The sequence below is a fragment of the Oncorhynchus gorbuscha genome, linkage group LG15, assembly GCF_021184085.1.
Source record: "Oncorhynchus gorbuscha isolate QuinsamMale2020 ecotype Even-year linkage group LG15, OgorEven_v1.0, whole genome shotgun sequence".
NCBI classification, from domain to species: Eukaryota; Metazoa; Chordata; class Actinopteri; order Salmoniformes; family Salmonidae; genus Oncorhynchus; species Oncorhynchus gorbuscha.
Genome location: NC_060187.1, coordinates 76,206,435 through 76,276,272, shown reverse-complemented (window position 1 = coordinate 76,276,272; position 69,838 = coordinate 76,206,435). Strand labels below are relative to the sequence as shown.

Genomic DNA, 69,838 nt, shown 5'->3' with positions numbered 1-69,838 from the left:
CGTTGTTCTCACCAATGGACACATCAGTTGCGCAGACTGTGAGAAGAGCTTTGAGAATTGCTGGGGCCTGGGGCCTCACCGGTGTCACGAACCAGAGGGCAATAGACCTAAGGACGCTAAACAGATGGTCATTAAGGAAGTCGGCTTCCAATGCTTAGATTGTGGCAAGATTCTCACTACTCCTACGAGCCTGAACACTCACATGCGCATCCACACTGGAGAAAAGCCTTATGTCTGCAAGGAGTGTGGCAAGCGCTTCTCAGGTACAGGCGCTTACCGTTATCACTTGTTAATACACAATGGGGTTAAGCCATTCAAATGTCAGGACTGTGGGAAGGCTTTCAAGCAGAAGTACCTCCTCAGGAAGCACATGACTGTTCACTCTGGTGAGAGGAAGTACTCCTGCTCCCAATGTGACAGGCAGTTTGCATACAGGGAGAGTCTGAAGCTTCACCTGCGCACACACTCCGGGGCGAGACCTTTCAAATGTACTGTCTGTGGTAAAGACTTTGCTGACAAAGGTTATCTGAAGATGCATCTGAAGATTCACAACAACCAGAAAAACTACCATTGTGGGGTTTGTGGGCAGAAATTCATAAGGATTGGGGTGCTGAACGTACACCTGCGCTCACACACAGGTGAGAGGCCTTACCACTGCACAGTGTGTGACAAGCAGTTTGCCCGACTCGACCACCTGAAGAACCACCAGCGCACTCACACAGGTGAGAAACCATACACCTGTACCGAGTGCAATAAAAGCTTCACTCAGTCTGGAGATCTAACTAAACACAGGCGCCTCCACACTGGGGAGAGGCCATTTGAATGTTCTGAATGCCACAAACGCTTTATCTGCTCTGCTTCTCTGACCCTGCACATGAGGACCCACACTCACCGTGACGTAAAGCCATACTCCTGCCAAGAGTGTGGGAAAAGCTTTTATGAACAGAGTCATGTGAACGGCCACATGAAAATCCACAATGGGAAACGTTATTCCTGCCCCCACTGCTTTCTCAGCTTTGCTCGCAAGTCCAACCTCTCCAAACACCTGCTTAGACGTCATAAACCTAAATGATAATGATGTATATTAAAATAGCACCTTTTATGAAACTCTGTTACTCTTATGAATTAAATGGAGGGGAGTCTGATCTCTTTTGTCCGTGATCTATGTGTGACATCAAATTCTAACTCAATTTTGCCCCATGTTTATGATAACGCTGCAATGTTTTAACAATCCTCCAGTATGGTCACAGTGAGCTCCATGTATTGGGACAGTGACACGTTTTGTTTCTCCTGCAGCGCTTTGGATTTGAAATTATACAACGATTGAGGTTAAAGTGCAGACTCCGCTTTAATTTGAGGGTATTTTCATCCATATCGGGTGAACCGCTCAAAGAACAGGTTTTTTTGTACATATTCCCCCCCTCATTTTTAAGGGAATGGTTACATTATTTGGTCCCATATTCCCAGCATGCAATGCTTACATTAAGCTTGACTGGATGCGTTTGCTGTTTGTTTTGGTTGTGTGTCAGGGTATTTTGTGCTCAATAGAAATTCATGGTAAATAATGTATTGTCACTTTTATTATAAATTAGAATAGTGTGGTCTTCTATATTAGTGGCTACCATGATTACGGATAAAACTGAATGAATTGTGATTAATGAGTGAAAGTAAGAGGCATAAATATCATACCCCTTCAAAATACTAACCTCCCCTGTCATTGTAATGGTAAGATGTTAGCATGTCTTGGGGGTTTGATACTTGTGCGTCTGTACTCTTGCTTTCTCACTCATTATTCAGGACTATCCGTAATCATTGTAGCATCAAACAAGTTTGTAGAGTAACAACCTTGTTGTAATCATTATGTGCTAGGGCGATGGGACCAAATACTACACTTTTGACTACTTTTACCACCCAAGGAATTTGTACCAATTTTTCAAGCCCCCCCCCCCCATTTTAGGGGATTATGTTCAAGAAGTGTAATTTCTAAACTGTTCATATGGATAAAAATACTAATTAAAGCTGACTGTCTACACTTTAACCTAATAATCATTGTATCATTTCAAATACAACGTCTGGAGGTACAGAGCCAAAAGAACAAAACATAATTCACTGTCCCAATACTTTTGGAGCTCTTTTGTTAATATTATTGCTCTTTTGTTTTATGGATGTTTGTGTTTAACCAGTTCAATGTGAGCTACATAATCCCCAAAAGTAGTTATCATGAGGGCCATAAATGATAACTAGTAATGTTTCATACTCAAATGTATAAATAAATTTGATTTGATTTAAAAATCTCACTTCCGGTAAAAAATAGGTATAGATTGTTGAGGTCACTATAAAGGATACTAGCTCAAGTACACACAGTACAAATGATGATACAATTTTGTCAAATAGAATTGTATGAATGGGGCTTTGAAGTGTTTATTCTTTCTAAATATTGCTTAAATTATAAAATGACACTAAGATATCATCTTCCTTAACTTTAAATTACATATTTGTTTAGTGTTAGAGAATTCATATATTCTGGATGTTTCTCTTGTTCACAATGTCTGACCCCCATCGCTGTAAACATCTCAGAGCTCTAGCTTGACTATATTCACTTTTTAGGAACACTCCTTTCATCCTTAATCAATCTCTAAATGTGCTACTGTAATGAAACCACTCTCCTGCTGCGCTATGATGTAAGGATTCAGGCATGTGCTTTGTCAGTAGCTGTGATTATAGGGTTCAGCCAGGAGTTGGACAGTTGGAATAGTGATTGAAATGGTAGAAGGGACATCCCAGCTTCAAGTGGTGTTAGATTTCACATCCTACATCACGCAGGGTTGGAACCGGTACCAGAACCACACAGGTCCCCCAAACAAGGGACCTTATTTCTAAGAGGTTATAAACGCACACAAAAAAAGTTTTATTTGCTCTGTATAAAAATTAAGAACGTATGTACAGAAGATGGTTTCATGAATGATTGACCTGGTGATCAGTAGGCGATAATAAATTCTGAAAGATTATCGTCAGTTTTGTTGTTGGTTTGTACTGTATTTTTGGAAGAAGAGGAGCTTTTATGTGAAGGTCACTCGCCTAGTATTGTTATAAACATTACTTTTAATGAAGGTTACTAACATGGACCACATTTGTTTCAGTCCATAAGCCATCATTGACCTGCACTGGTTTATTTTTATTGCATTACCAAACATTTGAACATGGTAGACAAGCATGCAGTATTCATTCTCTTTGTGTGTATGTACAGGGCATTCAGGAAAGTATTCGGACCCTGTAACTTTTTTTCCACATTTTGTTACGTTACTACCTTGCTCTAAAATGGATAAGTGTGCAGTGTGCCTGCAGATTCCTGTACCTGAATTTTTGGGGACTGGGGCCTCACCGGTGTCATGAACCAGAGGGCAATAAACCTAAGGACAGTAAGCCTGTGATATGTCTGGAAGTTGGCTTCCATTGCTCCGAGTGGCAAGATCCTCACAACTATGAGCCTGAACACTCACATGCGCATGTCCCACACCGGAGAGAAACCTTACGAATGCGAGTGTGGCAAAATATTCACGAAGGGCAGCAGTTTAGGCAAACACCTGCTCACCCAGTGCTCTCTGCATCGCCTGGCCCTGGTGTGCTGCCAGCGGCGAGGCCTTTGACGGTAAGGGGAACAGAATTGAATAGACCTTTAGAATGTAGTTTAAGATTGAATAATAGATCCTCGTCCACTGTGTGTGTGTCAGTTTTAGAACACCTATTCAAGGCTTTTTCTTTACTTTGACTTTTTTCTACATTGTAGAGTAATAGTGAAGACAACTGAAGTAACACAAGGAATCGTGTAGTAACCAAAAAAGTGTTAAACACATTTTATATTTGAGATTCTTCAAATTGCTTTGATAACAGCTTTGCACACTCTTGCCATTCTCTCAACCAGATTTATGAGCTTGTCACCTGGAATGCATTTCAATTAACTGGTGTGCCTTAAAAGTTCTTTTGTGGAATTTCTTTCCTTAATGCATTTGAGCCAATCAGTTATGTTGTGACAAGGTATGGGGGGTATACAGAGGAAATTCCTATTTGGTAAAAGACCAAGTCCATATTATGGCAAGAACAGCTCATCATTACTTTAAGACATGAAGGTGTCAATAAGGAACATTTCACGAACTTTGAAAGTTTCAAGTGCAGTCGCAAAAACAATCAAGCGCTATGATGAAACTGGCTCTCATGAGGACCGCCACAGGAATGGAAGACCCAGAGTTACCTCTGCCGCAGAGGATAAGTTCATTAGAGTTGCCAGCCTCAGAACTTGCAGCCCAAATAAATGCTACACAGAGTTCAGGTAAGCAGACACATCTCAACATCAACTGTTCAGAGGTCACTGTGAATCAGGACTTCATGGTTGAATTGCTGTAACTAAACCACTACTAAAGGACACCAATAATAAGAAGAGACTTGCTTGAGATAAGAAACACGAGCAATGGACGTTAGACCGGTGGAAATTTGTCAGGTGGTCTGTAGTCCAAATTGGATATTTTTGGTTCCAACCGCTGTGTCTTTGTGAGACGTGGTGTGGGTGAACGGATGATCTCCGCGTCTGTATTTCCCACATTAAAGCATGGAGGTGTTATGGTGTGGGGTGCTTTGCTGGTGACTGATTTATTTAGAATTCAAGGAACATTTAACCAGCATGGCTATTTGGGCTTGGTGGGACTATCATTTGTTTTTCAAAAGGACAATGACCCAACACAACTCCAGGCTGTATAAGGGCAATTTTACCAAGAAGGATCCCCCGAATCCCCCGACCTCAACCAAATAGGTTTGGGTTGAGTTGGATCACAGATTGCTTTGGTTTCTACATGATTCCATATGTGTTATTTCATAGTTTTGATGTCTAAACTATTATTCTACAATGTAGAAAATAGTACAAATGAAAGAAAAACCCTTAAATGAGTATGTGTTCTAAGACTTTTGGCTGGTAGTGTATATATATTTATAAAATATAAGAGCTTTATAGAATATAACTTTATTGTCCATCATTTAGGGTTATATTCTCTACTCCCAATAACTATTTCAAGTTACCTCTTCTCCTCACTTTCCCCTGTGTGTGTGTGCGTGCGTGCATGTGTCAGGAGGGAGTGTGTCCCCAGAGAAACAGCAGCTGGTCTTTCCTCCACTGCCCAGAGGAGGATGAGTGTGCCAACGGCCACCACCACTGTAACGTCACCCAGGACTGCCATGACCTGACCCAGGGATACCACTGCACCTGCAAGCAGGGCTACGTTCTCAGCCGGTAGGAAGCCACACGTCACAATCATCATTAACGGCAGAAGAAGTAGCACTTGGATACCTCAGCGGCAATACACACACAACCTCATCATCATTACATCATCACAATCATCAGTACTACCACTCCACCTGTCCTGCAAACACGGCTACATATTCAGTTGGTATACATACATAGTATCCTAAAAAGGTTCTACAGCTGTACCATTGAGAGCATATTGACTGGCTACATCATTGCTTGGTATGGCAATAGCACCGACCTCGATCTTATGGCGCTACAGAGGGTTTTGGGACAGCCCAGTACATCACCGGGGCCGAGCTCCCTGCCATCCAGGACATCTATATTAGGAGGTGTGGAAGGAAGGCATCAAGTCTGACACCAACAGGCTCTTCAGCAGCTTCTATCCCCAAACAATAAGACTGATAATTAGCTAACAAAATAACTACACAGACTGAGTTTGTCTTGTATCTTTATTGACCTTTCATTTCAATATTTGCACTGTCTCAATACAGTCACAGGGCCCTACACACTCACACTGTCACTCCAACACACACACACACAAACACTCACTCCATCATCTGCTCACTCACATTATATGCACATACATTTATACTGACTCTACACACCCACTCACATGCAAGCTGCTGCTACTCTGGAAAGTGACTCACTGTCTGTTTTAGTTCATTTATATGTTCTTTCCATCTTGCTTTGAGTTTATTCTTAATCACATGCTCTGAATACAACAGTTGTGATTAATAATAAACTCAAAGCAAGATGGAAAGAACAAAAAATGAACTAAAACAGACAGTGAGTTAATTACGCTGTTTGGGTCCAAAGGGTGGTCTTGGGTGCTGTTCCCCCTGCAGAACTCCCGAAAGGTTCGGCATATTCCCTTGCCAACCCCAAATACAGGGGCTTACACTTCTCACTGTGTTCACCTTATAGTGAAATGCTTACTTACGAGCTCCAAACCAACAATGCAGTTTTAAAAAATACGGATAAGAATAAGAAATAAATTAACAAGTAATTAAAGAGATTTATGTGCAAGCTAGACACTCACTGTGTAGGAATCGGTATACCATCTTGGATGTCATTTAACTGCATTTCTCTTGCACTTGTATTTCTTGTTTCTTCTCCCTCTCTGGAATCCTCCACGCAGTGCGCCAAGTGCAAAGACTCCTTCAATGGCACACCAGTAAATGAGCACTAGTGCTACCGGCAGTTCAACGTGGACAATGAGTGTTTTGCGTCGACCCCTACCATCCGCAATCTGCCCAAGGGACGCACTGTCTTCTTCGATGCCCAGCCAAAGTTCACCAACGTGGACATCCGAGTCACCATCGACATGACCTTCGGGGAGGTGGAGGTGTACGTGTCCAACTCCCATGACACCTTCATTGTAGAAGTGGACCTCCACACAGGCATCCACGCCATCAAGATCGAGGATGAGTCGGTGGCCCGAGATGGGGCGAGCGGAGGGGATAAGGAGTCACCTCTGTCACCTATGAAGGTGTATGCCAACTCCTCATCCAGCCTGGGTGGGGCCATGCTCCCCAACACCCCCCTGCAGCTCCACGCCAAGCCCCAGGGGGCAGACAGGGAGGTACAGGAGGCCAAGGTGGAGGGGCTCATCTCCTATATCACGATGTGGAAGCCCCAGACGGTGCTGATTGTTCGAGGTGTCCGTAACCTCGTGGTCATCACCTTCCCCCATGAGGTCCACTCCCTGAAGTCCAGCCGCTTCTACATCGCCCTGCGTGGTGTAGGCACCGAGGGGAGACGGGGCGAGTCCCAGGGCCTGCTCTTCCTTCGCCTGGACCAGGCTCACATCGATCTGTTCGTTGTCTTCTCTGTTGTCTTCTCCTGCTTCTTCCTCTTCCTCTCCGTCTGCGTCCTCCTCTGGAAGATCAAGCAGTTCATGGACTTCCGCCGAGAGCAGAGGCGTCACATCCAGGAAATGACCAAGATGGCATCCAGGCCCTTCGCCAAGCTCACCGTCTATTTGGAGCCAGAGGAGCCCCAGCTCATCTACCTGCCCGCCACAGAGGGGCATTGTCATTGGCAAGGCAGGCTGGGGGGCATTGTAATTGGTTAGAGGGGGCGTGCTTATATGTGCTTTATAAAAAATGAAGTAGCAATCAAACATTACCATTAAAAACAAGAGATGGAAGGCTTAGTCCGCCAGGATGTGCAACATCGATTTGACAGGATAGGAATAAAGAAAGTGATGCTTGTTTGTCAGATGTTTTTTTATATCCTGGCAGTAATGATGAGTGAAATTAATTATAATATAATTATAAGTTCATATATGGCAGGTTTTTAAGCTACGTGTCTGTTTATTCACTCAACCTGAAGTCTATATTTGTACATGTTCATTCACAGGACCTGTTACATGGTTCTTTATAGGTTGCTGTTGTATTTGTTTCTCTGCTCGTCTGTCTCCAGTTCTTCTGCATTTGTGAACTACACTTAACAATCCTGTTGTGTATCGTTTCCTATTGTGAGGCTTATGGAGAACATATTTAGCAAAGCAAAACTTGACACATTTGATGTCTGTTTTAAATAGATTTTGTTACAAATGAAGGATTTAACTAGGTTATCAGACTTCCGTCCCTGTAGCCATTTACGAGTGGATAACATAACACACTCTGTATTGTTTAGTTTTTTAAATTTCAGTTATTGTATATGAACTGTATGTTAACTTATATGCCTTTTTTTTTTATTTTGGCTCTCTCGATTGGATGATTTTATCAGCCAGTGAGAGCTTTGATTAAAACGTAATTATTTTTTGTGATTTGTCTTGTGACAAATGGAACAAGAAAGCAATTACATTATGTGGAACAAAACATTGTATGGAAATTGTCAGATTATAATGGAGACAAAGGAAAGCGACAAGATATGTGCAAAGCTCCATCTTCCTGGTGAAAGATAACATGAATGAAAAAGTTGTTTTATTTTCAAGGAGGGTGTGTTACATTTTTGTTAGATGTTTTTTGCACTCTTAAGAAGAACATTTTCTTCAGTTTCTCATATTACTCACTACAAGATGAATCCCCCCATTATTTTGGAACAATCTGAATGGTGCTACTGGATACACCACACAAAACAACCATTAGACTACAAAATGATTGGTAATTCAGATATATTTCTCCTTTACATGTATTTAATCAAATATATAACAAAAATATCAGCTTTCTTGTTTAGTAGCATTGCTCCTAATTAAGGAAAATTGAAGCACTATCTTCAGCTACCTTCGAGTCTGGGCACAAGCATTATTAAACTGGTTACATTGTTCTTGTATTTGTTAGTTTACGTGTTTTTTTAACCCTTTTTATTTTTTACATTTTTTATTTGTTTTTTTTTTAAATTAGGGAACAGTGATGTACAGAAGATGGTTGCCTGGCAGACTCTTTGTCCTGGTAATGAGTAGTAGGTGACAATATTAAAAGTCCAGGAAAGATGACACACCTCTGGTTTTCTTGTGCATAGAATAAGAGAGACATCGGTTGAGGTGGACTAATTTTATGCAATTCATGTCATTTCAACACATGTCATTGAAATAGCGTCAAATTATTAGTTTTATTTAATTTTTTAATTTTTACATTTTATTTTTATTAACAACAAATCAATACATAAAGCACATGTGGGAACACAAGCATACATAAATTACAAACAATTAGCGTCAAATTATTTGGTTGAAGACCATTTTATCATGGTACGTCATCAGTGGGGGACGACTATAGGCTTCTTCTTTTTATTTTTTATAAAGGCGTTCGAAAATTCGCTCTATAACTGATGAATTTACGAACGCTCAACGCCGGTTGAATAGGACCGTTGTCAGCAAACAACGGCAAAAAATAAGCTTAATTCAATTGTTGCCAGCAGCACAGTTACAGTCACCAACGCTCTGGATAACATGAAAACCGCATAACCAGCTCTGCTAGGGTAAGTAAAAAGGGTTAAATTTAACAAAAAAATAAACAAATATTCTGAATTTAGATACGCCCTCCAGAGTGCAATACGAACGCACCCAATAATGGACACTGCTGGCCTGCAGTGCAAACCGATAGGCTATTTAATTTCAGAATTGGTTACAATTAGGTTAAGGGTCAGATTTAGATTATATTGGCTCATTGTTTTCAGGTCAGTATGTACCCACACTTTTCTGCGAGTGTGTCTTTTTAAAATCCTCATCAATCAGCAGACAATCTTTCTACATGATTACCTGATTGGTCAATCTACACCCACGCCAAGGAAGTGTAAACAGAGCTCTTCCGGTCACTGTTTGGTTTGAATCGAAGAAGGTAAGTGAAGTTATTTTGCCCGTGAATGTTTTGTGTAGAAAACAAATGTTTACTCACATCGTTGATGTCTGTAAAACGAAGTCGAACGTTTGGTGCGTGACCGTTGTCAATTGTAGCTAAATATGCGAAGTAAGAAGCTGCGTAATTTGGTTTATCCAAGTTTCACCAAAACCACGCCACATGATGTGTTTTTGTAGATAATTCACTCCGTTTTCAACAAATTCCCATCTTCTAGCTAGATTCTAGACAGCTTTAACCGTAACTTCAATTAAACGCCGTTTGAAATTGCTGCCTGTCCCTCTTTAATAACTGAGCAACGGCACACATGTCAGCAAATATACGCCTGTTTCAAATAAACGCCAGGTCTCAATTAGTTGTTTACACTAGGTAAACAATTCCGGTTAAACACTTTAATGTTTTGTTGAGTTTAAATTATTCAGTGATGACTTACTGGCGTTTTTATCGCCAGTAAAAACGGTCGTAATAACTACAGAGAATTTTAATCGGCATTCTATGGCAAAATAAACCTTAGTGTGTAAGTGATTAGACGTTAGTTCAGGAAATGAAGAATTGATTAAAATGCTGGAAGTGAACGCTGGAATTAAACAATTAACTATGCAAAGCTGTGTGTATTAAGAAAATACACTGGACATGCAACCATTTCGAAGATTTCACTGAGTTATAAGGGAATCGGTCAATTGCAATAAATTAATTGGCCTCTAATCGATTAATTTTGCTTGACTGAGAATACCGATATTTGTCTGGTCTGATACATGCACAAAAGGTATCAGAACCAGTCTATTTGGTGTTACCACCATTTGCCTCATGTAGTGCAACACACCACCTTCATATAGTTGATCAGGCTGTTGATTGTGGCCTGTGGAATGTTGTCCCACTTGTCTTCAATGGCTGTGTGAAGTTGCTGGATATTGGCTGGAACTGGAACACACTGTCATACAACGATCCAGATCATCCCAAACAGGCTCATTGGGTGACATGTCTGGTGAGTGGTCTGGCAGGGTAGCCTAGTGGTTAGAGCGTTGGACTAGTAACCGGAAGGTTGCAAGTTCAAACCCCCGTCGTTCTGCCCCTGAACAGGCAGTTAACACACTAGGCCGTCATTGAAAATAAGAATTTGTTCTTAACTGACTTGCCTAGTTAAATAAAGGTCAAATAAATAAAATATGGAAGAAGTGGGACAATTGAATTGTGTACAGATCCTTATGTCATGGGGCTGTGCAGAAACATGAGGTGAATGTGGTGCATGAATGGCACTACAACGTGCCCCAGGATCTTGTCATGGTATATCTCTGCATTCAAATTGATAAAGATACAATTAAGTTGTGATTGTCTGTAGCTTATGTCATAACCCCACCGCCACCATGGGGCACGTTGAAATCGGCAAACTGCTCACCCACACACCGTACACGCTGTCTGCCATCTGCCCGGTACAGTTGAAACCAATATCACACTCCCTCAACTTGAGACACCTGTGGTATTGTTGTATGACAAAACTGCACCTTTTTTTGGCCTTTTATTTTCCTCAGCACAAGGTGCACCTGTGTAATGATCATGTGTATGGTCCCATGTGTCTCAGTTGGTTGAGCAGGTTGCTTTCAACACCAGGGTTGTGGGCTCAATTCACACAGGGGACCAGTACAAAGAAGAAAAAAAAACTGAAATGTATGCACTCATGACTAAGTCACTCTGGATAAGTGTCTGCTAAATGTAATCAAACATTTGTGCAATTTCTTTTTGGGAAATGAGCATTTTGTACACATGGAAAATTCATTTTTTAATTTTAGCTCATGAAACAGGACCAACACTTTTTTGCCTTTATATTTTTGTTCAATGTAGATGCCTTGCTCAAATACAATCCTGTCTCTAATGGCCTATTATGTTGTGATTTAATCAAATAAATGCCTGTGCCATTGTGTGTAATCATTGCCTATCAGCCAAAGTCTGCAGTGTTTCTGTGTCTATAGGCTGTTTTGGTCCCGGATACTTTTTTCATGGCACTTCGATACAGTGATTTTCATAGCAGGTAAGCAAAGATTTTTCCTAACCTTAACCACAGTCTCCTAACCTGCTACCTTAATTATCCTAACCTGCTACAAAAGTCACACAAATGTCGAAGTGCCATGAAGAGTTTCCCTGGCGTTTCGTGACCTAGTCTAGCTCATCTTGGTTAATGAGCATCAGCCTGAAACTGCTTCTCTTTTCACTCAGAATGTCAGTAAGGAGGATATTAGAGGCAGTTTAGTCAACAAGATGAAGATCAAACAACGTTCAAAAACTACGCCACTGCACAAAAAAACCATGGGGACTAAACGCCATGGAAACCTGGGTATAACACAAACAGAACATGACCCACAGTCAGGAGATGACTCCACCGGCAGAGATGAATCAGATTGTACCCAAGCACTCTCAAAGAGCACCAGTTCAAATCATCATTCAGATTCTAGTCCACTCCACAAGGATCCTGTGGTAGTGCTAACCAGGTTGGCTGAGGTAAGTAGGATTAGTGTTTTCTAATGTGCCTAGTATTATGGCAAGATTGTTAATGCATACTTGTAGTTTCTGTATCTTTCTAATCCATAAGGTGGTGGTTAAGACACTTCTGAGAGACATTAAAGTTTGTTTGGTGAAGGAGGTGACGGCTGTCAGGAGGGATGAAGAAAACCATGGAGGCAGGACATACTGTTTAACATACTCCAGTCTACTCCCAACAGCGCAGTTTAAATGGGTGATGGTTACTGGAACATTCATATTAATATTGGCAAGGACTATTGAATGAGAAATTACATTTGCCATTTTTTTTCTCCCCTCTTATCGTACCCATCTCTTCTCCCTCTATCCCTCACTCTCAGGTTCTCCTCAGTTCTTTCCTTGTCCACACTGCACCATCTCCTTTACTGACTGTTACTTCCTGGAGAACCACATCAAGACCAAACACCAGAAGCAGTACCTGGCCATGTTGAGAAGCCAAGTCTCAAAGAGTAAAAGAGTGTATGGCCCCACACACCGCTGTCCCCACTGTAGCTGCATGTTCCATACACCACGACAGCTAGACATCCACACCCGCCAAGCCCACCCCTCTGCCCGTCCCCAGAAACCTGCCCCTCCCCGGAGAACTGGCCGTCCCCACAGGGTACAGGAGAAATTCCACACCTGCCCACAGTGCTCCCGCAGATTCAAGTACCTGGGCAGCCTGCTGAAGCACTGCAAGAGTTTGCACAAAATGGCCGTTGTTCTCACCAATGGACACATCAGTTGCGCAGACTGTGAGAAGAGCTTTGAGAATTGCTGGGGCCTCGGGCCTCACCGGTGTCACGAACCAGAGGGCAATAAACCTAAGGACGCTAAACAGATGGTCATTAAGGAAGTCGGCTTCCAATGCTTAGATTGTGGCAAAATCCTCACTACTCCTACAAGCCTGAACACTCACATGCGCATCCACACTGGAGAAAAGCCTTATGTCTGCAAGGAGTGTGGCAAGCGCTTTTCAGATACCAGCGCTTACCGTTATCACTTGTTAATACACAATGGGGTCAAGCCATTCAAATGTCAGGACTGTGGGAAGGCTTTCAAGCAGAAGTCGCTCCTCAGGAAGCACATGACTGTTCACTCTGGTGAGAGGAAGTACTCCTGCTCCCAATGTGACAGGAAGTTTGCATACAGGGAGAGTCTGAAGCTTCACCTGCGCACACACTCTGGGGAGAGACCTTTCAAATGTACTGTCTGTGGTAAAGATTTTGCTGACAAAGGTTATCTGAAGACTCATCTGAAGATCCACAGCAACCAGAAAAACTACCATTGTGGGGTTTGTGGGCAGAAATTCATAAGGATTGGGGTGCTGAACATACACCTGCGCTCACACACCGGTGAGAGGCCTTACCACTGCACAGTGTGTGACAAGCAGTTTGCCCGACTCGACCACCTGAAGAACCACCAGCGCACTCACACAGGTGAGAAACCATACACCTGTACCGAGTGCAATAAAAGCTTCACTCAGTCTGGAGATCTAACTAAACACAGGCGCCTCCACACTGGGGAGAGGCCATTTGAATGTTCTGAATGCCACAAACGCTTTATCTGCTCTGCTTCTCTGACCCTGCACATGAGGACCCACACTCACCGTGACGTAAAGCCATACTCCTGCCAAGAGTGTGGGAAAAGCTTTTATGAACAGAGTCATGTGAACGGCCACATGAAAATCCACAAGGGGAAACGTTATTCCTGCCCCCACTGCTTTCTCAGCTTTGCTCGCAAGTCCAACCTCTCCAAACACCTGCTTAGACGTCATAAACCTAAATGATAATGATGTATATTAAAATAGCACCTTTTATGAAACTCTGTTACTCTTATGAATTAAATGGAGGGGAGTCTGATCTCTTTTGTCTGTGATCGATGTGTGACATCAAATTCTAACTCAATTTTGCCCCATGTTTATGATAAAGCTGCAATGTTTTAACAATCCTCCAGTATGGTCACAGTGAGCCCCATGTATTGGGACAGTGACACGTTCTGTTTCTCCTGCAGCGCTTTGGATTTGAAATGATACAACGATTGAGGTTAAAGTGCAGACTCCGCTTTAATTTGAGGGTATTTTCATCCATATCGGGTGAACCGCTCAAAGAACAGGTTTTTTTTGTACATATCCCCCCCCCCATTTAAGGGAATGGTTACATTATTTGGTCCCATATTCCCAGCATGCAATGCTTACATTAAGCTTGACTGGATGCGTTTGCTGTTTGTTTTGGTTGTGTGTCAGGGTATTTTGTGCTCAATAGAAATTCATGGTAAATGTATTGTCACTATTATAAATTAGAATAGTGTGGTCTTCTATATTAGTGGCTACCATGATTACGGATAAAACTGAATGAATTGTGATTAATGAGTGAAAGTAAGAGGCATAAATATCATACCCCTTCAAAATGCTAACCTCCCCTGTCATTGTAATGGTAAGATGTTAGCATGTCTTGGGGGTTTGATACTTGTGCGTCTGTACTCTAGCTTTCTCACTCATTATTCAGGACTATCCGTAATCATTGTAGCATCCAACAGGTTTGTAGAGTAACAACCTTGTTGTAATCAATATGTGCTAGGACAATGGGACCAAATACTACACTTTTGACTACTGTTCATATGGATAAAAATACTAATTAAAGCTGACTGTCTACACTTTAACCTAATAATCATTGTATCATTTCAAATACAACGTCTGGAGGTACAGAGCCAAAAGAACAAAACATAATTCACTGTCCCAATACTTTGAGCTCTTTTGTTAATATTATTGCTCTTTTGTTTTATGGATGTTTGCATTTAACCAGTTCAATGTGAGCTACATAATCCCCAAAATTAGTTATCATGAGGGCCATAAATGGTAACTAGTAATGTTGCATACTCAAAGAAAGGTAAATCTCACTTCTGGTCAAAAAATTGAAGTTAAATTGCTGAGGTCAATTCTGAGGACACAAGCTCAAGTACACAGTACAAATATGTTATAGATTTCCTTATCAACAAAATTGTATGAATAATGCTTGAAATGACTTATGTGCTTTCTAAATATAGCATAAATAAATTATAAAATGACGTTCACCTCATAACTGTAAATATCATATTTGTATGTTTAGTGTTAGATATTTTCTACAGGTTTCTCTTGATCAAAGTGTTTGACCCCATCGCTGTGGAAGTTTCACAGCGCTCTAGATTGCCTTCATGAACTCGTTAGGAACTCTCCATGTTAATCTTTTTTGTTTAAACTGTATTAATTGTTTTAGATTATTGGCTATAAATCGATCTCTGAATGTGCTACTGTAATGAAACCACTCTCCTGCTGCGCTATGATGTAAGGATTCAGGCATGTGCTTTGTCAGTAGCTGTGATTATAGGGTTCAGCCAGGAGTTGGACAGTTGGAAGAGTGATTGAAATGGTAGAAGGGACATCCCAGCTTCAAGTGGTGTTAGATTTCACATCCTACATCACGCAGGGTTGGAACCGGTACCAGAACCACACAGGTCCCCCAAACAAGGGACCTTATTTCTAAGAGGTTATAAACACCAGTTTATTCCATTTTATTTGTTCGGATGGTTTTATGACTGATTGTCCTGATGATCAGTAGGCGATAAATTCTGAAAGATTGTCAGTTTTCTTTGCTTTGTGTTTGTAGTGTATTCCTTGATTTGGAACAAGAGGATAATTTATTTAAAGGTAACTCTGATACTATTGTTATAAACATGCCATTTAATTAAAGTTAATTACATAGACCACATGATTTGTTTCAGTTCAGAAGCCTGTATTGCTTTTTTTGTGATCTTTGATTATTTAACCTTTTTAACTAGACAAGTCAGTGAAGAACAAATTCTTATTTTACATTGACGGCCAAACTCTCCGCTAACCCGGACAATGCTGGCCAATTGTGCGCCGCCCTATGGGACTCCTGCTCATGGCTGGTTTGATACAGCCTGGGATTGAACCAGGGTCTGTAGTGACGTATCTCTAGCACTGAGATACAGTGCTTTAGACCACTGCGCTACTCAAACTCTGCACTAGTTGTGATATTTATTACACTACCAAACATTTATACATGGTTGACAAGCATGTAGTATTCTTTCTGTGTTTTGTGTGTATATAGAGTGCATTCAGGAAAGTATTTGGACTCATTCCCTTTTTCCACATTTACTTTACAGCCTTATAAAATGTCAAATAGTTTTTCCTCAATTTAAACACTACCCCATAACGACAAAGTAAAAAAGGTTTTTAGAAATGTTTGCAAAGAGAAAAAAAAAGTAATCACATGTATTCAGACCCTTTAATCAATACTTTGTTGAAGCATCTTTGGCAGTGATTACAGCCTTGAGTCTTCTTGGGTATGACGCTACAAGCTTGGCACACCTGTATTTGGGGAATTTCTCCCATTCTTTCTCTGCAGATCCTCTCAAGTGGTTCCAAGCTGTGTCTGGTTGTTTGGGGCGCATCGTTTCACAGCTATTTTTAAGGTCTCCAGATATGTTAGGTCGGGGTTCAAGTCCGGGTTCCGGCCGGGTCACTCAAGGACATTCAAAGACTTGTCGCGAAACCTCTCCTGGGTTGTCTTGGCTGTGTGCTTAGGGTCGCTGCAGACATTTTTTTGGTACCCTTCCCCAGATCTGTGCCTTGAAACAATCCTGTCGGAACTACGGACAATTCCTTCCACATCAGGGCTTGGTTTTTGCTCTGACATGCGCTGTCAACTATGGGACCTTATATAAATAAAATAACATTTTATTGTTCACATACACATGGTTAGCAGATATTGAGAGGAGCAAAGTTCTTGTGCTTCTAGTTCAAACAGTGTAGTAATATCTAACAAGTAATCTAACAATTCCACAACTACCTAATACAGATCTAACTAAAGGGATGGAATAAGTGGTGGTGGATGGGCCATGACCAACCGGCGTAGACTTAGGTTGGAGTCAAACTCGTTTTTCAACCACTCCACAATTTTCTTGTTAACAAACTATAGTTTTGGCAAGTAGGTTAGGACATCTACTTTGTGCATGACAAGTAATTTTTCCAACAATTGTTTACAGATTATTTCACTTATAAATTCACTGACTTAAATGTAATGTATCACAATTCCAGTGGGTCAGAAGTTCAGATACACTAAGTTGACTGTGTCTTTAAACAGTTTGGAAAATTCCAGAAAATTGTAATTGGCTTTAGAAGCTTCTGATGGGCTAATTGACATCATTTGAGGTGTTGATGTGGAACTATTTCAAGGCCTACCTTCAAACTGAGTGCCTCTTTGCTTGACATCATGGAAAAATCTAAATAAATCAGCCAAGACTTCAGAAAAAAATTGTAGGCCTCCATGTGTCTGGTTCATCCTTAGGAGCAATTTCCAAACACCTGAAGGTACCACGTTCATCTGTACAAACAATAGTACGCAAGTATAAACAACATGGGATCACGCAGCCGTCATACCGCTTAGGAAGGAGACGCGTTCTGTCTCCTAGAGATGAACGTACTTTGGTGCGCAAAGTGCAAATCAATCGCCGAAAAAAAGCAAAGGACCTTGTGAAGATGCTGGAGGAAACAGGTACAAAAATATCCATATCCACAGTAAAACAGGTCCCATAGACATAACCTGAAAGGCCGCTCAGTAAGGAAGAAGCCACTGCTCCAAAACCGCCATAAAAAAACACTACGGTTTGCAACTGCATATGGGGACGAAGATCGTACTTTTTGGAGAATTGTCCTCTGGTCTAATGAAACAAAAATATAACTGTTTGGGCATAATGACCATCGTTATGTTTGGAGGAAAAAGAGGGAGGCTTGCAAGCCGAAGAACACGATCCCAACCGTGAAGCACGGGGTAGGCAGCATTATGTTGTGGGGGTGCTTTGCTACAGGAGGGACTGGTGCACATCACAAAATAGATGGCATCATGAGGGAGGAAATTTACGTGGATATATTGAAGCACCATTTCAAGACATCAGTCAGGAAGTTAAAGCTTGGTCGCAAATGGGTCTTCCAAATAGACAATGATCCCAAGCATACACTTCCAACTTCAACTGTACATCTGGGATGAGTAGTGCAAGATATGTAAACAGGCAATTCTAGGTCTTGTGGCATACCTAGGATAGGATAAGTAATCCCTCTCACCCCCCCTCCCCCTTAAGTTTTAGATGCACTATTGTAAAGTGACTGTTCCACTGGATGTCATAAGGTGAATGCACCAATTTGTAAGTCGCTCTGGATAAGAGCGTCTGCTAAATGACTTAAATGTAAATGTAAATGATATTTTGGCTCATCTATCCCCAATTCAATGGAATGACAACCCTCTGCATGCACAGTGTATTCTTCCATCACATGTGCAGTGCACTCTCCCATCACATGTACAGCTGATCCTCAAGATATTGCACACTAATGAGATGCTATTGAGCCCACACTACTACACTGTCTGAGCCAAGGACTACATGCTTTCTGGTAAGTTTTGATTACAATACTAGGTGGGGTGAATATATTTTATATGATATACATGATTTGTTAATAACTAGTAAATAGTAGCCTACAGCAAAGAGTGTTCATATAATTTCTAACTTGTTAACGTGTGGGTTGTTTAATCTAACTGCTTCACTATTTATCTGTACATGGAATTGTATTTTTGTGTTCATTTTTTTCTCATATTTACAGGAAAATGCCACGGGCACTATCTGATGTGTGGAGACATTTCACTGCAGCTAATGTAGAAGGAAAAGCTGTGTACATTTGCAAATACTGTGACAAATCATATGTGAATAATGCATCAAAGATGCAGAATCATCTGGCCAAGTGCATAAAGTTCCCTCAGCGCTCACAACAAGCAACCTCTGACAAAAGTCCCTCTACTTCTAGTAGAGGTGAAAATGATAAATCAGACACCTTATCAATAGCAACAGCTCATGGTCCTCCTGGAATCAGAATAATTTTTTTTACTCACTGGAGGAACGTAGTCAGAAATGCTGTTGAATGTCTTGCTCAAGCTGTGTATACAACTGGTTCACCTCTGATGCTCACAGGCAATGTGTATTGGAAGATATTTCTGAATGTACTTCACCCAGCATACACCCCTCCAACCAGAGTTCAGGTGAAGGTCAAGCAAATCATAGACAAAGCAGACTGTGTAGCAATCATCTCTGATGGGTGGTTGAATGTACGTGGCAAGGAATAATTAGCTACATCATCTCCACCCCTCAACCAGTATTCTACAAGAGCACAGACACAAAGGACAACAGACATACTAGTCTCTACATTGCAGATGAGCTGAAGGCAGTCATCAATGACCTTGGACCACAGAAGGTATTTGCATTGGTAACAGACAATGCTGCAAACATGAAGGCTGCTTTTTCTAAAGTGAAGGAGTCCTACCCTCACATTACACCCAGTGGCTGTGCTGCTCATGTATTGAATCTGCTCCTCAAGGACATTGTGTTACTGAAAACAATGGATACACTCTACAAAAGAGCCAAGGAAATGGTTAGGTATGTGTAGGTTCATCAAGTTACAGCAGCAATCTACCTCACCAAGCACAGTGAGAAGAATAAGTGCACCACATTGAAGCTGCCCAGCAACAACCGTTGGGTTGGTGTTGTCATCATGTTTGACAGTCTTCTAGAGGGGGAGGAGTTTCTCAAGAAATGGCCATATCACAGTCTGCCGATATGGACAGCCCCATCGAGGATCCTCCTGGATGATCTATTTTGGGAGAGAGTGGTAAGCAGCCTGAAACTTATAGCAGTAGCCATTGCACGGATTGAAGGAGACAATGCCATCCTGTCTTATGTTCAGACTCTGCTTGTAGATGTAAGAGAAGAAATCCATACTGCCCTGCCCACTTCACTGCTGTCATTACTACAGTGTCTCTCAACCTTGGCCTGGATGAGGGCAAGGTTCTTGGCAGTCTGGCGAAGTACACTTCCAAGCAAGGGCTTTAGAATGGACATGCAATATGGCAGTCATGCCAATGTAACAGTATAGACTTTACGTCCGTCCCCTCGCCCCGACCTGGGCGCGAACCAGGGACGCTCTGCACATGTCAACAGTCACCCTCTAAGCATCGTTACCCATCGCTCCACAAAAGCCGCGGTCCTTGCAGAGCAAGGGTAACCACTACTTCAAGGTCTCAGACAGAGCAAGTGACGTCACCGATTGAAACGCCACTAGCGCGCACCACCGCGAACTAGCTAGTCATTTCACATCGGCTACACAAACATCTCTCATCAGCCACCTGGTGGAAGGGACTTTGTGGATCTGAGGCTCGTTCCCCAGTTGCCTCCATCATCCTCCAAATCCCACCAACATCAGCCGCCTCAGAGCACAACTGGTCCTTGTTTGGGAACACACACACCAAAGCACGCAACAGGCTGACCAATACAAGGGTTGGAAAATTGGTGGCCATCTGGGCAAATTTTAGGCTTCTTGAGCCTGACAAAGAGCCATCCTCAACAGGGTTGGAAAGTGACCGTGAAGATGAGGCCTCAATCTGATGTTCAAGAGCTACACATTGAGGAGGTCCAAGGACAAGACATGGAAGCCTGAGAGGAAGACAAGCAAAGCTTTAGTCTAGAAACTATCATTTTAGAGATTCATGTTGAAATCGTTTATGGGAGATGTGATGGATCATTGGGGATCATTCAATATTCACTTTATTTTGTTGTTCAGTGAAATCATCCCATGTGAAGAGTCCACTCGTTTAATTAAAGTTAAATTCCTAACAATTTTTTTTCTATTGGAATGATTTATCATTTGCAATTATGTCTGCTTATAAGGTAAAAGGTTTTATGTTCCTGTCTCCATATGATATGGTAAATATATCCAATGCAAGAAACATCTAAATTGAAATAGTATTAATATTAATTTACTTATATTTCCGTTAATTCCCATATATTCTGGTTAATTCCCACAAAGTTTCCACCTCTGAATATTCCCCAAAATATGCAACCCTTAATCATTATTAAAGTGGCATTAATAATCAAGTCTGTATGTATGCAGTTAGTGATGGCTGTTTAACAGTGATGGCCTTGAGAGAAGCTATTTTTCATTCTCTCTGTCCCAGCTTTGATGCACCTTTACTGACCTTCCCAAATCATGTACCATCAATTGAATTTACCACAGGTGAACTCCAATCAAGTTTTAGAAGCATTTCAAGGATGATCAATGGAAACAGGATGCACATGAGCTAAATTTAGCCTCTCATCGCAAAGGGTCTTAATAAATGTAAATGTAAATGTAAATGTAAATACTTCTGTAAATGTGATATTTCCGTTTTTTTATTTGTAATATATTTGCAAAAATGTCTAAAAACCTGTTTTTGCTTAGTCATTATGGGGTATTGTGTGTAGATTGATAATATGGGTGTAACGTCGTTCTTCGTTTGTAGAAAGAGAGTCGGACCGAAATGCAGCGTGGTGGTTACTCATGACTTTAATGAAAAAAAGTGACACATGAAATAACTATACAAAAACAACAAACGGAACATAAAACCTAATTACAGCCTATCTGGTGAAACTACACAGAGACAGGAACAATCACCCACGAAATACACTGTGAAACCCAGGCTACCTAAATACGGTTCCCCCATCAGAGACAACAAGAATCACCTGACTCTGATTAAGAACCGCCTCAGGCAGCCAAGCCTATACTAGACACACCCCTAATCAACCACAATCCCAATGCCTACAAAAAACCCAATAAGACAATACAATAACCCCATGTCACACCCTGGCCTGAACAAATAATTAAAGAAAACACAAAATACTAAGACCAAGGCGTGACAATGGGACAAAAAAAACACATTGTGACAAGAGAGACAACACTACATAAATAGAGACCTAAGAAAAGCTTCTATGAGAACACACCTGGAAAAATTTAACATAACCAAGAGGACTAAACAGTTCAAAATGAATGGGGTTACTTTGAATTCCATCCAAATAAAGAAAATGAACCAAGAAACTTTGAGCAGAAGGAAATAGGTGACCGTTCCAAACGTTTCTTGCTGAAGAAGCATGTCAAGCGACATCAAACTACATCCAACCAACCGACCCCGTGTAGTGAAATATCATGGAGTCCTTTAGTGATGCTAACAAGATTGTCTAAGGTCAGAAGAGTTAGTCTTTCCAAACATGTGATCGTTAATAACTAGACAAGAGTGTTTAGACTGTTGGTTAATGCATACTGTTTTCTTCATCTATCTAATCCATAAAGTGGTGGTTAAGACTCTTCTGAGAGATACTAAAGTGTGTTTGTTGAAGGAAGAGACAGATGCCAGGAGGGATGAAGACAACTGTAACGGTTTTCTAGGTGTGGTGAAGGAGAGTCGGACCAAAATGCAGCGTGTAGATTGCGATCCATGTTTAATGGAAAAAACACACGTAAACACGAATCAATACAAAAAAACAATAAACGTAACGAAAACCGAAACAAACTAACAGTAGATAGTTACAAAGACACTAAGGACAATCACCCACCAAAACAACCAAAGAATATGGCTGGCTAAATATGGTTCCCATTCAGAGACAACGATAAACACCTGACTCTGATTGAGAACCACTCCAGACAGCCATAGACTCTGCTAGATCACCCCACTAGCTACAATCCCACTATATACCAAAACCCCAAGACAAAACACACCACAATACACAAACCCCATGCCACACCCTAGCCTGACCCAATACATAAACACAAAATACTTTGACCAGGGCGTGACAGAACCCCCCCCTAAGGTGCGGACTCCAGAACGCACCTCAAAACAATAGGGAGGGTCCGGGTGGGTGTCTGTCCATGGTGGTGGCTCCGGCGTGGGACGTGGACCCCACTCAGTCAATGTCTTAGTCCCCTCTCCTCGTGTCCCTGAATAGTCCACCCTCGCCGCCGACCATGGCCTAGTAGTCCTCACCCAGAACCCCACTGGACTGAGGCAGCTCGGGACTGAGGCAGCTCGGGAGTGAGAGGAAGCTCGGGAGTGAGAGGAAGCTCGGGAGTGAGAGGAAGCTCAGGCTGGCTGGCGGTTCCGGCGGATCCTGGCTGACTGGCGGATCCTGGCAGACTGGCACCTCTGGCGGATCCTGGCGGATCCTGGCGGATCCTGGCGGATCCTGGCAGACTGGCACCTCTGGCGGATCCTGGCAGATCCTGGCGGATCCTGGCAGACTGGCACCTCTGGCGGATCCTGGCAGATCCTGGCGGATCCTGGCGGATCCTGGCAGACTGGCACCTCCTGGCGGATCCTGGCAGACTGGCACCTCTGGCGGATCCTGGCGGATCCTGGCGGATCCTGGCGGATCCTGGCGGATCCTGGCGGATCCTGGCGGATCCTGGCGGATCCTGGCGGATCCTGGCAGACTGGCACCTCCTGGCGGATCCTGGCGGATCCTGGCGGATCCTGGCACCTCCTGGCGGATCCTGGCGGATCCTGGCGGATCCTGGCAGACTGGCGGATCCTGGCAGACTGGCACCTCCTGGCGGATCCTGGCGGATCCTGGCGGATCCTGGCGGATCCTGGCACCTCTGGCGGATCCTGGCACCTCTGGCGGATCCTGGCACCTCTGGCGGATCCTGGCACCTCTGGCGGATCCTGGCACCTCTGGCGGATCCTGGCACCTCTGGCGGATCCTGGCACCTCTGGCGGATCCTGGCACCTCTGGCGGATCCTGGCACCTCTGGCGGATCCTGGCACCTCTGGCGGATCCTGGCACCTCTGGCGGATCCTGGCACCTCTGGCGGATCCTGGCACCTCTGGCGGATCCTGGCACCTCTGGCGGATCCTGGCACCTCTGGCGGATCCTGGCACCTCTGGCGGATCCTGGCACCTCTGGCGGATCCTGGCACCTCTGGCGGATCCTGGCACCTCTGGCGGATCCTGGCACCTGGCGGATCCTGGCACCTCTGGCGGATCCTGGCACCGGATCCTGGCGGATCCTGGCACCTCTGGCGGATCCTGGCACCTCTGGCGGATCCTGGCACCTCTGGCGGATCCTGGCACCTCTGGCGGATCCTGGCACCTCTGGCCTGGATCCTGGCACCTCTGGCGGATCCTGGCACCTCTGGCGGATCCTGGCACCTCTGGCGGATCCTGGCACCTCTGGCGGATCCTGGCACCTCTGGCGGATCCTGGCACCTCTGGCGGATCCTGGCACCTCTGGCGGATCCTGGCACCTCTGGCGGATCCTGGCACCTCTGGCGGATCCTGGCACCTCTGGCGGATCCTGGCACCTCTGGCGGATCCTGGCACCTCTGGCGGATCCTGGCACCTCTGGCGGATCCTGGCACCTCTGGCGGATCCTGGCACCTCTGGCGGATCCTGGCACCTCTGGCGGATCCTGGCACCTCTGGCGGATCCTGGCACCTCTGGCGGATCCTGGCACCTCTGGCGGATCCTGGCACCTCTGGCGGATCCTGGCACCTCTGGCGGATCCTGGCACCTCTGGCGGATCCTGGCACCTCTGGCGGATCCTGGCACCTCTGGCGGATCCTGGCACCTCTGGCGGATCCTGGCACCTCTGGCGGATCCTGGCACCTCTGGCGGATCCTGGCACCTCTGGCGGATCCTGGCGGATCCTGGCTGGCGGATCCTGGCACCTCTGGCGGATCCTGGCACCTCTGGCGGATCCTGGCACCTCTGGCGGATCCTGGCACCTCTGGCGGATCCTGGCACCTCTGGCGGATCCTGGCACCTCTGGCGGATCCTGGCACCTCTGGCGGATCCTGGCACCTCTGGCGGATCCTGGCACCTCTGGCGGATCCTGGCACCTCTGGCGGATCCTGGCACCTCTGGCGGATCCTGGCACCTCTGGCGGATCCTGGCACCCTGGCGGATCCTGGCACCTCTGGCTCTGGCGGATCCTGGCACCTCTGGCGGATCCTGGCACCTCTGGCGGATCCTGGCACCTGGCTGGCGGATCCTGGCACCTCTGGATCCTGGCACCTCTGGCGGATCCTGGCACCTCTGGCGGATCCTGGCACCTCTGGCGGATCCTGGCACCTCTGGCGGATCCTGGCACCTCTGGCGGATCCTGGCACCTCTGGCGGATCCTGGCACCTCTGGCGGATCCTGGCACCTCTGGCGGATCCTGGCACCTCTGGATCCTGGCACCTCTGGCGGATCCTGGCACCTCTGGCGGATCCTGGCACCTCTGGCGGATCCTGGCACCTCTGGCGGATCCTGGCACCTCTGGCGGATCCTGGCACCTCTGGCGGATCCTGGCACCTCTGGCGGATCCTGGCACCTCTGGCGGATCCTGGCACCTCTGGCGGATCCTGGCACCTCTGGCGGATCCTGGCACCTCTGGCGGATCCTGGCACCTCTGGCGGATCCTGGCACCTCTGGCGGATCCTGGCACCTCTGGCGGATCCTGGCACCTCTGGCGGATCCTGGCACCTCTGGCGGATCCTGGCACCTCTGGCGGATCCTGGCACCTCTGGCGGATCCTGGCACCTCTGGCGGATCCTGGCACCTCTGGCGGATCCTGGCACCTCTGGCGGATCCTGGCACCTCTGGCGGATCCTGGCACCTCTGGCGGATCCTGGCACCTCTGGCGGATCCTGGCACCTCTGGCGGATCCTGGCACCTCTGGCGGATCCTGGCACCTCTGGCGGATCCTGGCACCTCTGGCGGATCCTGGCACCTCTGGCGGATCCTGGCACCTCTGGCGGATCCTGGCACCTCTGGCGGATCCTGGCACCTCTGGCGGATCCTGGCACCTCTGGCGGATCCTGGCACCTCTGGCGGATCCTGGCACCTGGCTGGCGGATCCTGGCACCTCTGGCGGATCCTGGCACCTCTGGCGGATCCTGGCACCTCTGGCGGATCCTGGCACCTCTGGCGGATCCTGGCACCTCTGGCGGATCCTGGCACCTCTGGCGGATCCTGGCACCTCTGGCGGATCCTGGCACCTCTGGCGGATCCTGGCACCTCTGGCGGATCCTGGCACCTCTGGCGGATCCTGGCACCTCTGCGGATCCTGGCACCTCTGGCGGATCCTGGCACCTCTGGCGGATCCTGGCACCTCTGGCGGATCCTGGCACCTCTGGCGGATCCTGGCACCTCTGGCGGATCCTGGCACCTCTGGCGGATCCTGGCACCTCTGGCGGATCCTGGCACCTCTGGCGGATCCTGGCACCTCTGGCGGATCCTGGCACCTCTGGCGGATCCTGGCACCTCTGGCGGATCCTGGATCCTCCTGGCACCTCTGGCGGATCCTGGCACCTCTGGCGGATCCTGGCACCTCTGGCGGATCCTGGCACCTCTGGCGGATCCTGGCACCTCTGGCACCTCCTGGCGGATCCTGGCACCTCTTGGCGGATCCTGGCACCTCTTGGCGGATCCTGGCACCTCTTGGCGGATCCTGGCACCTCTTGGCGGATCCTGGCACCTCTTGGCGGATCCTGGCACCTCTGGCGGATCCTGGCACCTCTGGCGGATCCTGGCACCTCTGGCGGATCCTGGCACCTCTGGCGGATCCTGGCACCTCTGGCGGATCCTGGCACCTCTGGCGGATCCTGGCACCTCTGGCGGCGGATCCTGGCTGGCGGATCCTGGCACCTCTGGCGGATCCTGGCACCTCTGGCGGATCCTGGCACCTCTGGCGGATCCTGGCACCTCTGGCGGATCCTGGCACCTCTGGCGGATCCTGGCACCTCTGGCGGATCCTGGCACCTCTGGCGGATCCTGGCACCTCTGGCGGATCCTGGCACCTCTGGCGGATCCTGGCACCTCTGGCGGATCCTGGCACCTCTGGCGGATCCTGGCACCTCTGGCGGATCCTGGCACCTCTGGCGGATCCTGGCACCTCTGGCGGATCCTGGCACCTCTGGCGGATCCTGGCACCTCTGGCGGATCCTGGCACCTCTGGCGGATCCTGGCACCTCTGGCGGATCCTGGCACCTCTGGCGGATCCTGGCACCTCTGGCGGATCCTGGCACCTCTGGCGGATCCTGGCACCTCTGGCGGATCCTGGCACCTCTGGCGGATCCTGGCACCTCTGGCGGATCCTGGCACCTCTGGCGGATCCTGGCACCTCTGGCGGATCCTGGCACCTCTGGCGGATCCTGGCACCTCTGGCGGATCCTGGCACCTCTGGCGGATCCTGGCACCTCTGGCGGATCCTGGCACCTCTGGCGGATCCTGGCACCTCTGGCGGATCCTGGCACCTCTGGCGGATCCTGGCACCTCTGGCGGATCCTGGCACCTCTGGCGGATCCTGGCACCTCTGGCGGATCCTGGCACCTCTGGCGGATCCTGGCACCTCTGGCGGATCCTGGCACCTCTGGCGGATCCTGGCACCTCTGGCGGATCCTGGCACCTCTGGCGGATCCTGGCACCTCTGGCGGATCCTGGCACCTCTGGCGGATCCTGGCACCTCTGGCGGATCCTGGCACCTCTGGCGGATCCTGATCCTGGCACCTCTGGCGGATCCTGGCACCTCTGGCGGATCCTGGCACCTCTGGCGGATCCTGGCACCTCTGGCGGATCCTGGCACCTCTGGCGGATCCTGGCACCTCTGGCGGATCCTGGCACCTCTGGCGGATCCTGGCACCTCTGGCGGATCCTGGCACCTCTGGCGGATCCTGGCACCTCTGGCGGATCCTGGCACCTCTGGCGGATCCTGGCACCTCTGGCGGATCCTGGCACCTCTGGCGGATCCTGGCACCTCTGGCGGATCCTGGCACCTCTGGCGGATCCTGGCACCTCTGGCGGATCCTGGCACCTCTGGCGGATCCTGGCACCTCTGGCGGATCCTGGCACCTCTGGCGGATCCTGGCACCTCTGGCGGATCCTGGCACCTCTGGCGGATCCTGGCACCTCTGGCGGATCCTGGCACCTCTGGCGGATCCTGGCACCTCTGGCGGATCCTGGCACCTCTGGCGGATCCTGGCACCTCTGGCGGATCCTGCACCTCTGGCGGATCCTGGCACCTCTGGCGGATCCTGGCACCTCTGGCGGATCCTGGCACCTCTGGCGGATCCTGGCACCTCTGGCGGATCCTGGCACCTCTGGCGGATCCTGGCACCTCTGGCGGATCCTGGCACCTCTGGCGGATCCTGGCACCTCTGGCGGATCCTGGCACCTCTGGCGGATCCTGGCACCTCTGGCGGATCCTGGCACCTCTGGCGGATCCTGGCACCTCTGGCGGATCCTGGCACCTCTGGCGGATCCTGGCACCTCTGGCGGATCCTGGCACCTCTGGCGGATCCTGGCACCTCTGGCGGATCGGATCCTGGCGGATCCTGGCACCTCTGGCGGATCCTGGCACCTCTGGCGGATCCTGGCACCTCTGGCGGATCCTGGCACCTCTGGCGGATCCTGGCACCTCTGGCGGATCCTGGCACCTCTGGCGGATCCTGGCACCTCTGGCGGATCCTGGCACCTCTGGCGGATCCTGGCACCTCTGGCGGATCCTGGGCGGATCCTGGCACCTCTGGCGGATCCTGGCACCTCTGGCGGATCCTGGCACCTCTGGCGGATCCTGGCACCTCTGGCGGATCCTGGCACCTCTGGCGGATCCTGGCACCTCTGGCGGATCCTGGCACCTCTGGCGGATCCTGGCACCTCTGGCGGATCCTGGCACCTCTGGCGGATCCTGGCACCTCTGGCGGATCCTGGCACCTCTGGCGGATCCTGGCACCTCTGGCGGATCCTGGCACCTCTGGCGGATCCTGGCACCTCTGGCGGATCCTGGCACCTCTGGCGGATCCTGGCACCTGGCTCCTGGCGGATCCTGGCACCTCTGGCGGATCCTGGCACCTCTGGCGGATCCTGGCACCTCTGGCGGATCCTGGCACCTCTGGCGGATCCTGGCACCTCTGGCGGATCCTGGCACCTCTGGCGGATCCTGGCACCTCTGGCGGATCCTGGCACCTCTGGCGGATCCTGGCACCTCTGGCGGATCCTGGCACCTCTGGCGGATCCTGGCACCTCTGGCTGCGGATCCTGGCACCTCTGGCGGATCCTGGCACCTCTGGCGGATCCTGGCACCTCTGGCGGATCCTGGCACCTCTGGCGGATCCTGGCACCTCTGGCGGATCCTGGCACCTCTGGCGGATCCTGGCACCTCTGGCGGATCCTGGCACCTCTGGCGGATCCTGGCACCTCTGGCGGATCCTGGCACCTCTGGCGGATCCTGGCACCTCTGGCGGATCCTGGCACCTCTGGCGGATCCTGGCACCTCTGGCGGATCCTGGCACCTCTGGCGGATCCTGGCACCTCTGGCGGATCCTGGCACCTCTGGCGGATCCTGGCACCTCTGGCGGATCCTGGCACCTCTGGCGGATCCTGGCACCTCTGGCGGATCCTGGCACCTCTGGCGGATCCTGGCACCTCTGGCGGATCCTGGCACCTCTGGCGGATCCTGGCACCTCTGGCGGATCCTGGCACCTCTGGCGGATCCTGGCACCTCTGGCGGATCCTGGCACCTCTGGCGGATCCTGGCACCTCTGGCGGATCCTGGCACCTCTGGCGGATCCTGGCACCTCTGGCGGATCCTGGCACCTCTGGCGGATCCTGGCACCTCTGGCGGATCCTGGCACCTCTGGCGGATCCTGGCACCTCTGGCGGATCCTGGCACCTCTGGCGGATCCTGGCACCTCTGGCGGATCCTGGCACCTCTGGCGGATCCTGGCACCTCTGGCGGATCCTGGCACCTCTGGCGGATCCTGGCACCTCTGGCGGATCCTGGCACCTCTGGCGGATCCTGGCACCTCTGGCGGATCCTGGCACCTCTGGCGGATCCTGGCACCTCTGGCGGATCCTGGCACCTCTGGCGGATCCTGGCACCTCTGGCGGATCCTGGCACCTCTGGCGGATCCTGGCACCTCTGGCGGATCCTGGCACCTCTGGCGGATCCTGGCACCTCTGGCGGATCCTGGCACCTCTGGCGGATCCTGGCACCTCTGGCGGATCCTGGCACCTCTGGCGGATCCTGGCACCTCTGGCGGATCCTGGCACCTCTGGCGGATCCTGGCACCTCTGGCGGATCCTGGCACCTCTGGCGGATCCTGGCACCTCTGGCGGATCCTGGCACCTCTGGCGGATCCTGGCACCTCTGGCGGATCCTGGCACCTCTGGCGGATCCTGGCACCTCTGGCGGATCCTGGCACCTCTGGCGGATCCTGGCACCTCTGGCGGATCCTGGCACCTCTGGCGGATCCTGGCACCTCTTGGCGGATCCTGGCACCTCTTGGCGGATCCTGGCACCTCTTGGCGGATCCTGGCACCTCTGGCGGATCCTGGCACCTCTGGCGGATCCTGGCACCTCTGGCGGATCCTGGCACCTCTGGCGGATCCTGGCACCTCTGGCGGATCCTGGCACCTCTGGCGGATCCTGGCACCTCTGGCGGATCCTGGCACCTCTGGCGGATCCTGGCACCTCTGGCGGATCCTGGCACCTCTGGCGGATCCTCTGGCGGATCCTGGCTGGCGGATCCTGGCACCTCTGGCGGATCCTGGCACCTCTGGCGGATCCTGGCACCTCTGGCGGATCCTGGCACCTCTGGCGGATCCTGGCACCTCTGGCGGATCCTGGCACCTCTGGCGGATCCTGGCACCTCTGGCGGATCCTGGCACCTCTGGCGGATCCTGGCACCTCTGGCGGATCCTGGCACCTCTGGCGGATCCTGGCACCTCTGGCGGATCCTGGCACCTCTGGCGGATCCTGGCACCTCTGGCGGATCCTGGCACCTCTGGCGGATCCTGGCACCTCTGGCGGCGGATCCTGGCACCTCTGGCGGATCCTGGCACCTCTGGCGGATCCTGGCACCTCTGGCGGATCCTGGCACCTCTGGCGGATCCTGGCACCTCTGGCGGATCCTGGCACCTCTGGCGGATCCTGGCACCTCTGGCGGATCCTGGCACCTCTGGCGGATCCTGGCACCTCTGGCGGATCCTGGCACCTCTGGCGGATCCTGGCACCTCTGGCGGATCCTGGCACCTCTGGCGGATCCTGGGCACCTCTGGCGGATCCTGGCACCTCTGGCGGATCCTGGCACCTCTGGCGGATCCTGGCACCTCTGGCGGATCCTGGCACCTCTGGCGGATCCTGGCACCTCTGGCGGATCCTGGCACCTCTGGCGGATCCTGGCACCTCTGGCGGATCCTGGCACCTCTGGCGGATCCTGGCACCTCTGGCGGATCCTGGCACCTCTGGCGGATCCTGGCACCTCTGGCGGATCCTGGCACCTCTGGCGGATCCTGGCACCTCTGGCGGATCCTGGCACCTCTGGCGGATCCTGGCACCTCTGGCGGATCCTGGCCCTCTGGCGGATCCTGGCCCTCTGGCGGATCCTGGCACCTCTGGCGGATCCTGGCACCTCTGGCGGATCCTGGCACCTCTGGCGGATCCTGGCCCCTCTGGCGGATCCTGGCCCCTCTGGCGGATCCTGGCCCCTCTGGCGGATCCTGGCCCCTCTGGCGGATCCTGGCCCCTCTGGCGGATCCTGGCCCCTCTGGCGGATCCTGGCCCTGGCTCTGGCGGATCCTGCCCTCTGGCGGATCCTGGCCCTCTGGCGGATCCTGGCCCCTCTGGCGGATCCTGGCGGATCCCTCTGGCGGATCCTGGCCCCTCTGGCGGATCCTGGCCCCTCTGGCGGATCCTGGCCCCTCTGGCGGATCCTGGCCCCTCTGGCGGATCCTGGCCCCTCTGGCGGATCCTGGCCCCTCTGGCGGATCCTGGCCTCTGGCGGATCCTGGCCCCTCTGGCGGATCCTGGCCCTCTGGCGGATCCTGGCCCTCTGGCGGATCCTGGCCCCTCTGGCGGATCCTGGCCCCTCTGGCGGATCCTGGCCCTCTGGCGGATCCTGGCCCCTCTGGCGGATCCTGGCCCCTCTGGCGGATCCTGGCCCCTCTGGCGGATCCTGGCCCCTCTGGCGGATCCTGGCCCCTCTGGCGGATCCTGGCCCCTCTGGCGGATCCTGGCCCTCTGGCGGATCCTGGCCCCTCTGGCGGATCCTGGCCCCTCTGGCGGATCCTGGCCCCTCTGGCGGATCCTGGCCCCTCTGGCGGATCCTGGCCCCTCTGGCGGATCCTGGCGGACCTCTGGCGGATCCTGGCACCTCTGGCGGATCCTGGCACCTCTGGCGGATCCTGGCCCCTCTGGCGGATCCTGGCCCCTCTGGCGGATCCTGGCCCCTCTGGCGGATCCTGGCCCCTCTGGCGGATCCTGGCCCCTCTGGCGGATCCTGGCCCCTCTGGCGGATCCTGGCCCTCTGGCGGATCCTGGCCCCTCTGGCGGATCCTGGCCCCTCTGGCGGATCCTGGCCCTCTGGCGGATCCTGGCCCTGGCGGATCCTGGCCCCTCTGGCGGATCCTGGCCCCTCTGGCGGATCCTGGCCCTCTGGCGGATCCTGGCCCCTCTGGATCCTGGCCCCTCTGGCGGATCCTGGCCCCTCTGGCGGATCCTGGCCCCTCTGGCGGATCCTGGCCCCTCTGGCGGATCCTGGCCCTCTGGCGGATCCTGGCCCTCTGGCGGATCCTGGCCCCTCTGGCGGATCCTGGCCCCTCTGGCGGATCCTGGCCCTCTGGCGGATCCTGGCGGATCCCCCCTCTGGCGGATCCTGGCCCCTCTGGCGGATCCTGGCCCCTCTGGCGGATCCTGGCCCTCTGGCGGATCCTGGCCCTGGCTCTGGCGGATCCTGGCCCCTCTGGCGGATCCTGGCCCCTCTGGCGGATCCTGGCCCTCTGGCGGATCCTGGCCCCTCTGGCGGATCCTGGCCCCTCTGGCGGATCCTGGCCCTCTGGCGGATCCTGGCGGATCCCCCTCTGGCGGATCCTGGCCCCTCTGGCGGATCCTGGCCCCTCTGGCGGATCCTGGCCCTCTGGCGGATCCTGGCCCCTCTGGCGGATCCTGGCCCCTCTGGCGGATCCTGGCCCCTCTGGCGGATCCTGGCCCTCTGGCGGATCCTGGCCCCTCTGGCGGATCCTGGCCCCTCTGGCGGATCCTGGCCCCTCTGGCGGATCCTGGCCCCTCTGGCGGATCCTGGCCCTCTGGCGGATCCTGGCCCCTCTGGCGGATCCTGGCCCCTCTGGCGGATCCTGGCCCTCTGGCGGATCCTGGCCCTCTGGCGGATCCTGGCCCCTCTGGCGGATCCTGGCCCCTCTGGCGGATCCTGGCCCCTCTGGCGGATCCTGGCCCCTCTGGCGGATCCTGGCCCTCTGGCGGATCCTGGCCCCTCTGGCGGATCCTGGCCCCTCTGGCGGATCCTGGCCCCTGGCGGATCCTGGCCCTCTGGCGGATCCTGGCCCCTCTGGCGGATCCTGGCCCCTCTGGCGGATCCTGGCCCCTCTGGCGGATCCTGGCCCCTCTGGCGGATCCTGGCCCCTGGCGGATCCTGGCCCCTCTGGCGGATCCTGGCCCCTCTGGCGGATCCTGGCCCCTCTGGCGGATCCTGGCCCTCTGGCGGATCCTCTCTGGCGGATCCTGGCACCTCTGGCGGATCCTGGCACCTCTGGCGGATCCTGGCACCTCTGGCGGATCCTGGCACCTCTGGCATCCTGGCACCTCTGGCGGATCCTGGCACCTCTGGCGGATCCTGGCACCTCTGGCGGATCCTGGCACCTCTGGCGGATCCTGGCACCTCTGGCGGATCCTGGCACCTCTGGCGGATCCTGGCACCTCTGGCGGATCCTGGCACCTCTGGCGGATCCTGGCACCTCTGGCGGATCCTGGCACCTCTGGCGGATCCTGGCACCTCTGGCGGATCCTGGCACCTCTGGCGGATCCTGGCACCTCTGGCGGATCCTGGCACCTCTGGCGGATCCTGGCACCTCTGGCGGATCCTGGCACCTCTGGCGGATCCTGGCACCTCTGGCGGATCCTGGCACCTCTGGCACCTCTGGCGGATCCTGGCTGACTGGCAGCTCCTTGCAGACTGGCAGCTCCTTGCAGACTGGCAGCTCTGGCTGCTCCTTGCAGGCTGACAGCTCCTTGCAGACTGGCAGCTCCTTGCAGACTGGCAGCTCCTTGCAGACTGGCAGCTCCTTGCAGACTGGCAGCTCTGGCTGCTTCATGCAGACTGACATCTCTGGCTGCTTCATGCAGACTGACAGCTCTGGCTGCTTCATGCAGACTGACAGCTCTGGCTGCTCCATGCAGACTGACAGCTCTGACTGCTCCATGCAGGCTGACTGCTCTGGCTGCTCCATGCAGGCTGGCAGCACCTTGCAGACTGGCAGCTCCTTGCAGACTGGCAGCTCTGGCTGCTTCATGCAGACTGACATCTCTGGCTGCTTCATGCAGACTGACAGCTCTGGCTGCTCCATGCAGACTGACAGCTCTGGCTGCTCCATGCAGACTGACAGCTCTGACTGCTCCATGCAGGCTGACAGCTCTGGCTGCTCCATGCAGGCTGGCAGCACCTTGCAGACTGGCAGCTCCTTGCAGACTGGCAGCTCCGAACAGACAGGAGACTCCAGCAGCGCTGTAGAGGAAGAAGGCTCTAGCTTGCGCTGAACAGGCGGCAGGCTCCGGCAGCACAGGAGAGGCGAGGCGCACTGTAGGCCTGATGCGTGGTGCTGGCACTGGTGGTACTGGGTCGAGGACACGCACAGGAAGCCTGGTGCGGGGAGCTGCTACCAGAGGGCTGGTGTGTGGAGGTGGCACAGGATGGGCTAGACCGTTAAGGCGTACTGGAAATCTTGAGAGCAGTGTTGGCACAGGACGTGCAAGGCTAGGGATGTGCACAGGAGGCCTGGTGCGTGAGGCTGGCACCAACTTCACCAGCCGACTAACACGCACCTCAGGACGAGTATGGAGCGCTGACCCAGGTGCCATCAAATCCCTGACACGTTCCGTCGGGCGAATTCCATGCAAAAAGCACCAACACAGCAACTCCCTCATTTCTCTCTCCTCCAATTTCCCCATTAACTCCTTCACAGTCTCTGCTTCGCTCACGTCCAACACCGGCTCTGGTTCTGGTCTCCTCCTTGGCTCCTCACAATAAACAGGGAGAGTTGGCTCAGGTCTGACTCCTGACTTTGCCACTCTGCCACTGAATTTTGCACGCCCAATTTTTCAGTTTTTGATTTGTAAAAAAAGTTTGAAATATCCAATAAATGTTGTTCCACTTCATGATTGTGTCCCACTTGTTGTTGATTCTTCACAAAAAAATACAGTTTTATATCTTTATGTTTGAAGCCTGAAATGTGGCAAAAGGTCACAAAGCTCAAGGGGGCCAAATACTTTCGCAAGGCACTGTACTTCAGTCTTAACTCATGTCAAACACTACACAGTTAATCTCATGTGATCCAGGTATAGTGCTGAGTGATTGGTGCTTTTGCGATCGGTTCTGTTTATAATAATAATATTTTAAAAATGAACTGTTTTCAGTTTGGATAATTTTTTAAAACATTAAATGCACTAAGCATTGTGATTTGAATGCTGTAACACAGAATATAACAATTAATGAAAGTCAGTTGATGCCCATTATTGCTTATCACTTATTAACCCTAATTTATTCACATGACTTTACTTTAATAAAATATGTGTATATTACACTTTATTATTATTATGACTTTATTACATTCCCAAGTCGTCATTTCATCTCTATAGAGCTGCTGCCTATTTTCTGACACAATTGCTATTTTAGTAGTATTAAAAGGAAATAAGGCATACTTTTATGATTGCTGATTACCAACTATCAATCACTTAGATCGTGTATTTTCATGTAAAGATACCTCTCGAAGCAACTGCTCTCCATCCTTCTCGATTGTGCATTCTTCTCTCTTTTACGTAGCAGGCTTAGAAGAAACGTACCGGACATGTAGGCATGCAATGGATTATGGTCATTGCAGTTAATTACTGTCAGGGTTTTCCTGTGGTGAAGTAGAGGAGGACCAAAACGCAGCGTGGTTATATTGACTCATGTTTAATAAAAACGGATAACCATGAACACTACAAAACAATAAACAGCCCTATCTGGTGCAAAACACAGAGATAGGAACAATCACCCACAAAACCCAACACAAAACAGGCTACCTAAATATGGTTCCCAATCAGAGACAATGACTAACACCTGCCTCTGATTGAGAACCATATCAGGCCAAACATAGAAATAGACAAACCAGACACACAACATAGAATGCCCACCCAGCTCACGTCCTGACCAACACTAAAACAAGGAAAACACATACGAACGATGGACAGAACGTGACAATTACCATGTTTTCTCTGCAAAACTATATAGACTATTTGGACACTACAAATCCATACTAATTGCACAGTTTGGTCTTGATCTGATTAATCTCTAGAGAAACTGTGTGTAACGGATGTGAAACAGCTAGCTCAGTTAGCGGTGGTTCGCGCTAAATAGCGTTTCAATCGGTGACGTCACTTGCTCTGAGCCCTTGAAGTAGTGGTTCCCCTTGCTCTGCAAGGGCCACGGCTTTTGTGGAGCTATGGGTAACGATGCTTCAAGGGTGACTGTTATTGATGTGTGCAGAGGGTCCCTGGTTCGGGCGAGGGGACAGTCTAAAGTTATACTGTTACATGTGCATTCTGTGCATTGAGCTTATATTTTAAAAACAATAATTGAATTAGAATAATAGAACCGACGTTGGTCATTTAGTTGTTGTTGTTGTTTTTTCCTTTTTACATTTCGGTGAATCGCTCGGGACCACCCAGATGTATCTCTTAAAAACATGTGTTGTATACTGTCATCTCTAAGATGCAGTGACTATGTAGAACAAATAAGACAAGAAACTTTCTGAACTAGAGGATTTTTGTAGGTGTTGCAAAAACAGATATGCAAAAATCCTTGGGTCTCACAGGATTCAATTACTGAAGGTGAACTTTAAAACAAAATTTTATTTCACCTTTATTTAACCAGGTAGGCTAGTTGAGAACAGGTTCTCATTTGCAACTGCGACCTGGCCAAGATAAAGCATAGCAGTGTGAACAGACAACACAGAGTTACACATGGAATAAACAATTAACAAGTCAATAACACAGTAGAGAAAAAAGGGGAGTCTATATACAATGTGTGCAAAAGGCAGGTAACTAAATGTCAGCAAGGGTTTTTTTTATGAGAGAAATGACATTTCCCATTGTCCGTTCCCTTTCTCCCCTCTTATCATACCCTTCTTTACCTTTGTTCCTCCCACCCATCTCTGTCCTTCCTCAGTCTTGTCTCCTCAGTTCTTTCCTTGTCCACACTGCACCATCTCCTTTACTGACTGTTACTTCCTGGAGAACCACATCAAGACCAAACACCAGAAGCAGTACCTGGCCATGTTGAGAAGCCAAGTCTCAAAGAGTAAAAGAGTGTATGGCCCCACACACCGCTGTCCCCACTGTAGCTGCATGTTCCATACACCACGACAGCTACACGTCCACACCCACCAGGCCCACCTCTCTGCCTGTCCCCAGAAACCTGCCCCTCCCCTGTTCCATTCCAGCCATTACAATGATTCTGTCCTCCAATAGCTCCTCCCACCAGCCTCCTCTGATCTACACTATGTGCATGGATTAACAGGGTTCCTACTTGAACAGAGAACCACCCATCCTGTCATTAACTGATTTGTACCAGTCCATGGATAAGAACCATCATTGGCCTGCAGTGGTGTTGATATCACCTTTGTCCTGTACAGCAATGGTTCCCAACCAGGGGTACTAGCCTAGGTACCCTGGGGGTACTTGAGAAAACGCATAGACTTATGAGACTATAGGCCTACTGGTAAAATGCACATGGGATACTTCAAGGGTACTCCAGGCAAAGCTAAATTTAGTTGGTGGTACAGTAACTAAAAACGGTTGGGAACCAATGTACAGTATCATTCCCACATTCTGACAGCAGAAGAGGTTATTATTGCAATATAATACATATTTTTACAATGAGAAACATACCACACATTTCCAGTATTATTTATTTTTTAGGAATATGGCTTTAAGAATCCACATCAATAAACCGCCTCCAACTCGCTGCATATCGAGGATCCATTACCTGATTGGTCAAGGCCACGTTTAGTAGGCACTTTAAGGACATAAACTAGGAAGTGCAGCGTTTTTGTGGCGTCGACAAAGGTAGGCGAGGCCCTTCTATCATTGAGCATTTTACGAGCTATAGAATATGTTAGCCTTTGTTGTATTGTTCTTATCAACAAAGACGAGACCACTCGTTAACCACTTCTGTGAAACTCCATGTGATTATTGCATTTTCGTTGTCGTGTGTTTGCACCAAAGATACTGGATATAATGACGAGATGCGTGTGTCTCCGCCCTAACAATGGGGATTCGATGTCAACAGAGCACAACGGCGAGGTCCCCCCCTATTGCTTTCTTTAGATAGGTGGATACATCTCGTTTTTTGAATATTCTATGAGGGGTGTTAACGTCCAACGCCTGTAGACCGTCTTGAATTTCAACAGGGACAGCTCTAGTATAAAGTGATTTTCTCAAAGTTGCCGGGATGTCAGTGCATCACACTTATATCAGTACACTCGTAATAACCTAAGCATTACCAAACTTATATTATATCAAATAAGCCGCACGTATTACAATAGCATTTACTTTTTTATCTTGATTTAATTCGACACTCTCATTGCCCCGACCCCATACAAAAACGCCATACATAATTAATGATCTGCTTAACGTGGACAGATTTTGGGCAGAGTACACCCTCTTGCATTGCCTCTCCCCATCTGGTTACACTTGCATTCAGTAGCATCTATGAATCACACGAATACATGGGATTGACGTCAAACGGAAGAACCAAGGACAGGATGGTTCCAGGGACTATTCATTAGCGGATTCTGTTGCAAGACGTTTCTTTAACGGAAGCAAAAGGAACGAAACAGGGAGGGACCTATCTGAATTTGTCCAATAGAAACTCGTGGTTGGACTAATGACAACACCCCTGATGTTCTGAGATTCTATCTGGTGTTTACAAAACAATTTCTGCTGCGAGATTATGATATCCTGACTTGTTTAAAGGTACTACGTGGTTAATCTGATGTTTGCATTGGCCGTGCAGCATTTACGGTGATACGCCTCTGCAGAAATAGGGCATTTATACTTATTGCACTTTGTCAAGCAGCGCAGATCTGTTGTAAAGGCAGTTGCCAAGGAATGAGTTTGTGTTTATACAGGACCCTCCCAACCCTACCTACCGTGACCCAATCATGTCAATGCGGAGGAGCTAAATGGAGCCCTCCACATTGTTACAACATTTGGGAGACGCCATCCATATGGAGCATCTGACCGCATAAATCGGCTTTTAGACAAAGCGATTTTAACGGTAGAGCAAAGGATGGCAATGTATGGGAAATTAATGGCTGCAGTATTGCCGTTATAATGACTATATAATGCATGGAATGCCTAGACTTAAATGTATAAAAGTGTGTATTCTAATTTAAAGTGTATGTTCTGTCCTTGTGCTATACCTAATCGATTAATGTTCTGTAATATGTCATGTTTTGTGTGGACCCCAGTAAGAGTAGCTACTGCTTTAGCTAATGGGCATCCTAATGAAATACAAATCCTAGCAGCTCAAGACATTAGCTAGTTAGTTTAGGGATCATGAGTGGCACAGCAGTCTAAGGCACTGCATCTTAGTGCTAGAGGCGTCACTTCAGACCCTGGTTCGATATTAGTATGATCAATAAAACCTGCTCTTTTCCCCACAGAATTCAAATGAAGAAGCACTCCAGTCAACAAGATGAAGAGCAAACCTGGGAAAAAGCAACACAGCAAAACTAAGATGTCTAAACAACATCGAGACCCCATCAAAACAGTGTGTGGAAGACAGTCAGATGATTTTGACTGCAATAGAGAAGAACCAGACATTAGTCAAGCACCCTACATTACTAAAGGGGTTTGCATCAGCTCCATCCAAATCAAAGAGGAACCAACAGACTTTGAACAGCAGGGAATGGGAGAGGAACAAAACCGTTCAGTTCCTTCCTTCCAGAAGAAGCACATCAAACATCAAAATACATCCAGTCCAATGACCGGGTGTAGCCAGATATCAAGGAGTCCTATGGTGATGCTAACAAGATTGTCTAATGTAAGAAGAGTTCCCAACATGTGACAGTTAGTAACTAGATAAGAGTGTTTAGACCTTTGGTTCATGCATACTGTGGTTTCTTCATCTTTCTAATCCATAAGGTGGTGGTTAAGACTCTTCTGCGAGACACTAAAGTGTGTTTGGTGAAGGAGGAAAACCCAGATGAGCCCGATTGCGGTAAGGCATAGTTCATACATCCAGTTCACCCACAACACTGCATTTGAAATGGAGGATGGGATTACTTGAACATCACCTGAACATTAATTTAGCAAACTTTGAAATTAATATTCAACAAAGATATTTACTCAAGTATTTTATTGTTGAATGAGTTAATGTAAGAAATCACATTTGTGTTCTGTTTCCTCCTCCCATCGCTCTCTTCTCACTCTTTCTACCATCCTTCCACTGCTCTGTCCCTCCCTCTTCCTCAGTCTCTACTTCTCAGTTCTTTCCTTGTCCACACTGCACCATTTCCTTCACTGACTGTTACTTCCTGGAGAATCACATCAAGACCAAACACCCGAAGCAGTACCTGGCCATGCTGAAAAGCCACGTCTCAACGAGTAAAACCGTGTATGCCCCCACACACAGCTGTCCCCACTGTAGCTGCATGTTCCATACCTCACGGCAGCTACACGTCCACACCCGTCAGGCCCACTCCTCTGCCCCGTTAAGGAAACTTCACCCCTGCCCCTATTGTGCCCGCAGCTTCCAGTACATAGCCAGACTGCATACTCACTGCAAGGTTTGGCACAAAATGTCTGTCGCTTTCACAGATGGATACCTCAGTTGCGCTGACTGCGGAAAGAGCTTCAAGAATTGCTGGGGACTGGGGCCTCACCAGTGTCACAAGCCTGAGGACACTAAGCCTGAGGATGGCCCTGTCTATATGAGCATTGGCATGCCATGCTCAGAGTGTGGCAAAAGCTGCTCTAGTCCTCAGAATCTGCGCATTCACATGCGCACACACACCGGCGAGAAGCCTTACGTCTGTAAGGAGTGTGGCAAGAGCTTCTCAGAAGCCAGCAGTCATTGCAAACACATGATGATACACTCGGGGGTCAAGCCATTCAAATGCCAGGATTGTGGAAAGGATTTTGCCCGGATGGGGCGCCTCCGAGTTCACATGACTATTCACTCTGGCGAGAAGTCTTTCTCCTGCTCCAAATGTGACAAGCGGTTTGCATACAAGGACTGTCTGAAGCTTCACCTGCGCACACACTCAGGGGAGAGACCTTTCAAATGTACTGTGTGTGGTAAAGACTTTGCTTACAGAAATTATCTGAAGTTGCATCTGAAGATCCACAGCAATGAAAGGAACTACCATTGTGGGGTTTGTGGGCTGAAGTTCATAAACAGTGCAGCATTGAAAACCCACCAGCGCACACACACTGGTGAGAGGCCTTTCCATTGCACAGTGTGTGACAAGACATTTTTCCGACATGAACACCTGAAGAACCACCAGCGCACTCACACAGGTGAGAAACCATACACCTGTACCGAGTGCGGTAAAAGCTTCACTCAGTCTGGAGATCTAACCAAACACAAGCGCATCCACACTGGGGAGAGGCCATTTGAATGTTCTGAATGCCACCGACGGTTTATCTGTTCTGCTGATCTGACCAGACACATGAGGATCCACAATAACTCACGGCCATATCCCTGCCAAGAGTGTGACAAGAGATTCCGCTTGGCCAACCACCTTAAAATTCACATGAGGACCCACACTGGGGAGAGACCATACTCCTGCCCCCGCTGCCATCGCACCTTCGCTCGCACCCACCACCTCTCTGGTCACCTGCCTAGATGTCACTGAATGATGAAATTAGAATGTATATAAATAGTATTTTACTCTTGTTGTAGTAATTTAATAAGGGAACAGTGATCTACAGAAGATGGTTTTGTGCCCGACTCTGTTGTGGTAATGCCAATAAAGGCCTCTATAGTCTGTGAGAGATGGCACGCCTGTTGTGTAGTTCTGGTGTTTTTTTGTGTATGCAAACTTGTTGATTGAGCTGGAGGCGTGTGTAGCCAATAAGAGAGTCATATCCCACATTTCAGTCTCCCAGTATACATTGGCCTGCACTGGCTGGTTTTGATATTGCAGCATGTCTGATTACATATTACGAAATGCAAGCTATTGAAGAGGATTGATTTAAGCTCTTAAAGGCTATGCATGGCTATGCACACTTACAGTAAGTGTGCAGGCTATGCACACTTACTGAGATGCAGCCGCCACAGTAGCCAGATCAATGTTTATACAGGACCTCCCGCCCCCACTTATCGTCAACCAATCATGCAATGATGAGCTATACAGTGCCCTCTGCATTGTTACAAAATGTGAGCGGTGCACAGCGATGTGGTACAGAGCTTGATTTGGCCTCTGCATGCCTCCGGAGGCTTCGCAATTGTGTCACACCTTCGACCACATTTGTGGATCAAGCATAGATTGGCTTTCAGGCTACACTATCATTCCCACATTTTGATAGTCACATTGTGGACCTAGGTACATTCTCAATTAGCCTAGCTAACTCTTCCGTCATTTCATCGCCTCTTTTTGAAAAAGGTCAAAGGTCATCAAAGAGAGGAGGCGAGGAAATGTGGAAACAAATGCACATGTATGAAGACTCCTTCACATGCAAATCTAAAAGTCATTTAGATAGTTTTATGAATAAAAGGATAAGTAGCATGTCGTTTTTAAATACGTGCTTGCTTTTCTCTGTTAAGAACAGCTGATTCAAATTGGGGTGAAGCGGATCTCCAAACCCTCCCGCAAAGGACTCTGGTAGGATAATCTTGTGCTTCCTTGACATGAGGGTGCGAGGACATTTCTCAGTTCACCTACTAACATATGGACACTCGACCACTTATCGGTTTCCGGGTCACGGAGGACAGAGTATTCGAGGAGATGACAGCCTTTTGTCCAAATGAGAACATCCCCTAGTCTCTGAAATCCCAGACCTAGGACAACAAGGCTGTGGGTTGTAGGTCTTGTAGTTGAAGAAGCTGACAATCTGCCAACAGTGCATTAGACTCATATATATATATATATATATATATATATATATATATATATATATATATATATATATATATTGGTGTGCTTGTTAAAGGGTTAATGATGCAAGGTGATTTGTAGATAAGTCAGTCTCGACTTGCCTTTAAAGTCGGCTGCAATGTCGAACGTGCCCATTTATAATGAACTCAAAATAGTTCATTTATGTCGTTTTCAATGAGGGGGTTCGATCAATCTTGCCCAGGCAAGCGTGTAGTCGTGTTTTGCACCTGCTGAAAGTAGATTGCATTCGATTTGGAACCGAGCTGCCTCGGCGTGAGACCACTGATTAACAAAAAGGAAGAGGAAGGCATAACTCGCAGAAACTCGGTCTTTCTCCAGCAGGTGGCGTTTGTTCGTTGTTTCAAACAAGTAAGGAGTTTAAATGAGTGTAGAACCGGGGCCTCCCACTCCTCTTTCTATTCTGGTTAGAGGCCGTTTGCGATATTCTGTGAAGGCTGTAGTACACAGCGTTGTACGAAATCTTCAGTTTCTTGGCAATTTCTCGCATGGAATAGCCTTCATTTCTCAGAACATGAATAGACTGACGAGTTTCAGTGGACAGTTATTTGTTTCTGGCCATTTTGAGTCTGTAATCGAACCCACAATTTCTGATGCTCCAGATACTCAACTAGTCTAAAGACTGAAAGTTTTATTGCTTCTTTAATCAGCACTACAGTTTTCAGCTGTGCTAACATACTTACAAAATGTTTTTTTTAATGATCAATTAACCTTTTAAAATTATAAACTTGGATTAGCTAACACAACGTGCCATTGGAACACAGGAGTCATGGATGCTGATAATGGGCCTCTGTACACCTATGTAGATATTCATTAAAAATCAGCCGTTTCCAGCTACAATAGTCATTTACAACATTAATAATGTCTACACTGTATTTCAGATCAATGTAATGTTATTTTAATGGACGAAAAAAATGTGTTTTTCTTTCAAAACAAAGACATTTCTAAGTGAACCCAAACTTTTGAACGGTAGAGTATATTTAACAGATGTTATTGCGGGTGTAGCGAAATGCTTGTGTTCCGAGCTCCAACAGTGAATTAATATCTAACAATTCACAACAATGCACAAATCTAAAAGTAAAATAATGGAATTAAGAAATGTATAAATATTAGCACGAGCAATGTCGGAGTGGCATTAACTAAAATATAGTAGAATAGAATAGGGTAAATACGTTTGAGATGAGTAAAGCAGTATGTAAACATTATTAAGGTGACAAGTGTTCCATTATTAAAGTGACCAGTGATTCCATGTCTATGTATTTAGGGCAGCAGCCTCTAAGGTGCAGGGTTGAGTAGTCGGGTGGTAGACGGCTTGGGAATGTGGTCTGTGGGGTATATCTGACCTCCATCATCTAGGACATGACAATCAAATCTCCCCATTTCTGACCTTTTTTTAACAGTTTTGCAGGCCTTCTCATACAGCTGCAACTGTATATGCATTTGTAAATCAAGACCTTTTTGGAGTTGGGCTCTGGATGGTGCAACTGTTGAGAATCTGAGTCTATGGTTGTTGTGGGGGAAAGGGGTTGAGTGTGTATGAGTGTGTGTGTGTGTGTATCCCACAACTGTTGCAAGGGAGTAAAAGATGTTAGGGACAATATAGGAAGATTCACAATAGTTGTTTGCTAATGTAATAATTGCTTGCCATAATGTAATTTTGGTAATGGCGAGACTGGTGAGATGTAAAAATCCTTTGCATAAATTGCCTACATTACTACAAACATTAACAGCTAATTATATATAATATAAATCGAGGTGAGGGCGATGGAAATGCATTTGGCAGTTGATCTACTTCTGTTCTGTTTTCGAAGAATGGTTCCCGGTTTCTCCGGGGCTATGGGTTCCGGGGGGTCGAGGGTGGTCTGCCGGGCATTGGGATGACAACCCAACTCAGGATAAGGAGGGATTTTAGCCGGTGGAATAGGGGGGGACCAATTGGAGGTTTACTTAGTAGCAATGTACATATTAGCTGATGGTACAGCTATATAGACAATCAATCATCATGTTACATTTGCCAACATATATTTTGATTAATATCATTTAAATGTGTGTCTTATTATGGTAAGTGGTGAAGCCTACTAGATGATAACTTGTTTATAACTAGGACAGAAATGTATAACTGACTCTTTCCGACATAGTTGAAGTCGGAGTTTACATACAGTTAGGTTCACATACAGTTAGGTTCATATACAGTTAGAGTCATTAAAACTAGTTTTTCAACCACTCCACAAATTCCTTGCTAACAAACAGACTTTTGGCAAGTCGGGTAGGACGTCTACTTTGTGCATGACACAAGTCATTTTTCCAACTATTGTTTACAGACAGATTATTTCACTTTTAATTCACTGTATCACAATTCCAGTGGGTCAAACGTTTACATACACTAAGTTGACTGTCCCTTTAAACAGCTTGAAAAATTCCTGAAAATGATGTCATGGCTTTAGAAGCTTCTGATAGGCTAATTGACATCCTTTGAGTCAATTGGAGGTGTACCTGTAGATGTATTTCAAGGCCTACCATCAAACTCAGTGCCTCTGCCTGACATCATGGGAAAATCAAAAGAAATCAGCGAAGACCTCAGAAAAAAATTGTATACCTCCACAAGTCTGGGTCATCCTTAGGAGCAATTTTCAAACACCTGAAGGTACCACATTCATCTGTACAAACAATAGTACGCAAGTATAAACACCATGGGACCACGCAGCCATCAAACTGCTCAGGAAGGAGACGTGTTCTGTCTCCTAGAGATGAACGTGCTTTGGTGCGAAAAGTGCAAATCAATCGCCGAACAACAGCAAAGGAACTTGTGAAGATGCTGGAGGAAACAGGTACAAAAGTATCTATATCCACAGTAAAACGAGTCCTATATAGACATAACCTGAAAGGCCGCTCAGCAAGGAAGAAGCCACTGCTCCAAAACCGCCATAAAAAAGCCAGACTACGGTTTGCAACTGCACATGGGGACAAAGATCGTACTTTTTGGAGAAATGTCCTCTGGTCTGATGAAAAAAATATATAACTATTTGGCCATAATGACCATCGTTATGTTTGGAGGAAAAGGGGGAGGCTTGCAAGCCGAAGAACCCCATCCCAACCGTGAAGCACGGGGGTGGCATCATGTTGTGGGGGTGCTTTGCTGCAGGACTGGTGCACTTCACAAAATAGATGGCATCATGAGGCAGGATAATTATGTGGATATATTGAAGCAACATCTCAATACATCCGTCAGGAAGTTAAAGCTTGGTCACAAATGGATCTTTCAAATTGACAATGACCCCAAGCATACTTCCAAAGTTGTGGCAAAATGGCTTAAGGAAGCATGTGGGAAGCATGTAGAAGGCTACCCAAAACATTTGACCCAAGTTAAACAATTTGAAAGCAATGCTACCAAATACTAATTCAGTGTATGTAAACTTCTGACCCACTGGGAATGTGATGAAAGAAATCAAAGCTGAAATAATCATTATCTCTACTACTATTCTGACATTTTACATTCTTAAAATAAAGTGGTGATCCTACTGACCTAAGACAGGAAATGTTTACTAGGATTAAATTTCAGGAATGGTGAAAAACAGAGTTTAAATGTATTTGGCTAAGGTGTATGTAAACTTCTGACTTCAACTGTATATGGATATATTTACCCCCAAAATATAAGGTGCAGACAATTACATTGATGGAAGCAACAATCTATCTGCAATATAAATGCTGATCCATCCCTTAAAATAAAACAGTCTTGAGATAGAAGCTGTTTTTCAGTCTCTTGGTCCCAGCTTTGATGCACCTGTACTGACCTCGCCCTCTGGATGATAGCTGGGTGGCTCGGGTGGTTGATGTCGTTTTAAATTTTTGACCTTCCTGTGTTATCGGGTGCTGTTGGTGTCCTGGAGGGCATGCAGTGTGCCCCGGTGATGTGTTGGGCAGACCGTACCACCCTCTGGAGAGCCCTGCGGTTTAGGGTGGTGCAGTTGCCGTACAGGTGGTGATACAGCCTGATAGGAGGCTCTCATTTGTGCATCTGTAAAGATTTCTATTGGTCTTAGGGGCCCTGCTGAATTTCTTCAGCCTCCTGAGTTTGAAGAGGTGCTGTTGCCCCTTCTTCATCACACTGTCTGTGTGGGTGGACCATTTCAGAATGTTAGTGATGTGTACGCCTGGGAACTTGGAGCTTTCCACCTTCTCTACTGCTGTCCCTTCGATGTGGATCGGAGTGTGCTCCCTCTGCTGTTTCCTGAAGTACACGATCAGCTTCTTCATTTTGTTGACAATGAGGTTATTTTCCTGGCACCACTCTGCCAGGGCCCTCACCTCCCTGCCGGCTGTCTCATCATTGTTGGCAATCAGGCATACTACTGTTGTGTCATATGCAAACTTGATGATTGAGTTGTCGGGGTGCGTAGCCACGCAGTCATGAGTGAACAGCGAGAACAGGAGGGGGCTGAGCATGCACCCTTGTGGGGTCCCTGTGTTGAGGATTAGCGAAGTGGAAGTGTTGTTTCATTCCTTCACCAGCTGGGAGCAGCCTGTCATGAAGTCCTGGGCCCAGTTGCACCCCGAGCTTAATGATGAGCTTTGACGGTACCATGCTGTTGAAGGCTGAGCTAGAGACAATGAACAGCATTCTGATATAGGTATTCTTCTTGTCCAGATGGGATAGGACAGTGCGATGGCATCCTCTGTGGATATATTGGGGTGGTAAGTGTAACAGGGTTGGTTATGTTTCCACTTGCCTCTAAAGAAATGTGTATTTAATGTTCAAGCATTCTTATTGGTTGGTTCAACTCTGATGAAAATAAGGTGTGTTGTGTATGGACCCGCTTGCAGATAGGGGGAGATCGCGAACGTCAAGTCTTCCCAGTATGTAAATGTGATGCAAGGGGTAGGTCACGTTCTGAATACTGTTTTCTATTTTACAATGTGTACACGTTTTCTGTACGTTACTGATTTATACATGTGTGGGTATATGGTACCTGTTAGGGATTGAGGGGCTTTCTGGGATTTGCTTTGGCATGTAATGGTCACATAAGCCCACTGGTAACACAGTTGTCTTCATGCTACAGATTTTGCCATCGACACCCATCAATATCGTTAAGCCCTGCACAACTAACGTGCTGTTTCCCATTTAACAACAGTAACAGAAATAAATTATGCTCAACTGGGACCACTGGCTGATGTGATTTATTTGGAGAAAACAACGCAAGGAGATTACGATATACATCTGTTACATAAGCATATTGAAGTGGGTCTAGGGTGACAGGTAAGGTAGAGGTGATATGATCATTAAGTAGCCTCTCAAGCACTTCATGACGACAGAAGTTCTCCCTGGGTAAAGCGATGGTTTGAAAATATGTTGTTGACTTTGATGCTCGTGCCTATCTTCACCACAAACTACTTCAATTATGGGAGTCTCCGACTAAAGTACATAGCGAACGACAGAGCAGCGGAAGAACTTTGTGCAAGTCATCAGGCTCAATCTTATTATATCTCAGTGGTCAGTCTAGACCACTGGGCTTCTTCACACCATATTTGGTTCCTTGTTCTATGGTTTCCACTAGTTACCAAATTCACAAAGTCAAAATATGTTCAGAAATAAGGTTAGCACTGTGGTTAAGGTTTAAAACCACGTTTGTTTGTTTTTTGAAATTGTAGAATAGGTTCCGTGTGGCTCAGTTGGTAGAGGTTGGTGCTTGTAACGTCAGAGTTGTGCATTCGATTCCCACGGGGGAACAATACAAAAAGGTATGCATTCACTACTGTTTAGGAGTGTCTGCTAAATGAGGTATAATGTTGTTGTTTTTTAAATGCGGGGTTTATGTCTTTGTGAATGTGGTAACTAGTGACGACCTTGTTCTTTATGTGGAGGAACGTTGCGGACATAGCCCGGAAGTGCAGCGTTTTAAGGCGTCAACAAAGGAAAGTGAAGCTGTGTGCCATTCTGTCGTTGAGCATTTACAAGATACAAAGTAATTGGCCTTCGTTGTGTTGTTCTCATTTACAAAGACTAGGCTACTAGCAGCTCAAAACAGTATCTAGTTGGCTGCAACAGTAAGTAGAGTTTGCTGCCTGTAATATAATCCTATAACGAGCTATGCTATGTCTGAGGGAGGGGGTTGGTAGCAGCATGAATGCTAATGTCATATTGAGGGTTAGCTGACAACGTCACGAAAATGATGCGCATGCTTCAATGTGGCATAACTCCATGTGTTGTGATTCTGGATAGCAAATAGCTAACAACAATGACAAGAAGCTGCCGTGTGGGGAATCGTTAATGGCTGGATTCATATAGTTTTATCTTGTTATTGATACCATGTCGTGTTTTGGAGTGTTTTTACTGTTGCCACGTCATCAATGCTATTATGACTCAAATTCGCAAGCTAGCTAACCAAGAAATGTAACGATGTATTTGAGAGACAAGTTCTCATTGTGCAAATGTATTTATGTGTTCAATAAACATTGGAGACGAAATATAGTTTACATGTTGTCAGCAATTTAAGACAACCCCGTCTGTTTTGCCTTAGTTGTACAGGCGTGGGGTTTGTTGCTAAACAACCAACCCGTCTATAGGCCTATTATTACTGGTAGGTTAACTGTTAAAAACGTTAACATTTACGTTGATTGTTCATACAGACTTGTGGTTTTAAAAATTACCCGATGATTGTTAAAATCAAAATTTATTAGTCACATACACATACATGGTTAGCAGATGTTATTGTGAGTGTAGCGAAATGCTTGTTCTTCTAGTTCTGACAGTGCAGCAATATCTAACAAGTAAAAAATATCTAACAATTCCACAACAAAAACGTAATACACACACATTTAAGTAAATGAATCGAGTAAGAATGTATAAATATATGGATGAGCAATGTCAGAGCAGCATAGGCTAAGATGCAATAGATGGTATAGAATACAGTATATACACATGAGATGAGTAATGCAAGATATGTAAACATTGTTAAAGTAGCATTATTAAAGTGACTAGTGTTCCATTTATTAAAGTGACCAATGATTTCAAGTCTATATGGCAGCCTCTCTGTACTAGTCTGATGGCCTTGAGATAGAAGCTGTTTTTCAGTCTCGGGCCCAGCTTTGATGCACCTGTACTGACCTTGCATTCTGGATGATAGCGGGGTGAACATGCAGTTGCTCGGGTGGTTGTTGGCCTTGATCTTTTTGGCCTTCCTGTGACTTATAGTGTTGCATGGTTTATTAATATGATCACTGCTTGGTATAGCTCTCTAAGGGTGATGCTCAATAAAACCTGCTCTTTTCCCCACAGAATTCAAATGAAGAAGCACTCCAGTCAACAAGATGAAGAACAAACCTGGGAAAAAGCAACACAACAAAACCAAGAGGACTAAACACCATCGAGACCTAATCAAAACAGAGTGTGGAACACAGTCAGATGATGTTGACTGCAATAGAGAAGAACCAGACATTAGTCAAGCACCCTACATTACTAAAGGGGTTTGCATCAGCTCCATCCAAATCAAAGAGGAACCAACAGACTTTGAACAGCAGGGAATGGGAGAGGAACAAAACCGTTCAGTTCCTTCCTTCCAGAAGAAGCACATCAAACATCAAAATACATCCAGTCCAATGACCGGGTGTAGCCAGATATCAAGGAGTCCTATGGTGATGCTAACAAGATTGTCTAATGTAAGAAGAGTTCCCAACATGTGACAGTTAGTAACTAGATAAGAGTGTTTTGACTTTTGGTTCATGCATACTGTGGTTTCTTCATCTTTCTAATCCATAAGGTGGTGGTTAAGACTCTTCTGCGAGACACTAAAGTGTGTTTGGTGAAGGAGGAAAACCCAGATGAGCCCGATGGCGGTAAGGCATAGTTCATACATCCAGTTCACCCACAACACTGTATTTGAAATGGAGGATGGGATTACTTGAACATCACCTGAACATTAATTTAGCAAACTTTGAAATGTATATTTAGCAGAGATATTTACTCAAGCGCTTTGTTGAATGAGGAAATGTAGGAAAACACAACTATGTTCTGTCCCATCTCTCACTTCTCCCTCTTTCTACCTTCTTTCCACTGCTCTGTCTCAGTCTCTTCTCCTCAGTTCTTTCCTTGTCCACACTGCACCATCTCCTTCACTGACTGTTACTTCCTGGAGAACCACATGAAGACCAAACACCATAAGCAGTACCTGGCTTTGTTCAAAGGCCATGTCTCAACGAGTAAAACCGTGTATGCCCCCACACACAGCTGTCCCCACTGTAGCTGCATGTTCCATACCTCACGGCAGCTACACGTCCACACCCGTCAGGCCCACCCCTCTCCCTCTCTGAGAAAACTCCACCCCTGCCCCTATTGTGCCCGCAGCTTCCAGTACATAGCCAGACTGCATACTCACTGCAAGGTTTGGCATAAAATGTCTGTCGCTTTCACAGATGGATACCTCAGTTGCGCTGACTGTGGAAAGAGCTTCAAGAATTGCTGGGGACTGGGGCCTCACCAGTGTCACAAGCCTGAGGACACTAAGCTTGAGAATGGCCCTGTCTGTCTGAACATTGGCATGCCTTGCTCAGAGTGTGGCAAAAGCTGCTCTAGTCCTCAGAATCTGCGCATTCACATGCGCACACACACCGGCGAGAAGCCTTACGTCTGTAAGGAGTGTGGCAAGAGCTTCTCAGAAGCCAGCAGTCATTGCAAACACATGATGATACACTCGGGGGTCAAGCCATTCAAATGCCAGGATTGTGGAAAGGATTTTGCCCGGATGTGGCACCTCCGAGTTCACATGACCGTTCACTCTGGCGAGAAGCCTTTATCCTGCCCTAAATGTGACAGGCGGTTTGCATACAGTGATTCTTTGAAGCTTCACCTGCGCACACACTCAGGGGAGAGACCTTTCAAATGTACTGTGTGTGGTAAAGATTTTGCAGATAAAGGTTATCTGAAGTTGCATCTGAAGATCCACAGCAATGAAAGGAACTACCATTGTGGGGTTTGTGGGCTGAAGTTCATAAACATTGCTGCGTTGAAAACCCACCAGCGCACACACACTGGGGAGAGGCCTTTCCATTGCACAGTGTGTGACAAGACATTTTTCCGACACGCACACCTGAAGAACCACCAGCGCACTCACACAGGTGAGAAACCATACACCTGTACTGAGTGCGGTAGAAGCTTCACTCAGTCTGGAGATCTCACAAAACACATACGCACCCACACTGGAGAGAAGCCGTATGAATGTTCTGTCTGCCACGGCTGTTATACCTCTTCAGGGGATCTGGGCAAACACATGAGGATCCACAATAACTCACGGCCATATCACTGCCAGGAGTGTGACAAAAGCTTCCGCATGGTCGGTCACCTTAAAACTCACATGAGGACCCACACTGGTGAGAGACCATACTCCTGCCCCCGCTGCCATCGTACTTTTGCTCGCGCCCACCACCTCTCTGGTCACCTGCCTAGATGTTGCTGAATGATTAGATTATTTATATACAGTCAACTCTTTTACTCTTGTTGTAGTTATTTAATAAGGGAACAGTGATGTACAGAAGATGGTTTTGTGCCCGACTGTTGTGGTAATGTCAATAAAGGCATCTATAGCCTGTTGTCTGGTTCTGATGTATTTTGTGTATGCTTTTTCTTTGTGCTGAAATAAGAGAGCCATATCACATACATTTCAATCGCACAGTATTCTATTGGTAAACCGTCATTGGCCTGCACTGGCTGGTTTTGATATTACAGCACGTTGTACATTTCATATTACAATACGCAAGCTATTGAAGAGGATTGATTCAATAATTTAGGCTATTTGTCTCTGAAATCCCAGACCTAGGGCAACATTGTCAGTGTGGGAGTCCACCTGTCTGCCTATGGAGAATCAGGACAGTAAATAAAAGGGTATGCTCAATCCTCTTTACAACAGGTGCTTATAATCCATACAATAACTCTTCTTGCTAATGCAAAGACAATTCATCATTGATTGTAACCTTTATTTAACTAGGCTAGTCAGTTAAGAACAATTTCTTATTTACAATGATGGCCAAACCCGGACGACGCTGGGCCAATTGCTCTCTGCCCTATGGGATTCTCTATTACAGCCGGATGTGATACAGCCTGGATTCGAACCAGGTACAATAGTGACATCTCTTGCACTGAGATGCAGTGCCTTAAACCGCTGCACCGTTTTGAGTCAGAACTGGCAAAGTTACAAAAATTGCTGATACAAAACTGATACTTTTGGCGAGAATTAATATTTATTTAAGAATCCACGCCAATCCGGGCGACAGGGTAGCCTAGTGTTTAGAGCGTTGGACTAGTAACCGAAAGGTTGCAAGTTTGAATCCCCGAGCTGACAAGGTACAAATCTGTCGTTCTGCCCCTGAACAAGGCAGTTAACCCACTGTTCGTAGGCCGTCATTGAAAATAAGAATTTGTTCTTTAACTGATTTGCCTAGTTAAATAAAGGTAAAACATATTTGTTTTTTAAACAGCCTCTAAATTATTGCACATAATCCAGAGGTCATTGCTTGATTGGTCAGGTACCGTGAAATGTTAACCGCAGGAATGGAAACGCTTGTCTATTATGTTGACCAGATAGTCATGTGACCGCTCTAACAATTGAAATATATGTCCTCCCTCATTTATGGAAGACAGTCGGGACCATTCTAGCCAATGAGAGGTCAGATATACTTTGGCACAACAGGCAGTACTAAGTCGTTTTTCTCCTACTTGCTGTAATGCCACGTGCATCCACTTATATCCGTATATTTGTAACAACCTAAAAATTACGAAACTTATATTTGATTTTAAAAAGCCTCACGTAATTCGACACTCTCATAGACCTCCATACAACAAAACATTTATCTCGCGGACAAATTTTAACGAGAGTAAAGCCTCTCGATTCGCCTCTTCCTCTGTAAGGAAACACATTCTTCCGGTGTAGCGAAACTTCATTTTCTATTTGTATTTGAACGAGAAACAGAAACTTGTTCCTCTCATGGTTAGTATCTTTACAATCAGTATTTGGTGAGAGATATCTAGTCGTCAAAAGGAGGAAGGTAGCTTACATTATCTACTATCTAGCTAATATTGTTAGCTAACGTAACCCAGGCGAAGATAGTCCATTTCTGACCCAGAAAGGTATGCAATCTAGCTAATTTAACTAACCTCCTAATGACGTAAAATGTATTCTGCTATCAAATGTTTGAACCATTTCCCCGTTTGACCGCTTGGTTCTATGGGTGTTAGGACACCTTCACTGTTTCTCTACTACAACGGTCGTCCTGTCCCCTTTGCAGAAAAGCATCCCCAAAGAATGTTTCCACCTCCATGCTTCACAGTTGGGATGGTGTTCTTGGGGTTGTACTCATCCTCCTTCTTCCTCCAAACACGGCGAGTGGAGTTTAGACCAAAAAGCTCTATTTTTGTCTCATCAGACCACATTACCTTCTCCCATTCCTCCTCTGGATCATCCAGATGGTCATTGGCAAACTTCAGACAGGCCTGGACATGCTCTGGCTTGAGCAGGGGGACCTTGCGTGCGCTGCAGGATTTTAATCCATGATTAAATCTATAATGTGTAACTAATGGTTTTCTTTGAGACTGTGGTCCCAGCTCTCTTCAGGTCACTGACCAGGTCCTGCCGTGTAGTTCTGGGCTGATCCCTCACCTTCCTCATGATCATTGATGCCCCACAAGGTGAGATCTTGCATGGAGCCTCAGACCGAGGGTGATTGACCATCATCTTGAACTTCTTCCATTTTCTAATAATTGTGCCAACAGTTGTTGCCTTCTCACCAAGATGCTTGCCTATTGTCCTGTAGCCCATCCCAGCCTTGTGCAGGTCTACAATTTTATCCCTGATGTCCTTACACGTCTCCCTGGTCTTGGCCATTGTGGAGAGGTTGGAGTCTGTTTGATTGAGTATGTGGACAAGTGTCTTTAGATTCTTTTAGATTCTGTCTTTCACAGTTGAAGTGTACCTATGATAAAAAAAAATACAGACATCTCCATGCTTTGTAAGTAGGAAACCTGCAAAATTGGCAGTGTTATCAAATACTTGTTCTCCCCACTGTATCTTGCTAGCCTTTGACCATGACTCTCATTTCAGTTCAATTACATTACACCTGAGCCATATGTATGTGTGCCTTCAGAAAGTATTCATACCCCTGAGACTTATTTATTGCGTTACAGCCTGAATTGAAAATGGAATAAATGTTTTTTATTTATTTTTTAAAAATTTAATTTAACTAGGCAAGTCAGTTATGAACAAATTCTTATTTTCAATGACCGCCTAGGAACAGTAGGTTAACTGCCTGTTCAGGGGCACAACGACAGATTTGTACCTGGTCAGCTCGGGGGTTTGAACTTGCAACCTTCCGGTTACTAGTCCAACGCTCTAACCACTAGGCTACCCCACTGCCCCTTTAATTTCCTTACGCACCAATACATGCAATACCTTATAATGACAAAGTGAAAATGTGTTTTTAGACATTTTTGTACATGTATTTAAATTTTACTACAGAAATATCTCATTTACATGAATATTCACTTCCCTAAGTCAGTACTTTGTCGAAGCACCTTTGGCGGTGATTACAGCTGTGAGTCTTTTTGGGTAAGCCTCTGAGCGCTTTGCATACCTGGATTGAACAATATTTGCCCATTATTCTTAAAAAAGGTTAATTATTTATCAATGCTAGACATTTTCAAATCTTGCCATAGATTTTCAAAACTAACTAGGCCACTCCGGAACATTCAATGTTGTCTTGGTAAGCAACTCCAGTGTATATTAGGCCTTGTGTTTTAGGTTATTGTCCTGCTGAAAGATGCATTGATCTCCTAATGTCTGTTAAAAAGCAGTCTGAACCAGGTTCTCCTCTATGATTTTTGCCTGTGCTTATAGCTGTATTCTGTTTTCTTAATATCCCACCAAAAATTGCTAGTCCTTGCCAATGACAGGCATACCCATAACATGATGCAGCCACCACCATGCTTGAAAACATGAAGAGTGGTACTCCCGTGATGTGTTGTGTTGGGTTTGTCCCAAATGCCTTCTATTCAGGATAAAAAGTATATTTCTTTGTCACATTTTTTGCAGTATTACTTAAGTTCTTTGTTGCAAACAGGGTGCATGTTTTGGAATATTTTTTATTCTGTACAGGCTTCATTCTTTTCACTCTGTCATTTAGGTTAGTATTGTGGAGTAGCTACAATGTTGTTGATCCATACATTAAACTCAGTAGCTGTTTTGAAGTCATTGGCCTCATGGTGAAATCCCTGAGCAGCTAACTTCCTCTCTGGCAACTGAGTTTGTAAGAATGCCTGTATCTTTGTATCGACTGGGTGTATTGATACACCTTCCAAAGACTAATTAATAACTTCACCATGCTCAAAGGGATATTCAGCATCTGCTCTTTTTATTTGTACACATCTACCAATCGGTGCCCTTCTTAGCGAGGCATTGGAAAACCTTGCTGGTCTTTGTGGTTGAATCTGTACTTGAAATGCATTACTCAATTGAGGGACCTTAACAAATAACCTGTATGTGTGGGGTACAGAGATGGAATAGTTATTCAACTACTATTATTGAACACGGAATGAGTCCATGCAACTTATGTGGTTTGTTAACCATATTTTTGCTCCTAAACTTATTTAGGCTTGCAATAACAAAGGAGCTGAATACTAATTGACTCAAGACTTTTCAGCTTTTAATGTTTTATTAATAATATCTACAAATCAAATTCCACTTAGACATTGTGGGGTATTGTGTGTAGAACATTGACACAAAATCTCAATTTAAAATTTAGGCTGTAACACAACAAAATGTGGAAAAGGTAAAGGGGTGTGAATACTTTTATGAATGCACTGTATATGGCTCTGCATTACACATAAAATGAGTAGTTGGACTATGGTGTCTTCTCTAGGGGGCAGTTTTTCTTTTAAGAGCAGTGATGCTCGGCCTGAACATTTGACACAAATCACTTGTACGGTTTTGGAAGCATAAGGACCTAATCTTTTATATTGGCGAGAAATCTTTTTTTTTAAACCAAAGGTTAAATTGATACACCTTTTTATAGGGTTAGGGTTCCCCACACGGCCATATTTCAGCGCTTGTTTCCGGAAGACGGTCAACTACCTGTGCTAATCAGCTTACTGTAAGTGTGTATTTTACATTTGTGAGATGAAAGTAGAACGATTTATGTTTCTAGATCCATACCGCAATTGAGAATCGATTCACATTTTGGAGTATTTGGCTGTTTTGGCTTGCAGAGCTAATTCGCCCCAAAAAAAGATGTAAGGTCCTTGGACTACGGAGTAACGTTAGGCTCCTTTTGTCCAATATTGGGCTACTGTCTTGCTAGCTATTTATTCACCCATTGATAAGCTATGAAAAAATGCATGTTGTAATGAAATGCTTTCCTTTGCTTGTTGTTTTACTTTGTAGTGTTGGATGGGATGATTGTCATGATTCCTGACCTGGTGTTTTATTCAAATCAAGTATTTTTTTTCCACAGAATGCAAATGAAGAGGAAGACCTAGACAATAACCAATCAACAAGATTAAGATCAAACCTGGGAAAAAGCAACGCAATAAAACCAAGATGACTAGGAGTCATCGAGACTCCATCAAAACAGATTGTGAAACACAGTCAGATGATGTTGACTCCATTAGAGAAGATTCAGACATTGGCCAAGCCCACTCTCTCAGCAGTATTGGGTTTACTTTCAACATCATCCAAATCAAAGAGGAGGAAACAGACTTTGAAGTGCATGAAACAAGTGAGGAACATAACGGAATTAGATCAAATTATCACTTGGATTCTAGAGCACTCCACCAGGATTCTGGAACCATCAAAACCAAGACTGAAACAGATTCTGTTTACATTAGCCAAGGAACTGTGGAAATTAAGACTGAGGATGATTCTGAAATCAGAGTGGTTAAGACAGAAACTCTAATGTACTCTCCCTCACACAGCTGCCCCCACTGCAGTTGCATGTTCCACACACCACAGCAGCTACTTGTCCACACCTGCCAGGTCGTGAATTCTGACAACATTGTGGATTTTTTGTTGAAGACCCCATTTCATTCTTTGGAGTCCACAGAAAAGGTGCGAATTAAAACAGAGGGTCGACCTCTGCCTGAAATCAAGTACATAAGGAAGGATGACAAAGTGAGGAGGGCGTTCAATACCAACTGGTATAAAAAGTATCAATGGCTAACAGGTAGTCTTTCATCAAGCCGCTTGTATTGCTGGCCTTGTCTGCTCTTTGGAACGTTTGAGCCTTGGGCTAAAGGGGGGTTCAGTGACCTGAAGAACATTGACCTTTCAGCTAAACGGCATGACGAATGCCGGGAGCATCTCAACTCCTACGCGAAACTCAAGCTTTTGGGACACCCGAGTCATCATGCCAATCATTCACTCAATGAAGGCCTGCGTATTCAAGCTGCGCAACACAACGAGAAGGTCAGAAGAAACAGGGATGTTCTCAAACGCTTCATTGACAGCATTGCATACTTAGGCATGCAAGAGTTGGCTTTTAGGGGGCACGATGAGACGGAAAGTTCCGCTAACAAAGGCAACTACAGGGAATTGGCAGAGGTAATCGCGCGGTATGATGCTTTACTTGCTCAGCATATGGAATCTTCAACTGTGTTCACTGGAATGTCAAGAACAATTCAGAATGACTTGATAACTGCTATCGCATCATCAATTAAAAGTGAGATTAAAAGCGAAGTTGACGCTGCTCCATTTTTCTCATGGCAAATGGATGAAACTACAGACTTTTCGCAGTTGTCTGTCATTGTCAGGTATGTGGATGATCGGGGGTGTGTCCAGGAGCGTTTCTTGGGCTACTTTGATGTGTCAGCTGGGCGAGATACAGTCTGTGTTTGATCTAGTGAATTCGGAGATGTCATAGTTTAACTTTGTGGAGAAACTAGTCGCTCAAACATATGATGGCGCTGCTGTAATGGCTTCTGATTTAAATGGTCTGCAAGCAAAAGTAAGAGCTGTAGCGCCGAGCGCCACCTTTGTGCATTGCTATGCACATCCCCTCAACTCCGTATTAAGCCAGAGCGTGAAGTCTATGCCCAAGACCAAGGTTTTCTTTGCCACACTGGGTGGCTTCGCAACTTTTTTTTGTAAGTCCACCAATAGAATGCTGCTAGAAAAGGTCGCTTGTGCAAGTTTGCCAAAAAATGTACCAACACATTGGAATTTCACGTCCAGAGTCGTTAACACAGTGGCAAAAAACTTTGAGCATCTATTGGACACATTCACAGGTATCACAGAGCATCCTAACATGGACGATGACACGATTTTCAATGCAAATGGGTTCAAGACACAGCTGGAAGATTTTCATTTTATTTTTTTACTTCTCACTTTTGAATATATATTTGCTTGCACAGATGTGGTTTTTGACAGTGTGCAACAGAATGCCATGGATGTAGAATTTTGTAAGAGGAGGATTGAGAATCTTATGCTCAAGATAGAGGAGCACAAATCTGAAGAAGAATTTAGTGCTATATATCAGAAGGCTTCGAACATGACAGATGATCCAGAGTTGATGCACAGAAGGAAGCAAAGGCAGGGCACGCAGGATGTAATGCAGATGTACAAATCACTGTACGATTCAATCCATGACAACATCAAGACACAAATAGCACAGAGGTTCCAAAGCCTGGACAGCAGGAGATACATGGAGTTGTTAGATCATGAGAAATTTGAGTCATTCCAGAGTGAATTCACTGCAAATGCAATGGAAAGCCTGTCCCAGAGCTATGGGTGAGCTGCAAGTGTTCTACTGTGGTGAGGAGCTTCAAGGGAACAGTCGAAAACTGTGTGACAGAATCTTGCATTTCAAGGGGGTGTGGATTGAATGAAGTGATGCCTGAGGTGTACCGGTTCATGTGCCTAGTTGCAACTATAGGGGCAACGTCAGCGGGCGTGGAGAGCAGATTCTCTCGTCTGAAGAGGCTGAAAAGCTACACAAGGAACACCATGGGACATGAGCGACTCAAGAACCTGGCAATCCTATCCATAGAAAGGAGAATTCTTAAATCATTGCAGAAGAATCCTCACTGGTATGAGAGGGTCATTGACCAGTTTGCCAACCAGACTATGAGAAGAATGGACTTTATATTCAAGGTAACATATTAATAAAAACAATTGTGCTAAGTTTTTTCTTTTTTTATTGCACCTATATATGTAATAGATTTTATATTTACGTAAATAGTATTTGTTTTTCGGCCCAACTGTGTTATGAATTGATTTGTTTCCAACAGTGATTGAGACTGGATGGTGGAAACTCCCTGAACTACTGCAAGGGAGTATAAGGTCCCATGATGCCAATGATATCTTAAAAGCAGAGTGTAGGTCCTGTTTGTAAGCATGTGCACATGTCCACAACCTCTCATTCTTCCTCTGGAGACCTCAACCCTTCTCATGCACTGCAGTCTGCGTTGACTAAAGCTGTCAGTGTCATCGAATGATGTCAAACAAACTGACCGCTGCTGCTGCTGCTAAAGAACATTAAAACTTCGACTATTTTGGTGAATGCCGGTTTTCCTTTTTCAGTTTACATGCCTTTTGGACCCTGCACCCAAAGACTTATTTGAACTGTTAAGTTGCGCATGGTTCTTGATTTTGTGTTGTATTTTGTAGTTATTATGGATCCCCATTAGCTACTCTTCCTGCACTTATAACATTTTTGTAGTTGATTAACAAGGGAAAAGTGATGCACAGATGGTTGTATATGCCCGACTTACTGCCTGGGGATGACAAAAGTGACTGATTGCTGTAAATGAAGTATGTGAAAGAGGACATGTTTGCTGTTTGGTAATTGCACATTAGACATTACTTTAAAATTAATTATTCAGTGTTCACTTCAACAGCTGTAGAACATCCTGTCATAACTGATTTGTGTCAATCCATATGCCATCAATGGCCTGCACTGGTTTTGATATTCCGCCATGTTTTACTTGCTAATAATCATACACATTCATTTTATTGAAGGTGATTGGGCCAAGCATGTAGGTTACATTATCATTCCCACATCTTGGCAGTGATGGTCTCTACCAATTAGAGTAGGGTTCCTATGCTATTTTCTCCATTCCAGCCATTACAATGAGCCCGTCCTCCAATAGCTCCTCCCACCGGCCTCTGCTGTAGTTTATACATTGGCTTCAATAACCATCATCTTGCTAATCCAATGGACACATTTCATCTTTGACAACATTATTTCAGTAAGTACTGCTTTGATAAAGCTAGAAAATGCGAAGAGCGCAACTGCTACAAAACTGATACCAAAAGTACACCAAACGTATGTGGACACCCCTTCAAATTAGTGGATTTGACTATTTCAGCTTCACCTGTTGCTGCCAGGTGTAAAGAAAACTTGAGCACACAGCCATGCAATCTCCATAGACAAACATTGGCAGTACAATGACCCATACTGAAGAGCTCAGTGACTTTCAACGTGGTACTGTCATAGGATGCCACTTTTCCAACAAGTCAGTTCGTCAGATTTCTGTCCCTGGTCAACTAAGTGCTGTTGTTGTGAAGTGGAAATGTCTAGGAGAAACAACGGCTCAGCCGCAAAGTGGTAGGTCACACAAGCTCAAAGAATTGGACTGCCCAGTGCTGAAGCACATAGTGTATAAAAATCACCTATCCTCGGTTGCAACACTCCAAACTGCCTCTGGAAGCAGCCTCAGCACAATAACTTTGTCGGGAGCTTCGTAAAATGGGTTTCCATGGTCGAGCAGCCACACACAAGCCTAAGATTACCATGTGCAATGCCAAGCGTCACCTGGAGTGGTGTAAAGCCCACTGCCATTGGACTCTGAACTAGTGGATATGCTTCAGAGTCCATCTGGCAGTCCGATCGAAGAATCTGGTTTTGGTGGATACAAGGAGAACCCTACCTGCCCGACTGCATAGTGCCAACTGTAAAGTTTGGTGGATGAGGAATAATGGTCTAGGGCTGTTTTTCATGGTTCGTGCTAGGCCCTTTAGTTCCAGTGAAGGGAAAGCTTAACACTACTGCATACAATGACATTCTAGATGATTGTGTGCTTCCAACTTCGTGGCAGCAGTTTGGGGAAGGCCCTTTCCTTCTTTAGCATGGCAATGACCCCGTGCACAAAGAGAGGTCCAAACAGAAATTATTTGTCGAGATTGGCGTGGAAGAACTTGACTTACCTGCACAGAGCCCTGACCTCAACCCCATCGAACACCTTTGGGATGAATTGGAATGCCAACTGCGAGCCAAGCCTAATCACCCAACATCAGTGCCCGAACTCACTAATGTTCTTGTGGTTGAATGGAAGCAAGTCCCAGCAGCAATGTTCCAACATCTAGTGGAACCCCTTTCCATTTTTAGGTAGTCAATTTTCTTCTCCACAATTGGCTGACTCCTCCTGATGGCCTGGTTGGACATGACTGCAACATGGTCTCCAGGAGGATCATCTAATGAAGTTGGAAGTCCCACCCAGTTGGCTACATTAAAATTGTGGAATCCCTCAATAGTGCTGCCCATGCTAATTCTCTTTTGGCCACTAGAGGTCTCTATCATTCTCTATGGCAGATACTTTTTGGCGAGAATGAATGTTCCTTTAATGTTCCCTGTTCCATCAGTCAATTCGTCACAGGCGCTAAATCTTTGCACATGATCCAGGGATCTTTGCCTGATTGGTCAGGGTTCATGACTAACAATCCAGGAAATGCTTCAGCTTTCCGGTTAAAGATGGTGGATAAAGGAAGAGGTCCCGCTCAGGCCGTTGATCATTGAAATAAAATGGTATGTTCCGGTCTGCTTAACGTGGTGGCTCTCCAATGCATTAGCAGTTTGGTCTGGTCAGTTTAGTTCATTGACTATATGAACCAGAACAATTAGGGAGTGGGTCTCGCTTTCTCTTCCGTCTCTATTTCCGGTGACAACAATCAGAAAGAAGGTAGCTAGCTAAGCTATTTTCAAAACTTTGCTAGCTTGCTTTTTTATGTATTTATCCGTGAGTATTTATACGATAAACAACTTTTTCCTCTCGTGGTTGTCTTCATAATCAAGAGTTACATTTGGTGGGTGACAATCATACAAAGTAGCAAGGGTGCGTTAGCTAACATACACGTTTAGCTGTCTTGCTACAACTATGCAAGCCTAAATAGGTTACCAACGTCGACGTAAAAATCTAGGTAGGTTGTAACCAAAAGTTACTCCGCAGGTAATTATGATAATGCTGTGTTATGAAGGGCTATGAAGTAGTAGGCTATTGAGTGTTACTAAGCTAGACTTCAGCATAGCTAATACAGAGTTGGGGTTTCTTACTTTTTACATTGTTGGATGGGTTATTATGATCCCCGATAGCTCTCTACCAGGGATCATAATAGGGTGATGTTCAATCAAACCTTGTCTTTTCTCCACAGATTGTAATGTGAAGGTGTTGACCTAACCAGAAACACTCTTGTCAACAAGATGAAGAACAAATCTGTGAAAAAGCAACACAAAATCATGAGGTCTAAACACCGAGACCCCATCAAAACAGAGTGTGAAACACAGTTAGATGATGTTAACTGCAAAAGAGAAGAACCAGACATTAGCCAAGCTCCCTCTCCCAACACTAAAGGGGTAACTTCCAACTCCATCCAAATTAAAGAGGAACCAGCAGACTTTGAAGTACAGAGTCATTGCTTTGATTCTAGAGCACTCCACAAGGATTCTGGAACCGTCATAACCAAGACTGAAACAGATTCCGTTTACATTAGCCAAGGAACAGTAGAGGTAAAAGCAGAGTATGATTCTGATTCTGAAATACATAAGGTAGTGGTTAAGAGGGAAACTCAAGTGTGTTTCATGAAGGAGGAGAATGTGGGTGAAGAAGACACAGATGAGGACACCGAAGACGGGAGGGATACTGACAGCAACAGAGGTACGCATACACACCCACCCTTAAAATCAGTGTCATCTTAAAATTTGGGAAATATTTGATAAATGACTGACTAGGCTAAATGGTTATTTGATATTGACTGACTAGGTTAAATGGTTATATTGACTTTGAATTTAAGATTCATCGTGAAAATATAGGACTACTCTTGTTTACTTTTGAAATGTTTCTTATTTTAGTTTATGTCCCTCTTCTGTAAATCAAATCACATTTGATTCATCACATACACAGTTTACAGCAGGTAAAAGGTGCAGTGAAATGCTTACGTGCTAGCTCCCTCAACTATGCAGTACGTCAGTCAATAGCAATAATAACAAAAAGAGTCAAGTCAAGAATAACAACTCATCTATTATTCTCTGTCTTTTTCTACCCCTATTTCCACCACTCTCCCTCAGTCTCTTCTCCTCAGTTCTTTCCTTGCACATACTGCACCATCTCCTTCACCAACCATTCCTTCCTGGAGAAGCACATCAAGTGGAACCACCAGAAGGAGTATCTGGCCATGTTGAGAAGCAGTTTTTCAAAGAGCAGTGGAACAGAGACGCTCCCAACACACAGCTGCCTCCACTGTAGCCTCATGTTCCAAACCCCACGGCTGCTTAGCATCCACACCCTCCAGATCCACCCTTCAGCCACTCCCCGGAAACCTGCCCGTCCCCACAGGGTTTCGGTGAAACTCTACACCTGCCCACAGTGTGCCCGCAGATTCAGATACCTGGGCAGTCTGCAAAACCACTGTGAGCTTTCACACAAAATGGCTGTGATCAGCACTAATGGACACCTCAGTTGTGCCGACTGTGGGAAGAGCTTCAAGAATTGTTGGGGACTGGGACCTCACCAGTGTCACGAACCAGAGGGCACTGAACCTCAGGACATTAAGCCTGTGGTCTGTCTTGAAGTCGGCTTCCATTGCTCAGAGTGTGGCAAGATCCTCTGTAGTCCACAGAGCCTGAACATTCACATGCGAATTCACACCGGAGAGAAGCCTTATGCCTGCAAAGAGTGTGGCAAAAGGTTTGCGGAGAGCGGCAGTTTACGCAAACACCTGCTGATACACTCTGGAGTCAAGGCATTCAAATGCCAGGAATGCGGGAAGGATTTTGCCCGTATGAAGGGTCTCAGGAGTCACATGACCACTCATTCTGGCAAAAAGCAGTACTCCTGCTCCCACTGTGACCGGCAGTTTGGATACAAGTCTAGTCTGACCATTCACCTACGCTCTCACACGGGGGAGAAACCCTTTCACTGCACAGAGTGTGGTAAAGACTTCTCTATCAAGAGAAACCTGAGGCTTCACCTAAAGATCCACAACAATGAGAAAGGCCACCAGTGTGGGGAGTGTGGCCTGAAGGTGATAGACATTGGGGCGTTGAAGACACACATGCGCTCACACACCGGCGAGAGGCCTTACCACTGCACAGTGTGCAGCAAGCAGTTCATTCGACTGGAACACCTGAAGAACCACCAACGCACTCACACAGGGGAGAGACCATATGTCTGTTCGGAGTGCAGCAAGAGCTTTGCTCAGTCTGGAGATCTCACAAAACACATACGCACCCACACTGGAGAGAAGCCGTATGAATGTTCTGTCTGCCACGGCTGTTATACCTCTTCAGGGGATCTGGGCAAACACATGAGGATCCACAATGGCTCACGGCCCTTTCCCTGCCAGGAGTGTGACAAGAGCTTTCGCTTGGTCGGCCACCTTAAAACTCACATGAGGACCCACACTGGGGAGAGACCGTACTCCTGCCCCCGCTGCCTCCGGACCTTCGCTCGCACCCACCACCTCTCTGTTCACCTGGCTCAGTGTCGCTGATTGATGATAATGATTTGCCTGGTTGTGTTGCGCCTTTCTCAAATTCATTGCTTTATGGGGGTAACTTACCCTTTCCACTACTCCCAATGTGTAGCCCTTACCTGGGGGGGCAGCCATATTTCACCAGAACACTGAGGTGGGGCATTTGGCTGACTTACAGCGGACAAACAAGATGATGTAGGAAGCGTCAATTCGAAGGTCTAAGAGCTCCAGACATTGACACTCTACTAGATACAGCTAGATGTTGGGTAGAGTTTTTAGTTGGCATGCAGTTTCAGATTTGTTTTCTGGACATTAAAGGGATAGTTCAAAGTACAAATGAATCTAATTTCCCACTTACTGTGGCTGTAGGTGTAGATGATTAATCAAAACATCAGAATTTGATTATAGAGCAATGAAGTGACTTAAATGTAAGGTAGACGTCTGTCATGTCAATTACTATTTCGGGTGAATTATATCTGTTTTGTGCTATATCTCAAATCATGACACTTTTACTGAATGTATGATGACAATTTTCTGATGAAGGTGAGCAGAGTGGGTCTGCAGTACAGTTGTGGCCAACAGTTTTGAGAATGACACAAATATTAATTTTCAAAGTCTGCTGCCTCAGTTTGTATGATGTCAATTTGCATATACTCCAGAATGTTATGAAGAGTGATCAGATGAATTGCAATTAATTGCAAAGTCCCTCCTTTGCCATGCAAATGGACTGAATCCCCCAAAAACATTTCCACTGCATTTGAGTCCTGCCACAAAAGGACCAGCTGACATCATGTCAGTGATTCTCTCATTAACACAGGTGTGAGTATTGACGAGGACAAGGCTGGAGATCACTCTGTCATGCTGAGTGTGTTTGAATAACAGACTGGAAGCTTCAAAAGGAGGGTGGTGCTTGGAATCATTGTTCTTCCTCTGTCAACCATAGTTACCTGCAAGGAAACACATTCCGCCATCATTGCTTTGCACAAAAAGAGCTTCACAGGCAAAGATATTGCTGCCAGTAAGATTGCATCTAAATCAACCATTTATCGGATCATCAAGAACTTCAAGAAGAGCGGTTCAATTGTTGTGAAGAAGGCTTCAGGGTGCCCAAGAAAGTCCAGCAAGCGCCAGGACAGTCTCCTAAAGTTGATTCAGCTGCGGGATTGGGGCACCACCAGTACAAAGCTCGCTCAGGAATGGCAGCAGGCAGGTGTGAGTGCATCTGCACGCACAGTGAGGCAAAATCTTTTGGAGGATGTTCTGGTGTCATAAAGGGCAGCGAAGAAGCCACTTCTCTCCAGGAAAAACATCAGGGACAGACTGATATTCTGCAAAAGGTACTGGGATTGGACTGCTTTTCTGAGTCCCTTTTCCGATTGTTTGGGGCATCTGGAAAAAAGCTTGTCCGGAGAAGACAAGGTGAGCGCTGCTGTCAGTCCTGTGTCATGCCAACAGTAAAGCATCCTGAGACCATTCATGTGTGGGGTTGCTTCTCAGCCAAGGGAGTGGGCTCACTCACAATTTTGCCTAAGAACACAGCCATGAATAAAGAATGGTACCAACACATCCTATGAGAGCAACTTCTCCCAACCATCCAGGAACAGTTTGGTGACGAACAATGCCTTTTCCAGCATGATGAAGCACCTTGCCATAAGGCAAAAGTGATAACTAAGTGGCTCGGGGAACAAAACATCAACATTTTGGGTCCATGGCCAGGAAACTCCCCAGACCTTAATCCCATTGAGAATTTGTGGTCAATCCTCAAGAGGCAGGTGGACAAACAAAAACCCACAAATTCTAACAAACTCCAAGCATTGATTATGCAAGAATGGGCTGCCATCAGTCAGGATGTGGCCCAGAAGTTAATTGACATGTCAGGGTGGATTGCAGAGGACTTGAAAAAGAAGGGTCAACACTGCAAATTTGGACTCTTTGCAACAACTTCATGTAATTTTCAAGAAAAGCCTTTGACACTTATAAAATGCTTGTAATTATACTTCATTATTACATAGTAACATCTGACAAAAATATCTAAAGACACTGAAGCAGCAAACTTTGTGGAAATTAATATTTGTCATTCTCAAAACTTTTGGCCAGGACTGTACATACAAGAAACAAATACTCTTTATACCGCCTATGTACTGAATCTATAACTTACTTTAACTGATAGTGTTGTCTTGGTGTGTGTGATAAATAGTTGTGTTGTAACTGATTAATTACACTACCTTTCAAAAATTTGTGGTCACTTAGAAATATCCTTGTTTTTGAAAAAAAAGCACTTTTTGTTGTCCATTAAAATAACATAAAATTGATCAGAAATACAGTGTAGACATTGTCAATGTTGTAAATGACTATTGTAGCTGGAAATGGCTGATTTTTAATGGAATATCTACATAAGCGTACAGAGGCCCATTATCAGCATCCATCACTCCTGTGTTCTAATGGCATGTTGTGTTAGCAAATCCAAGTTTATAATTTTAAAAGGCTAATTTGATCATTAGAAAACCCTTTTGCAATTGTTAGCACAGCTGAAAACTGTTGTTCTGATTAAAAAAGGAATAAAACTGGCCTTCTTTAGACTAGTTGAGTATCTGTAGCATCAGCATTTGTGGGTTTTATTACAGGCTCAAAATGGCCAGAAACAACGAACGTTCTTCTGAAACTTGTCAGTCTTCTTGTTCTGAGAAATGAAGGCTATTCCATGTGAGAAATTGCCAAGAAACTGAAGATCTCGTACAACGCTGTGTGCTACTCCGTTCACAGAACAGCGCAAACTGGCTCTAACCAGAATGGAAAGAGAAGTGGGAGGCCCTGGTGCCAACTGAGCAAGAGGACAAGTACATTAGAATGTTTAGTTTGAGAAACAGATGCCTTACAAGTCCTCAACTGGCAGCTTCATTAAATAGTACTTGCAAAACACCAGTCTCAACTTCAACAGTGAAGAGGTGACGCTGGGATGCTGGCCTTCTAGGCAGAGTTGCAAAGAAAAAGCCATATTTCAGACTGGTCAATAAAATATTGAGATGGGCAAAAGAACACAGACACTGGACAGAGGAACTCTGCCTAGAAGGCCAGCATCCCGTAGTCGCTGCTTCACTGTTGATGTTGCGACTGGCGTTTTGCGAGTACTTTTTAATGAAGCTGCCAGTTCAGGACTTGTGAGGTGTCTGTTTCTCAAAGTAGACACACTAATGGACAAACAAATTGCTTTTCTTTCAAAAACATGGACCTTTCTAAGTGACCCCAAACTTTTGAACGATATTGTACATTGTATTTATTCTAAATGATTAGGCAACTGTTACTATAAGAATGTGTCAATGACTTGATATCTACTAAGTCATTACATTGACTAATACATATGAACAACGTTAAGGCTGTTTAACCAAACCGTGCACAATGCAATAAATTATTTCAAAAAATTGTATATTGATCAATTGTTTTATTAGGTAGATATGTTTTGTTTTGAAACTTACCATTTCTGTACAATGTAAGCCTAATAGATGCTAGGAATTAATATAGCACTTACAGTGCCTTCAGAAAGTATTCATACCCCTTGACTTATTCCACATTTTTGTGTTAAGCCCTGAATTCAACATTGATTTTTTTTTATCTCACCCATCTACACACAATACCCCATAGTGAGGAAGTGAAATTTTAAAAAACTTTTTGCAAATGTATTGAAAATGAAATACAGAAATATCTCATTTACATAAGTATTCACACCCCTGAGTCAATACTTTGTAGAAGCACCTTTTGGCAGCGATTATAATTGTGTCTTTCTGGGTTAGTCTAAGAGCTTTCCACACCTATGATTGTGCAACATTTGCCTCAACTCTGTCAAATTGGTTGTTGATCACTGCTAGACAACCAAAGATTTAAGTGAAAACTTTATCTCGGCCACTCAGGAACATTCACTGTCCTCTTGGTAAGCAACTCCGGTGTAGATTTGGCTTTGTG

General features: G+C 46.5%; 6 protein-coding genes across 29 annotated transcripts in view; all 6 read left to right on the top strand.

The window, feature by feature from the left end:
- Positions 1–15,851, top strand: part of LOC123998067 (gastrula zinc finger protein XlCGF57.1-like) — a 19,966-nt gene extending 4,115 nt beyond the window's left edge. For 4 of the 5 annotated variants that reach the window (XM_046302925.1, XM_046302927.1, XM_046302929.1 and 1 more), the window contains one exon: positions 1–2,917. This exon is cut by the window's left edge and continues 376 nt beyond it. In XM_046302925.1, coding sequence (XP_046158881.1) covers positions 1–1,072 — 1,072 coding nt within the window. In that variant the 3' untranslated portion in view covers positions 1,073–2,917. Of the gene's footprint in view, positions 2,918–15,629 lie in introns of those variants that run through there. The other variant, XR_006832218.1, reaches the window with a different exon arrangement.
- LOC123998065 (zinc finger protein 501-like) lies at positions 9,022–15,851 on the top strand. Of its 7 annotated transcripts, XM_046302922.1 has the most exons (6): positions 9,022–9,217; positions 9,477–9,576; positions 11,562–11,620; positions 11,806–12,087; positions 12,179–12,266; positions 12,447–15,851. In XM_046302922.1, the coding sequence occupies exons 4-6, from the start codon at positions 11,848–11,850 to the stop codon at positions 13,892–13,894; spliced, it is 1,776 nt and encodes a 591-aa protein (XP_046158878.1). In that variant the 5' UTR covers positions 9,022–9,217; positions 9,477–9,576; positions 11,562–11,620; positions 11,806–11,847; the 3' UTR covers positions 13,895–15,851. The 7 variants fall into 7 exon arrangements, with proteins under 7 accessions (XP_046158878.1, XP_046158874.1, XP_046158876.1 ...); XM_046302918.1 differs by lacking the exon at positions 11,562–11,620 and having other exon boundaries at positions 9,023–9,217; XM_046302920.1 differs by lacking the exon at positions 11,562–11,620 and having other exon boundaries at positions 9,023–9,217; positions 9,474–9,576.
- A 22,150-nt stretch (positions 15,852–38,001) lies between these two features.
- On the top strand, positions 38,002–42,052 carry LOC123998063 (gastrula zinc finger protein XlCGF57.1-like). Of its 2 annotated transcripts, none has more exons than XM_046302913.1 (4): positions 38,002–38,109; positions 39,711–40,090; positions 40,192–40,267; positions 40,522–42,052. In XM_046302913.1, the coding sequence occupies exons 2-4, from the start codon at positions 39,743–39,745 to the stop codon at positions 41,904–41,906; spliced, it is 1,809 nt and encodes a 602-aa protein (XP_046158869.1). In that variant the 5' UTR covers positions 38,002–38,109; positions 39,711–39,742; the 3' UTR covers positions 41,907–42,052. The 2 variants fall into 2 exon arrangements, with proteins under 2 accessions (XP_046158869.1, XP_046158870.1); XM_046302914.1 differs by lacking the exon at positions 38,002–38,109 and adding an exon at positions 38,149–39,018.
- Positions 42,053–48,023: 5,971 nt separating this feature from the next.
- On the top strand, positions 48,024–52,762 carry LOC123998061 (zinc finger protein 501-like). Of its 6 annotated transcripts, none has more exons than XM_046302910.1 (4): positions 48,024–48,042; positions 50,440–50,819; positions 50,921–50,996; positions 51,228–52,762. In XM_046302910.1, the coding sequence occupies exons 2-4, from the start codon at positions 50,472–50,474 to the stop codon at positions 52,610–52,612; spliced, it is 1,809 nt and encodes a 602-aa protein (XP_046158866.1). In that variant the 5' UTR covers positions 48,024–48,042; positions 50,440–50,471; the 3' UTR covers positions 52,613–52,762. The 6 variants fall into 6 exon arrangements, with proteins under 6 accessions (XP_046158866.1, XP_046158864.1, XP_046158863.1 ...); XM_046302908.1 differs by lacking the exon at positions 48,024–48,042 and adding an exon at positions 48,514–48,902; XM_046302907.1 differs by lacking the exon at positions 48,024–48,042 and adding an exon at positions 48,935–49,126.
- A 133-nt stretch (positions 52,763–52,895) lies between these two features.
- Positions 52,896–60,961, top strand: LOC123998064. 3 transcript variants are annotated; one of them, XM_046302916.1, is made up of 4 exons: positions 55,013–55,062; positions 57,216–57,293; positions 57,654–60,286; positions 60,424–60,961. In XM_046302916.1, the coding sequence occupies exon 3, from the start codon at positions 57,740–57,742 to the stop codon at positions 59,030–59,032; it is 1,293 nt and encodes a 430-aa protein (XP_046158872.1). In that variant the 5' UTR covers positions 55,013–55,062; positions 57,216–57,293; positions 57,654–57,739; the 3' UTR covers positions 59,033–60,286; positions 60,424–60,961. The 3 variants fall into 3 exon arrangements, with proteins under 3 accessions (XP_046158873.1, XP_046158872.1, XP_046158871.1); XM_046302917.1 differs by lacking the exons at positions 55,013–55,062; positions 57,216–57,293 and adding an exon at positions 52,896–54,139; XM_046302915.1 differs by lacking the exon at positions 55,013–55,062 and having other exon boundaries at positions 55,467–57,293.
- Positions 60,962–62,839: 1,878 nt separating this feature from the next.
- Positions 62,840–66,586, top strand: LOC123998060 (gastrula zinc finger protein XlCGF57.1-like). 6 transcript variants are annotated; one of them, XM_046302905.1, is made up of 4 exons: positions 62,840–62,939; positions 63,563–63,917; positions 63,996–64,065; positions 64,476–66,586. In XM_046302905.1, exons 2-4 carry the CDS (start codon positions 63,612–63,614, stop codon positions 65,897–65,899), a joined length of 1,800 nt encoding a protein of 599 aa, XP_046158861.1. In that variant the 5' UTR covers positions 62,840–62,939; positions 63,563–63,611; the 3' UTR covers positions 65,900–66,586. The 6 variants fall into 6 exon arrangements, with proteins under 6 accessions (XP_046158861.1, XP_046158856.1, XP_046158858.1 ...); XM_046302900.1 differs by having other exon boundaries at positions 63,563–64,065; XM_046302902.1 differs by lacking the exon at positions 62,840–62,939 and adding an exon at positions 63,011–63,093 and having other exon boundaries at positions 63,563–64,065.
- Positions 66,587–69,838: the final 3,252 nt, after the last annotated feature.

Bases quoted from the DNA above. Each gene is read 5' to 3' on its own strand.
- LOC123998065 (XM_046302922.1), top strand. From the start codon at position 11,848: ATGAAGATCAAACAACGTTCAAAAACTACGCCACTGCACAAAAAAACC. The intron at 12,088-12,178 runs GTAAGTAGGATT...CTAATCCATAAG, and splicing joins TGCTAACCAGGTTGGCTGAG to GTGGTGGTTAAGACACTTCT. The intron at 12,267-12,446 runs GCAGGACATACT...CCTCACTCTCAG, and splicing joins GGATGAAGAAAACCATGGAG to GTTCTCCTCAGTTCTTTCCT.
- LOC123998060 (XM_046302900.1), top strand. From the start codon at position 63,612: ATGAAGAACAAATCTGTGAAAAAGCAACACAAAATCATGAGGTCTAAA. The intron at 64,066-64,475 runs GTACGCATACAC...ACTCTCCCTCAG, and splicing joins GGATACTGACAGCAACAGAG to TCTCTTCTCCTCAGTTCTTT.
- LOC123998064 (XM_046302917.1), top strand. From the start codon at position 57,740: ATGACTAGGAGTCATCGAGACTCCATCAAAACAGATTGTGAAACACAG.
- LOC123998061 (XM_046302910.1), top strand. From the start codon at position 50,472: ATGAAGAACAAACCTGGGAAAAAGCAACACAACAAAACCAAGAGGACT. The intron at 50,820-50,920 runs GTAAGAAGAGTT...CTAATCCATAAG, and splicing joins TGCTAACAAGATTGTCTAAT to GTGGTGGTTAAGACTCTTCT. The intron at 50,997-51,227 runs GTAAGGCATAGT...GCTCTGTCTCAG, and splicing joins CCCAGATGAGCCCGATGGCG to TCTCTTCTCCTCAGTTCTTT.
- LOC123998063 (XM_046302913.1), top strand. From the start codon at position 39,743: ATGAAGAGCAAACCTGGGAAAAAGCAACACAGCAAAACTAAGATGTCT. The intron at 40,091-40,191 runs GTAAGAAGAGTT...CTAATCCATAAG, and splicing joins TGCTAACAAGATTGTCTAAT to GTGGTGGTTAAGACTCTTCT. The intron at 40,268-40,521 runs GTAAGGCATAGT...CCTCTTCCTCAG, and splicing joins CCCAGATGAGCCCGATTGCG to TCTCTACTTCTCAGTTCTTT.